The following is a 59,598-nucleotide window of genomic DNA, read 5'->3' as shown; positions in this document are numbered from 1 at the left end:
GGTAGAGCCGATTCAGCCAAGGGGCAGCGTTTGGTATGTGCAAGGAGACAAGCCTCCTGAGTTGTGTCTCAGGCTTTCACTGTCACATAGTGTGGCTTCAGGCAAAAGCCTACCACAGGTGGGGACTGGAGTCCATGATTTATAAGCACTAGCTACTAGAGCTTATGACTCAGGGGCCAGGCTAGAGAAGATGCGGTCCCCTTTCCACCCAAAATTTGGAGGAGGTGGATAGGGACTGGATGCCCTAGCAGAGCAGCCTGGGTCGAAGGACCAGGGAGCTGAAGGGTTTGGGCAGTGTCCTGACGGGGCGGGGCAGGGGAGGAGGGTTCAGGGCATGCTAGTCTTTGATTGGCTGTGCTGCCCTTCGCTCCGCCCCATGGCCTATAAGACGCACCCGCGGCTGCCTTGGCGCTAGTGTGGGGACTACGGCCGCGTCTCTCTCTGTTTTGAGGCCTCCATCCTTCCCAGCGTGGGGGACAGCCGGCCAGACCCGCGGACCTACTGCTGCGGACCGCCGGGGGGCGGGGGATGCCGGGCTGCCGCATCAGCGCCTGCGGCCCGGGGGCCCAGGAAGGGTCGGCGGAACCGGGGTCCCCATCGCCGCCGCCCGGGGAGCGCCTATTCTCCCCTCAGCCCCCGTCCCCAACTCCGACCTTGACCCCGACCCCGGCTCAGGCCTCACCGCAGCCCGAAGTGGCCCAGGAGTCGGCGGGCTCGGCCGAGGGGCAGGAGCTGCAGCGCTGGCGCCAGGGCGCTAGCGGGGGCGCGGGGCGCACCGGGCCGGCAGGGGGCGCGGGCGGCGGCCCGGTCGCGGCGGCGGCGGCAGGGGGCCGCGCGCTTGAGCTGGCCGAAGCGCGGCGGCGACTGCTGGAGGTGGAGGGCCGCCGGCGCCTGGTGTCGGAGCTGGAGAGCCGCGTGCTGCAGCTGCACTGCGTCTTCCTGGCGGCCGAGCTGCGCCTGGCGCACCGCGCCGAAAGCCTGGGCCGCCTGGGCGGCGGCGTGGCGCAGGCCGAGCTCTATCTGGCGGCGCACGGGTCACGCCTCAAGAAGGGCTCGCGCCGCGGCCGCCGCGGCCGCCCGCCCGCGCTGCTTGCCTCTGCGCTCGGTCTGGGCGGCTGCGTGCCCTGGGGCGCCGGGCGCCTGCGGCGGGGCCACTGCCCCGAGCCCGATTCGCCCTTCCGCCGGAGCCCGCCCCGCGGCCCCGCCTCCCCCCAGCGCTGACCTCCGCGCCGGGACCTCTGGCCACCCCGACAGGCCATCGCCGAGGTGCCGACCGACGGATTGTGGACGCCGGCTGGATGGACGGCGTCACCGACGCGGATGGACAGATTGCCCGACCCCAGGAGGAGACAGTCGGGGGGCCGAGGGCCCAGTAAAGAAGGCTAAACTGAGGTGCGGTCTTAGCGGCTGGTGTATCCGTGGGGCGGGGCGGGGCGGGGCGGGGCGGTGCAAGGCTCCAGACCTTAGGGCTTCTGGAGTCCGCTGGGTCCTTAATAAAGCTGTCCGCTCTCTGTTGCCGCCACTCCCAGACCTCCGGCGGAATGAGGTAGTAGCACCAAGTCCCCATTATAGAGTTGGACAAATGGAGGCTGCTCAGATCCCAGAAGGGGTTTGCCAGCAAACTTTTACCTGTTGGAGCCTCCTGCACTGACGCAGCACCCCACCCTCACCTTCCACCAGCGCTGCATTTCCTGGGTCCCTTGGGGCTGTAAGAAGAGTCTTGCCCTTGAGGCTGCTGCTTTCTGGCACTACCCTCCGGGAGCCCAGAATAATGAGGCCCCAGGATGGGGTGGGGGCTGGCACAGCGATGTACCTCTGAGTTCTCCTCTCCTAAGCCCCTGTTTCCCATTCGGGGAGATGGAATCCCAGAGAGGCTATGGATTTGCTCCCATCATACTTATACTTAGGACCTTCCACTTCTAGGAGACAGGTCTTTTCTCAGGCCCTCATGCAGCTTCGCTAAGAGTACAGTCTGACTCAGATGACCAGGGTGGGGTGTTTGGTGACTGCCTGAAGCTTTGCCGGCTCTCCTAGGGGCTCCCTCTCAACCTGTCACTAAGATGGCTCTGCCAGGGATGGAGCCAGGTGACATCCTTTAACAGGCCCCAGGGGGGCAGGTATGTCATTGGCTTCTAGATTCTAGAAAGTGGGGCCTTAAAGGGCCAGACCTGAAATGAGATCTGTTTCTCTTCCTTTCCATGCACCCTTTAGGCCCCCCGTTCCCCTGCCCCACTCAGCTGTGAACGGCCTGGCTGCTGCTTTGCTGCTCACTGGCTGAGTTGACTGCAGCCTCACTTATCAGTCTGTGATGTGGGTATCTTCACCTCTTGGAAGGGTTGTAGTGAGGTTAACACAGGGCAGAGGTCTGTCTTTTTCCATAAATCATGGAAGAATGTTTTATTCTCTTATATCACACCTAGAAACAGGCACTGCTTTTGCTGACGGAGCCTAGGAGCTGATTTAAAGTCCTCATTTTACGGAGTGGCAAGGTCAGCTAGGGACAGAACTAGGTCCTAGGCCTGTGTGTGTCCTTCTCGCAGTTTCTGTCTGCTGTCCAGGGGCAGGGGCTAGATAGAACTGGTGTCAGCTTGTCTGCCGTGTGACCTAGAACAACTCTGCCCTGTCTTTGGGCCAGTTTCCTCAGTCCTTCTCTGAATGTAGCTGTCCCTCCTCATGTCAGGGCTTAGGAATGGCGAGAAGAGTGTAGGATGAGATAATTAAGAGTCACAGGAATCTGGTGTAATCCCAGAGTCCTCAGGATCAGGTGCACTGCTCTGAAAGGCAGAGACCCAGGGGCCCTCACCTGTCCTTCCCCCAGCTAACTCTTCCTATCCCCAGACCAAACTTTTTGCCTGGCTTCTCAGCTAACAGCCAGGACTTCCTGAACCCATTCTTAGGTGGGGAAGGGAAGTCCAGGAGGAGGTCTCACAGACTCTGAGAGCTTGTGGACTGGGAGAGCAGTGAGGGGCCCTGGCATCCTCTGGCCTCCCCAGAGAGAGAGGACCTTCCAAAGCTACTTGGTCAGTTGGGGTCTAGAGGCCCAGAAAGGACAAGGACTCCCTGGAGGTGACACACTGAGGAGCTCAGGCTTCAGTGCTGGGCTGCAGCCAGGACTGATTGTTTTCTGGGTTGCATGGGAGAGGGACACTTGGTCCAGAGAAGCTTTTAGCTAATGGTGTAAAGTGCTCTGTGTCACCACAATTTTGCCTTTCTCTGGGATTTATTGGTAATCAGCTTTGTCCTGATTTTGGTGTGGGGGGGGCGGGGCGGGTAGGGAATTAGAGATGGCTCTTGCTGGAGAAAGTGGTATATGTAGGAAATGGAGATTGGTCCTAGTGTCACAGGCAGCTCTGTCCCCTCCCTCCACTTCCAGATGTCCCACGCTTCTCACTAAGGGCCTCGGCCAGGGCACACAGTGTTCAGTGACTTGAACCCCAGCTCTTGGTTCAGTGCTCTGTCCACTACTCCTCAGCCAGTTAATAAAAGTCACCTTCCCACCACTGTCTGGCCCACCCAGGGCCCCTCTAGAAGGCTTCATATTCTCCTCAATCAACAAACATTGATCTCTGCTCAGTCCAGGGGCTCAAGAAGTAGCCCTGAATCAGAGGGTCTCTGTTTTCAAGGACTCGTGTCTCTCAGCCCTCTTCTAGGCAGCCTGCCCTGGCCATGTTGGAGGGCTGTTTTTAGGCCTTCACAAGTAACTATAGCCCCTGGTTATATACTGCATCCCCACCCTGCATGGCTTCCTGAACACTTTCTAGATGGCCCAGCATTCTAGCCCTGGGGACTGGGCTGAGTACAGGGGATCCTGGGGGATCTGTGCCCTGAGGACACTGATTGCCACCAGTGCATCTGGAATGTCAGCTGAGGGAAGTGAGGGGCTGGAAGACCAGTTCAGGGTTTTAGTCAGGCCCTGCCCCTCCCCTGGATGAGCCCTTTCGCTCTCTTGGCTGGTCCCTGACAAGTGAGGCGCCTCTGGGCGGCGCCACCAGAGGGCAGTGTGGGCTGCTTCTCCGGGCGTGCGGGCAAGGCCTGGAGCAGGGTGGGAACCCACAGTGTCCCCGCCTCCAGCCAGCCTCTTCCCTTGTTGCCCAGGCTTTGAGCTTTAAAGGTCTGGCAGAATGTGTGGGTACTGGTGGTCACTTAGAGAAGGGGCGGGCCTCTGACCTCAGAGGGAAGGACCATCAGGAAAGAGTTTCTTGGAGAGAGAGGTTGCCCCTGTTGGCTGTCACCGTCTGAGTAAAAGCCCAGAGTAGTTCACTCCTCCCAGATTTGTTACCCTGATAATTGATCAGAACACCCCACCCTGCCGCCGCCCCCACCGCCACCTGGGAATCAAGGTGGCTTCCTAGAGATTAGGCTGAAGCGACAGTTCACAGCTAAAGTGCTCCAGGCCTGCAGTGGGCAGTCTCTAGGAGGCTCCCTTCCCCTAACAGCCAGGTCCCTGGAGAAAAACCCAGGGTCCCAGTCTTCTCCGAGCTGAAGGAGAAGCAGAGCCTTTACCTCCTCCCATGCTTTACAGCCAGCACGGGAGGAGGTATTTGGGAAAGCTGGGAGATCCCCAGCCTATTTCTTCCCACATTAGACCTTGACCGCACGCTGGCTAGGAGTGATGGGGGAAGGGACTCCTTGGTTGTGGCATAATATATTAACCACCACCTCTATGTCAGGCACTGTGCTAAGCACTTTACACCCATTATCTCTTTCAGTCCTCCCAGCTACTCTGCAAAGTAGGAGTTAGCCCCATTTCCACAGATGAGGAAACTGAGGGTCAGGGGGGGCAGGTGGCTTGCCCAAGGACATAGAACCTCTGAGTGGGGGACACCTTAAACATTAGGCTATGTGGCTTTTCATTTATCAGGCTAATGAGGGCTCCATTTATCAGGCTAATGAGGGTTTCTGAACTCTCACCCTTTGAGTCTGGGTACAGTGAACCCTGGTCCTTGGTTCTGGGGAGGGATGTGATCAGACATTGGAGGGGTGGCAGAAGGTGGCATCTCTGGGCACACCCCCAGAGGCTGGCTCCCCTGCTTGGTTGTCTGGGCTTTGGGGGTAAGTCAGGCTGAGTCAGCACACCTGGCTTCAGGCAAGGGCAGGCCAAGGATGCTCAGGGCCTGGGCTTGCCTTGGAGGCTGCCTCCTCTCCCTGCATACGTGGGCTGGCGTGTTTGCTGCCAAGGAGAGCAAAGAGACTGGGATGGCAGAGGAAGAGGGTGACAGGCTCCATGGTGGGGCAGAAAGTGTCCCGTCTTAGAACTAGACAGACCTGGGATTTAGTCCTGACCTGGAGCTTCTCAGCTGGGAGACTTTGGGCAAATGACTTCCCTTCTCTGAGCCAGTTTCGTGTGTGTGTGTGTGTGTGTGTGTGTGTGTGTGTGTGTGTGTGTGTGTGTTTTATGGGGAGTTAGGGAGGAGATTATTTCTGAGTATTAAATGAGAGGTCACACTGAGTGCCTAGCACATAGAGGAGGTCTGTAAATGTTCGGTGGAGCCAACCTACCTAGCCCAGGAGGAGCTGCCAGGACAGAGCCCCCAGGCAGTGTGGGCCTTTGCTTCTCCAGAGCATCGCCATATCAGGCATCCCTGGAACAGTCCCCCTTCTCCCCCCCATGACAGTCCCTGAGGAGCTCCATAAGGGAAGAGGTGGAGGAGGGGGCAGGCTTTTTATCCCAGGAACATTCCATTCCAGCTGCTCAGACCAGTGGGGATCCCAGCCAAGGACAGAGGCCCGAGGGAGCTCACCCCAGGAGCCCCCACCCCTTCCAGGGTAGGAGCGAGTGGAGCCTGATTCCAAAATATTGCCCCTGCACCTTCTCTCCACAATGGCCCCTCTAAAGGAAGTAGATGTCGAAGGGTTTGGGTGGGGCTGGGTGGCTATGGGAGAGACAGTTAAAGCTCTTGAAATTATTCTTTCCAGCTCCTCCCAGCTCCTCAGAGCCTCGACTCGATCTGACTCCTGGATTCTGCGCCTTCCCTGGGCACCTCCTTCAGGAAGACTCCTCTCATTGACCCTACACAAGCATGGCACTCTCCTCGCTTCACAGTGGCAAGGGGCTGGATTCTGGGGAAGTTGCCGATACTATGAACTTCTCTATATATGCTGCATTTGACTTTGGCTTACACTGTACAACTGAAGATGTTACGACAAGTCCTTGAGACGCAGTCAGATCGTTTAAGAGTGCAGCAAAGCTTTCCAATGTGAAAGGGAAAAGGATCTCTTTTAGAAATGTCATCATTCTTTAACAAGTCACAGTGCAGCTGGGGTCCCCATTTTGGTAGATGCTGTTGCTTCTCAGTCTAACAGCACCAGGAGGCCTGTTTGAGGGGAAACATTGCTGTGAGCAATCCCTCAGTCCCCCTCATTCACCGTCCTTGCCCTCTCCAGGTGGGCATGTGCCTGCGGCCCCTCAGAAAGGTAATGGGCTGCTGGCTCCCGGGGGACACGCCTGTTTCTCAGGAAGAGGCGTTGGCAACATAATTCTAAGTTTTAAATGAAAAAAGGGAGCACATTTATTCAAATATCCTGATGGTAGAGGGAAGGGGGCCACGCTGACTCACACAGAACCCAGAACTTGTAGAGTTCCGCAAAATGAACGCATATAGGGTCAGTTCCTTGATGTATACATTCAGGAAGAATAAATCTCAGCGATGTGAGACAAGCACGCGTGGTTTTGAGGTTTACTCTCTGAGTGGCGTTGCCGCCTTTCCTTTTTGTGTGTCTGTCACGGCTCTTTAAGCTGGCAGTTCCGTGAGCAGCTTCTGTTTAGTTTCGTTTGGCAATCTGGGCCTGCTTACTGATTTGTAGGCTGACTTCTCCCTTGACCTGGCTCAAAGTTGACCCTCTTTATGGAGTCTTCCCCAAATAAGGATGTGTTGAGGAAACTACACACAAAGGGGTGCGAGCGCGTTTGCCATAACATGGCAGCATGGTGATCCGTGGAGGATTGTGTGTGACCGTGCTGGTGAATGGATGGACCTGTCTGTCACTCAGGCTCCCAGCAGGAGACACAGCACCCTCAAACTGGGCAGAGACTTAAAAAGGGACTATTTCCAAAGATGGGGGCTGGGCTTAAGAAACTAACAAGGTTTATGCAGCTCTCCAGGGCTAGCAACAGGGAGAAGCCATTACAACTCCTGGGCCTGAAGGGGTAAGAGAGGAGAGGGGAGGGGAGGGGAGGGCACACGGACCCGGAGAGTGCAGCTGTGTGGAGAGGGCCCCTGAAGGGAGCAGTGGTCTCTGGTTGAGAGATGTAGGCAACCACGGTGACCTGATGGGAAGGGAGCAGGGGGAATAAACACCTTATTCTCCTCCTCCCTCCAGTATCTCCTGCTGGGGACTCTCATTGGCTGAACCCAACAGAGAGGTAGGGAACAAGGGGGCCATTGATGCACAGTCCGTAGAGGTCAGCCTCCCAAGGGCACAGAGCCTGAAGAAGGGCGGAGAGTGGGACTGGAAGGGCTGACATATGCAACTGCCTGAGGGCATTATCTTCCATTCCCTAACGTTCACTGCAAGGCTTTTTCTCCCTCTGGAGCTCCCCCCACCCACCATGGGTCACAGCGGGAGAGTGGACTGTTGCTTGGAGAGCACTGTGGGTTTGGGGATGGGGGATGGGTATTTACTCCCTCAGCCTTCCCCTCTCTGGCTCTGATTCCCAGTTCTTGATTCCTTCCTGTCCTGGCATCTTAGATGGCTGCAGGAACTGGCCATGAGAGAACAATGCCAACCACTGAGTCAGTGTTTTTTTCACACCCGGAAACACTACACCTCTCCCAAACACACCCCCGGGCACACCTGCTGCCACATGGGCCTCTGACATAGTCACCACAAGCCATGGTTGGTGTCACAGTTGCATTAAGAAAATGTACAAACTTGGCAAACAGTAATGCAAACTCTTTTTCTGTCACATGTATCTACAGGAGACATACTGTCACGCTCATCCATGTGAAATCAGAGTGTAGGATGGTGCAGGGGTTAACAGCAACGGCTCTGGGGGCAGACAAACCTCTGACCTCTCTGGCATCAGTTTCCTTGTCTGTAAAATGGAAATTCTTGCTCTTCTCTCGTGGAGATGTTGGGAGGGTGCACTGAGAGGGTGTGGTTGGGGAGAACTTAGCAAAGTGATAGTTGTTAGTGGGAAACTCCTGTCTCCCAAGCCTCATGGGGAACGCACGCGCCTGCACAAGGTCAGCAGGACACCATCAGGCGCGTGTGCCCTTCCCCAGACACACCTGCCGGGAGCATCTGTACATTGACAAGTCCCCTCCGCCCAGAATGCTCTTTCCCCAGACATCCGCATGGCTTGCTTCACACTGTCTTTAAGTCTTTGTCCAATCAAATGTCACCCTTTAAAGGAGGTTCACCCTTTTTAAAATTGCAAACCCAGCACTTCCAATCCCTTACCTTGCTATGTATATTTTTAGCCATTGCTGACCTTCTAAGACTATATAATTTAGTTTATTTTCTTTCTACCCCTTTAGAATGTAATCCTCACAAGGGTAGGGATCTTGGTCCTTTGTTTGCTGATGTGTTCCCACCCCTTGAGGGGTGGCTGGCACACGTGGGCTGAATCCAGTGCACACATGCGTGTGCCGTGGCTTTCTGGCTCTCTCCCCTCTGAAACGAGCACGTCCAGGTGAACCCCACTCCCCACCCCAACAAGCTAAGCCTGTGTGCTTACATTGGGAGCATTCCCCTCATGCCCAAAGCAGGAGCTGGGACCAATTTAGTCCCCCCATCCCAGGACCCTAGTTGGGTAGGCACGGCCAGCGTGGGGTGGGAGGCTGCTTTCGGTCACCAAGCACAGCAAGCCTTTCCACTCATCCTTCCAGCCATTCTGAGCCCAGCAGGGACCCAGTGAGCAGGTGAGATGGCTGGACTCACCCAGCTGACGAGGGGCCTCCTCTGCGGCCTTGTTTTTTCCACCCTGGCTGGAACCATCAAAGCCAGCACTTCAGAGGCCACTAATGAGGCTGAATATGTTAAGGACTTTGCAACCCTTGGATCAAAGAGGCTGGGTAAACAGTGGGCAGCATCCAGGCCTGTGAGTGGCTGATGCCCTGAGGCATCAGCCTGCTTGAGAGCTTATGGCTGGTAGCTGGCACTCACTCCCAGACAGGCCCCAGATGCGTTTGGAAAGGAGAGTCCCTACCCCTCCAGGGGACCTGCTTAGGGCAAGCCAGAGTATGTCCATCAGCAGTAGGGGGTGAGAGAGGAAGCTGGAGGATTGAGGGAAACTTTCCCAGCAAGGAGGCCAAGCCTCCGCTCTGGCTCTGAGGGTCCTAGAAGCCTCCCAGTCCCAGCTGCCACCACTAGGGGGTGGGTCTCCAGTCCAGACTCACCCTGCTGGTTCTCCACCTGCTTCCTGGGAAGGGTTAGGGAAGGGTGAGCAGGGCTGGGGTCAAGCAGCCCTGAGCACTGGAGTGTGAGGCCAGGTCCAGGGTCATTAGGACTCCAGGTAGGAAACTTTGAAATATTTGCTCTTTAGCAAGAGACTTGCTGAGGTGATGTCCAGGGGCAAGTCACACCTGTGTGGACAGGGGCTCCTAGGACAGTTGCCAAGCTGGGCTGGTGCTGGGGGAAGGAGGAGCATTCCCCAGCTACAGCCCAGGACTCAGACCCTGCCCTCCAAATGTCTCCTCTCGCCACATGTCCCCTCCTATAATACAAGCCAGACTCAGGCTGGGGGAAGCAGCCACAGACCCCACAGACTGTGGAAGGTCCTTCTCCCAGGAGAAAGCATGGTACTAGGTTCAGTGTAGACAATCTTTATTGGCAGGTGTTAAGAGTGCTAAATAGTAGCAAGTACAGAGGGATGGGAAGGGAAGCGGGGCGTGGCTCTCCTCCCCCATGTAAGGACTCTGTAACCAGGCCAGTGGGGTGGGAGCACTTGACTGTGGCTACTTTGGACCCAGCACCCTCTGGAGAACAAGCTCCCAGGCAGGAGGGCTCCTCAGGACATGGGGGAAGGGAGCTGTACCCCAGCAGGGGCATGGGCTGTGTCCCACCCCAGGCTGCTTAGTTCCTGTCCACCGCACACCTCAACCAACAGCTTGGGGTAGAGGTGTTAGGGGACTGAGCTAAACCTATCCCTTTCCAAACCTATCTGCCTCATGCCTCAGTTTCCCTCCTCCTAGTTAGTGGCCCAGCCCAACCCAAAGTGAGTAGTTCCCATAACATACCATATTTTAGCCACTGTGTGGGCTGCAGGCCCTCGGAGGCTGCTGGTTCCACTGTGGGCTGGCCCTACCCAAAAAAGGCCCCTTCTAGGCCACAGAAATCAACCTGAGATGACTGGCATTGAAGCTACCATCCCAAACATTCTTTGTCTCCTGAAGGCAATTGACCCCCAAGACGAATTTCCCCTGCACCCCACAATCATGCTGGTCCAAAAGTGTAGTGCAAATAACCAAAAGGTCCATTTACCAAGAATCTAAGCTTGGCCTTCAGCCCACAGGGGCTTCACTCGGGGGAGGAGTCTGGTCTGTTCAGTTTAAGGCCCAACGCTGCAGCAGTGCTGGGCTACCTGGCACAGGCTGCCTGTCTCTGGTCATGTTCTCCATGCACTTCTGGAGGCCCCACTCCATCTGCAGAGGTCTAGTCCTTTCTGGCCAGGGTCTGAGTCAGTTACAAGGCAGCCAGGTGGGATAGGAGGCGTGGGCCCGGGACAGCAGAGGCTGCACGGGGGTCACATAGTAATTGACAGTGGTGGGCACGACCCCATCAGGGACTGGGGAGCGCCAGGCCAGGGAGGCCATGGCCGCCGGGCCCTGCTCAGCCAGCGCCTGGAGCGCCAGCGTGGCGATGAGGGCCAGTGTCTGGCGGCGCTCATGGCTCATGAGGCACACTGTGCTCTCGTTGACCACCCGGTGCAGCGTCACCAGGCAGGCGTAGCGGCGCGCCGAGTCGGCCCCGCTGAAGTGGGCCTCGAGGTAGCGCTCCAGCATGCGCTGCTGCTCAGCCAGGTCCGGGAAGTCGATGAAGAAGCGGGAGCACATGTAGCGCTGCAGGGCGCTCACGTCGGTGCTGGGCCGCGGCCGTAAGCCCCGCACCAGCAGGTGGCAGTACTTGAGGAGGCCGCCCCCTCGGATCTCTTCGGGACTGCGTGTGGCGATGATGCGGTGCCGCAGGTGGTCCAGGGCCTCTGCGAAGTCCCCATACAGGCTCTCGCCTGTCACCGTGGGGTGGAAGGCCTCGGACATGGGTGTGGAGGAGCACTGGCTGAAGAGCAGCAGGGAGTCCAGGAGGATCTGGAAGGAGTCTATGCTAAACTCGAATTGGCGCCTGACCGAATCCACGAACTTGAGCTCCACGTTCTTACCGCTCTTGTTGGACAACGAGATGAGGCTCCAGCGGTCCGTGTCTGTGCACACTTTCACCAGCTTCTGCACATAAGCCTCCTTGAGTGTCAGGGGTGTGATCTTGGCCCGGCTCACGCCGGCCGGCAGGAAGTCCAGCAGGCAGGCCAGCACCACCTCTTTGGTCAGCTGGAAAGACGCCTCGCTGCGCAGGTCCACGCGGAACACCAGGTCCAGGTCCTTGTAGCCCAGGCCACTCTCGGGGTGCAGCACATGGCTGGCGGCCGAGCCGTGCAGCCGCACACCGTGCACGCGCAGTCCCTGCTCCTCCAGGCTGCTGCGGACAACCTGCAGAGGGGATGGCAGGAGGGAGAGGTATCAGCGACCTGGGCCCCTGGGGTCCGCTGTGGGCTTCCACGTAATAATCACAGTGACATCAACCGCTGTTGACCACTTATCAGCTGTTGTGCCTTTGGAAAATCATTTAATTCTCTTAGCCTAAGCCTCTATTTCCTAATCTAGAGAGTGGCCCGTTTGGAGGAATGACTCAGCAATAATGATAACACAGACGTGCATAGAATTTACTAAATGCCAGGTCCTGATCTAACCACTTTATACATTAGGATATAAACTCACGTAAATCTTACAGTGACTCTATGAGGTGGGTATTATTACTCCCACTCTACAGATGGAGAAATGGAAGCACAGAGGGGCCAAGTAACTTGCCCAAAGTCACACAGCTGGTGAATGCAGAGCTGGGAATTAAACTCAGAGTTCATGTCTTAACCAGTATGCAATTCCACCTCTCTAAAACTTCAAGTAAAACACTTCGTTTTGTGCCAGACATGATGCAAACTGCTCAAATGTGTTGGGAATGTAACTGGCCATTCATGTGCATTACTACATTAATGCTCACAATAATCCTGTTTGAGTATTATTACTCCAATTTACAGATGGGGGACCTGAGGCACAGAGAGGTCATGTCCAAAGTCAGAGAGTAGTCGGGCTGAGACTAGAACCCAGGACAGTTGGATTCTCAAGTCCATGCGTGCTCTTTTGACTATGACACATTCATCTATCTTTACAAGGACACAGTGAAGCAAATATTAGACTAATTTTACAGATGAGGAAACTGAGGCTTATAGTGGTAAAACACTTAAGGCTCAGAGAGGAAGCCATTCAGAAATGGCAGGGCTGGAAGCTGAAACCCAAACTCTTTCTGCTCTTGGGTGAGGGGATGGGTCAAAATCCCTGGACCCGGACATTCAGTGTTCTCAGCAGCCCAGAGTACTTCACACACCGAAAGTGACCAGGCAGCATTCTTACCCTGAGCGATTCTGCAACCCCGCCTTGCTGCCAAGTCAGCTCCAGACCCGGCTGCTCTTCAGGCCTCCCAGGGAGTTACTACAAAGAATGCACGTCAGTGCTGAGGAGGCAAGCTGCAGTGGGGCAATCTGAGGCGGGCGGCTCCCTCCAGAAAGCTTCCAGGAGGAGGACCCTGACTAGGGGAAGGTATTATCATGGCTATGGGGGTGGAAGCATCTGGCCCTCAGGGACCTGCAGGGCCAGGCAGCTGGGGCAGGGGAAGAGGAATATTGGCTCGGCACCTACTGGGTGCCAGGCATTGGACCTTCTTACCAGAATCTATGGGGAATAGAGCTTTAAAATCTCCCAGTTATAGATGGGGAAACTGAGGAGGGAAGTTACCTGCCCACGATCACCCAGAGGTGATCCAGGTATGGCTGACTCCAAAGTCTATCTTCTTTCTACCACATTACCAACCCAGGGTTTGGAAGGAGCAGAGGCCAGAAAGCAGGGTTCTAATCCTCTCTCCCTTTCAAAGTTTCAAAATGAGGGCAACCCTCCAATCACGGAAGCCCAGGGCCAGAGTAGCTACGGAGCAGGTGGGCAGGGGTTGGGGAAGCCTGGCCAGGCAGACGGGGGAGGCTGGAAGTAAGGGGCCAGTTGTTGCAGTCCAGCCTGTGGGACTTCTAACCCACACTCTGGCAGCTGGCAGCTGTGCCCATGTAGGCCAAGGGGAGAACTGGGCCAAAGACTTTGTCCTAAGGACCCTGGCAGACCTGCAAAGTAGACCAGCCCCCTCTCCAAGTCCCTTTAGAGCTGACTGGGCCTTACTCAGTGCCAGCTCCTGCCCCCAGGCTGATGCCCACCCTAGGGCATGGCATCTGGCCTGGTGAGTAGGTAGGAGTACCCTTGTTAAATCGCCTGTGTCAGGCCGTGGGGCCGGCCATGCCAGCCAGCCAGCCAGCGGCTGTTGTCTCTTTCCCAGGTGTGACTACAGCCAGCTTGGCAGGCAGTCCCCAGATAGATACCACCACACCCAAGGACTGCAGGGCAGCTTGGAGCCTCCTGAATCAGACTTTCCAGCCATGGAGGGGGCAGTGGCTGCACCTTCCTTTCTTCTGTACCAAGGCCCTCCCCCAAACCACTCTGCTCCCAGGCTGCTGCTGAGACCTGCAGGGAGACCATAGGTGCTGTCAGCCAGCAGGCTTACGAAACTTGAATCCAGAGCCACTCTCTAGCTGCAGCTGGAGAGATCAGAGTCTAATTCAATCCTCTGGACCCAGAGAGGGCAAAGGACTTGTTTAGGGTCACACAGCCAATAAGTGGCTAAACTTAATTAAAACCAGTCCAGGAGCAGGGGGCCTCCTACAGGAGAGTGGGTCCCTCTAGCCCAGGGACAAGCAAGAATAGCATCTCTAACTGCCCAGATCACTGTTGTAGGAAAATCTCGTGGGGGTAGAGAGGTAGAAAGGTTCCAATTCTTGAACCATCGGACAACTCAGCACTAGTGAGAAGCCCAAAATCAACAACCAGCACCTCCCACCACACACACACACACACACACACACACACACACACACACACACAAAACCAGTACCTCCACCCCCCGCCACATACACACACACACACACACAACCAGTACCTCCACCCCCCGCCACATACACGCACACACACACATACACACAAAACCAGTACCTCCACCCCCCGCCACATACACACACACACACACAAAACCAGTACCTCCACCCCCCGCCACATACACATACACACACACACACAACCAGTACCTCCACCCCCCCGCCACATACACACACACACACACACACACACACACATACACACACAACCAGTACCTCCATCCCCCGCCACATACACACACACACACACATATCGCAATAGTTTGTGAAGCTGCCAGCTGCAGGTTCCTGCCAGGAGATGGACTTTCTTCACACCAGGTGAAGGCACCTGTTTCCTTTGGATTCTGGAAGCAGAAGGGGCGTTGGAGAGCAGTTCAACCCATCCCCATTGAACAAATAGGGACACTGGGCCCAGCAAAGGGAATTGACAACTGTCCAGGCCCTGAAGCCAGATGTCCAACCTCCCAGTCCAACTCTGAAGTCACCACTTCCCCCTCCCCACCACAGCCGGCAGCTCCCTGTTTTGTGATATTTCTGACCCTAGTCTAGGACAGTAGTACATTGTACTATTATCACATTGTAGAGTCAGCTCCTATTGACCGGCAGTCTCCCCCACCTGGCTGGAAGGCAGGGAGGCTGGGTCCCAGTCACATCCATGCCCCTAGTGTCCTGAACAGGGCCTGGCACAGAGCAGACACCAGTAAAGGCAGTTTGGACCATACTGATAGGGGCAGGGACTTCCCCTCCAGGGCAGTGCATGGTGCAGAGGTGTATTGCCGCACTGGGCTCATGCCTGAGACAATAGTCCTAGAGATACAGCATTTGGGGCCCCAAGGTTCACCTGACTGTCAAGGGGAGAAAAGCCTCAACTGGTTTCCTAATTACCCCATGACCTGTCAAGGGGAGAAAAGCCTCAACTGGTTTCCTAATTACCCCATGACAGTGGGGCAGCCAAGAAATGCCTCAGTGAGCACCACTGATGAGTCAGCCCTGGGGAATCTGTCCCCACCCCCTCCCATTCCTTGGGAGGGAGGGCGAGGTAATCCCCCAGCAAGCACCACTCCCCCTCCGTGGAAGCTAAGGCAGAAGGAGCAGGGTGGTGGCCTGCTTCACCTGGCTTGCATGGTTCACTTCCCCAGAAAGTTCATCTGCTGGCAGGAATATGCAGGAATTGTGGCTAGATTTTCTGGTTCCTTCTATCTGCTAACACCTAGAAGTTGAGTCTTGGGAACTGCGGAAGAGGTGGGAAAACCTTGAACCTGCAGTAACCGACTCCTGGGAAGACCCAAGATTCTCTGGGTTTGATTTTCCCCTCTAGGTAATCTTAGGCAGCTCGCTGCCCCTCTTGGGGCCTCAGCTTCCCCAGCTATAAAGTGCATACAATAATGACCATCTTCTGGTATTTCAGGGCATGACGGTGCCTGGGCTAACAGGTGAAAGAGCAATTTTAGGGTTGTTGAGAGTCAGGTAAAGGGAAGAGGGAGTCTGTGGAAGAGGAGAGAATTCTCTTCTGCTCCTCAGGAGAGAGGTGGGGCTTGGGGCCAGAGATTCGGCCCTCATTTCCAATCTTGGGGAGGGAGAGAAACACCTAAATTGGACACCTGATGTTGCCCTCCAGCATGCAGGCATCAGGTCTGGACTGGTGCTTAATCTCCTCCTGCCACAAGCCTACTTGAGAGGGAGTCCTTGCTGGAATTTCTCAGCTTTCCCACCTAGCGAGGGGGCTCTTGAGCCATGCGCTGTGGGAACACAGGACAGAGTCTGCTCCTAGAAACTTGAGAGAGGGAAGAGGTAGAGAGTGAGACCCGGGGATGACGATTTAGAGATGAAAAGAACTATTTTGGACTCAAGCATGTACATCTACCCACCCAGGGCTGCCTGGCATCTGTTGTCCCTGCAGGCGGGGTTGTTCTTCCTTCACGGCCAGGTCCCTCCCTATTTCCCACCCCTCTCCCAGCCAGGGCCTAGGTGTATGGTCCGAGCGGAATTGGGGCTCCTTAAGGGGCGGGGGACGGGAAAGTCAAGTGGGGAGAGAGTATGAGGTGCAGGGGGAGGAGGGTATGGACTACCATCAATGTCGTGCGATTTTGTTACAGCCCCTGTCCTTCTCTGAGCCTTGTTTTCTTAGCTTTCCAGCAAATCGAACAGACTCCGGGAGCCTCCCAGCCACGAGGGCCTCAGCCCCATATCCCCGCCCAGCGCCTCTCACCTGCACGATCTGCCGGGGCTGCACGCTCAGCGTGGGGAAGTTGCCGCGCCCATGAATGGGAATCGGTTCGCTCAGGAGCGCATCCAGCCGCTTCACCTGCGGCCAACTCAGCCCACTCAGGTGCCGTCCGAGGGAGGCCGATGCAGCCTCCGGGTCGGGGCCGCCGCCTGCCGGGGCGGCCGTAGCCACCGCCGAGGCCGCAGCGGTCTCCACCTGTGCAACCGCTTTGTCTGGGCTCTCCGCTCCGCTTTCTGAAGGCATCATTGGCCCGGCCCCGGGGCCCCGACGGCAGAAACCGGAGGGCGGTTAAAGGGAAGAGGGCAGGGAGAGCGGCTGGGCCGGGGCCAACGCGGAGGGCGCGGGGCCGGACGGCAGCGACAGCGAGGCAAACCCAGGGCACACCTCCGACGGCAAGGACCAACAGACTCTAAAGCTTGTGGCCTGCGGCCCAGCCGACTCTTATAGGCCGCGGGCGACACGCCCATTGGTCCCGGCTGCTGTCACACAGCGGGAACCGCCCCGCCTCTCGACGCTCCTACCATTGGTCAGCAGAGCTTTGCACGTGAGCCACTGGTCGCCAGGAAGATTCCGATTGGCTGAAAGGCACGCGCCTGCCCCGCCCCTCCTTCTCCGGCAGAATTCCCTCCTTTGGTCCTTAAAGAACTTCTCTTCTCCGTGATTGGCCCGGGCGGAAGGCAGCGCCTGGATTTAAAGGGACTGCGCCCTCCAGGGGCAGACGTTAGGGAAGTGACCTGTGGAGTTTGTAGCGGAGTCGGACCACCAAGATCCCCCCACCCCCACCCCCACCCCCGCTGGAAGGAATTTCGAAATCACCCGGCCTGGTGCTGGTCATACGCTATTTTCAGAAGGCCGGAGAGATTGTGCCACTTGTTCAACTCCACACAGTGCTCCTCCTGCTCTCCGTCAATCTTCCAGAGTTGAGAAAAGGTAACAAGCTTGTATACCGTGGAAGATACTCTTTTTTTTAATGTGACTTATTTGGAAATAGGGTCTTTAAAAACATTTTTATTTATTTTTGGCTGTGTAGGTCTTCGTTGCGGTGCGCGGGCTTCTCATTGCAGTGTCTTCAGTAGCTGTGGCTCGCGGGGTCTAGAGCGCAGGCTCAGTAGTTGTGGCGCACGGGCTTAGTTGCCCCGCGACATGTGGGATCTTTCCGGACCAGGGCTCGAACCCATGTCCCCTGCACTGGCAGGCGGATTCTTAACCACTGCGCCACCAGGGAAGCATAATAGTTTTAAACTGTACTCTCTTGAGTACATCACTGCCTGGCCAGCGTTAATGTTTTGGTTTAGGGGTGAGGAAACCTGCTCAGAGAAGGGGCCTGACTCTCTCAAGGTCACACAGCAGGTGAGACGGGGCCCTGGTGCTGAATCTGCGCTATGGAATCAGTGGGCGCATGCTCTTTCCACTACACTTGAGAGACCTAGGGCCTTCATGGGGCTGGAGGTTGGAGGGAAGCTGGAACTGGGGTGTTGGTCTTCTGGCAGGAGCTTCCTGGGTAGCTGGTGGAAGTCTTTCCTGCCAGCCTCTTACCTTTCTCAGGTCCTGTGTGACCTTGGGCAAGTCACTTAACCTCTCTAAGCCAGTTTCCTCATCTGCTCCAGAGAAGGGGCTCAATAATTTTTTTAAAAAATTTGACTTGATTATTTATAGTTGGCAAAACATTTTCATATGTTCTATTGAAATAATACGTTTCCGTGTTTTTCTCTCGCACTTTACAGAGCCTAGTGGGATGAGGCTTATTATTGTTGTTACTTTTAATCTTTTTTTCTTATTTTAAATATATGTGCTTGTGGCAAAATTTTAGAAATTGAGCCTGATTCATCTCTGCAATATTCTCTTTTAAATTAAACATCATTCTTCTAACAATTAATTAAATATCATTCTCCTAACACCCCCATTCCATAAGGTAGGCTGGGCAAGGAGCAATGTGTCCAATGTACAGACAGAGAAACCAAAACCTAGAAATGGTAAACTACATTCCATGGTCACCAGGTTGTCTCAGACAGACCTAGGACTAGATCCCAGGAGCCTGACTCTCAGACTAGAGCAGCTGCTTCCTCTGTCTGGAGGCCAGCCCAAGCAAGATCCTGCCCTCGTCCCCTCCCTCCCTCCCTCCATCTTATCTGGGGTCAGGGACTTCCTCTGGCCTCCAGGGTGGGGACCTGCTATTTGCTCCACTGCTTGGCTTTGTGACTTCAGGCAAGTCTCTTGCACTGTCCTCAGCGCAGTTGCTTGCTATTTTGTTTTTACCATCTCTTGAAAGATAAGAAATAGATAAGAAATATACTTCAACCAAACCCAGAGTCTCCAAACCCTTGACCTATCACTTCCATGCCCCAGCAGAGGAAGGAAAAGAAAGGAAACTAACATTTACTGGATAACCTACTATGCACCAGATACTTTATATACGTGATCTCTAATTCCTAAAAATACATCTCAAGAAGTGGCATCATTATCCTCAACTTACAGATGAAGAACCTAAGGTTTAGAGAGGTCAATGTATGACATGCCTAAGGTCATACAACTACTAATTGGCAGTGTGAGACTTGAACCCAGGTCTCCTGACTCCAGAGCCCTAATTCCCTCCTCTTCTTAAAAGACTTGGCACAGATCACAGAGTCATGCTTGGCATAACCCTGGATGAATGGACCCACAAGATCCATTCATCCATTCATGTATTCATTCATCAACCAACACAGATATACTAAGTACCTACTGTGTACCAGGGGCTGGGCTAGGCCCTGGGATATGATAGGCAAGGTCCCTACCCTTCTCAAACTGACATTCAAATGTAGTAAGACAATAGTCAAGTAAGTAAATAAATAAGACATTTTGAATAGTGCTAAAAAGAAAATAAAACAGGGACTTCCCTGGTGGTCCAGTGGGTACGACTGTGCCCTCCCAATGCAGGGGGCCTGGGTTTGATCCCTGGTCGGGGAGCTAGATCCTGCATTCATGCCACAACTAAGAGTTCGCATGCCACAACTAAAGATCCTGCATGCCGCAACTAAGACCTGGCACAGCCTAAATAAATAAATAAATAATAAGTAAATAATTTTAAAAAACAGGGAAATGGAAGAGAGAGCAGCCACAGGTGTATGTGAGTGTGAAAAATATATAGCAAGAGAGGGGAAGAGAACTAGAGAGATCAATGTACATCATTAGATGGTGTAATCATGGAAGTCCTCCCTAAGGAGGTGACATTTCCATTGTGTCTGCTGGATCCACTTCTGCCCTATCTCCCCATGCTTGTCCCTGGACAGCCAGAGCAGCAGAGAAGGTGCCAAGCTACATATTCCTAGAACTCTGAAGGCTTTAGCTGAGAGGCCCTTTGGCAATCATTTTGTTTACTCTCTTCCCACTTTGTAGATGGGGAAACTGGGGTCCAGAAAGCAGAAGGAATTTACCCCAAGGAGACTGGCTAGGGCTGGAACTACACAGGGGCAGCGCCTTGTGGTGTGGGCTGGTGCTGTGCCCACCCCATACACTTGAATTAAGTTCTCTAAGGAAGGAAACTTAGAGATCTCTTTTCCTCTCCCCTTCCTTCTGCCTGGGCTAGGAAGACCAATTAGTAAATTCATGCACTGTGAATCACCCTTCTGTTGACACTTCTATTTCCAAAGCTAATTGGTCCAATGTTTGACCAATCACAGGACCTGAACTTTAGTGTTGGGGGGGGTGTGTGACTTGGGGGTGTAGGAAGAGGAGAGAGAAGACAAGAGCAGGGGTAAACTCATAGGGTTTTTCATTTTCACCAAGACCAACTTTTAATTGTTCCAATGAATGGAGGGGATAGTGACAGCTGAAGTACATCCTGAAGAGTCCAACTGGCTTTCAAATTTTATATATGAGCCTTTTCCCCCCTGTACAAATTTCCCGTCTTAATTCTGACTCCAACTGATTTTAAAAGGGAACTTACTCTGTATAATAATTGACTCATAGTGACACACTTTCCCTATCTGGGCCTCAGTTTCCTATTCTGTAAAATGGGAGAGAAATAGGAGTCAGGCTCTTCCATTCACACCTTCTATGATTTAAGGTGGTGGGAAGGGAGAAGAGGTCCCAGGAGAGCCTTGGTCCCTACATTGGCCCCTCAGCTCTGGGACCCAAGGGAGGAGCATCCTGGGATCAGCCCACATTACTGAGTGCATTGTTCCTAGACCCACACCAGGCAGTTTCCACACAGTTTCTCATTCAATTTTCAGAACATAATCTTTTGACATAGGAGTCATCTTTCACTTTGCACGAGAGAAAACTGAGGCTCAGAGAAACTAATTAATTTGAGCATGAGTTGGTGAGTGGCGCTTCATATCCAGGTCTGGCTGAATCCCAGGCCCATGCCCTACCCAGGGTCCTGCCCCTGAGGATGACTTGGTTTGTTCAATTACACACCGATAATCCTCCCCTATGGAGAACACCCATTCCCTCCTCCCATGGTTCTTGTCCTCCACCCTGCCTCAGTCCCTCATGGCCAAGGTGATTTCCTAGACCTTGTCATTACCAACAATTATGCCCCTACCCTGAGTAATTTCAATATCAAGTATTCCATCCTCCTGACACCACCTCCTGTCTCTTCTGCTCACTCCCTCTAGAACCCTGACTCCATCAGTTCCGGATCTACCAGGACTTCAATCCACTGATCTTCCCACCTTTTCCCCTACTGTTCCTCGCCTCCCTCATGTCCTGACTTTCCTTCTTAACCAGCTTAGATTCTGTGGACCATAATTATAATTACTTCCTTGCATACGCCCTCAACCCCCTTGAGCCTTTCTTGTTAAATTGCACTCACCTGGCAGAACCACACCCTGGTTAATCCAACTCTGCACTTGCACCCACACAGTTGGCAGAAGCTGGAGGAAGACACACAGCCCTGCTGACTGGTCTCACTTTAATGTCACACCCACCCTCCTCCAGGGGACCCTTTGCACTGTCTCAGGATCCTACCATATGACCCAGTCCTGTCACTCTCCCATGGTCCTATAGACAACTTCTTACCTTCTCCTCTCTCCTCGATCCCTGAAAGCTCCTCCCCCAACGCTCCCTCAGCTGTTGACCTCCCTTCCTACCTCACTGAGAAGATAGAAGTGATCAAAAGAGAATTTCTGCAGACTCTCAACACCTCCTCTACCCAATCCCTGGGTCTGTGCCTCATTTTTACCCTCCCTCCTGCTACCTTGGATGAACCCCATTTGCTCCTCTCTGTGCTTCCCTTCCACTCATACACCAGATCTCCTGCCTCTCACCTGCTCAAGGACTTCACTTGGGCCATTTCCCCCTCTCTACTCGTTCATTCCAATCAGTGTTGAGACATAATTTTTTTGCATCTCAGAAAAAACCACAACAAAACCAAGAAACCTCTCTTGACCTCACATCTGCATCCCCTCTACCCCATTTCTCTATATAGATCTTCCTTGACTTAGGGTGGGGTTACATCCTGATAAACCCATGGTAAGCTGAAAATATCCTAAATTGAAAATGCATTTAATACATGTAACCTACTGTTAACTAGGTTTAGCCTAGCCTACCTTAAACGTGCTCAGTACACTAACGTTAGCCTGATGTTGGGCAAAATCACTTAATACAAAGCCTATTTTATAATTAAATGTTGATTATCTCATCTAATTTATTGAATACTGTATTGAAAGGGAAAGGCAGAATGGGTGTAAATGTGTCGGTTGTTTCCCCTTGATGTGATGTGGTCATATGGTTCAATGGGAGCTGCAGCTCGCGGCCACTGCACAGCATCACGAGTATCAGACCCAATATCGCTAGCCCAGGAGAAGATTAAAATTCAAAAAAGTACATTTTCTACTGAATGAGTATTGCCTGTGCACCATTGTAAAGTCGAAAAATTGTAAGTAGAACCATTGTAAGTTGAACCACAGCAAGTTGGGCACCATCTGTATAGCAGAACTCTTTGAAAATGTTTGCTGCCTTCGCTTGTTCTCTTCTCACTTGAACACACTTTAATAAGGCTTTTGTCCCCACCACTAGACCAAGACTGCTTTTTGTCGAGGTCACCTGTGACCTTCACGTTGCTTAATCCAATCCTCAAGGGGTTTTGGCCCCACCGTGCAGCTTGCAGGATCTTAGTTCCTCCCCCAGGGATTGGACCTGGGCCACAGCAGTGAAAGTGCCCAGTCTTAACCACTGAACCGCCAGCGAACTCCCCATCACATTTTTTTTTGGAAATAGGTTTATTGAGATAAAATTTAGCTAATGAATTATGTGGGTGAAGTATATGATGGCTAACGTATACTTCACCCATATAAAGTGTACAGTTCAGTGGTGCTTGGTATACTGACAGAGCTGTTCAGCCAGCACCATAATCAATTTTAGAACATTTTCGTCACCCCCCAAAGAAACCCTGTGCCCTTTAGCAGTCACTCCACATTTTCCCCCAACCCCTTCAACTCACAGACAACCACTAATCTACTTTCTGCCTCTGTATAGATTGCCCTATTCTGGCGTTTCATATAAATGGTATCATACAATATGTGGTCTCTTGTGACTGGTTTCTTTTACTTAGCATAATGTTTTCAAGGTTCACTTATGTTATAGCATGTATTAGTATTTCACTTTTTCTTTATTGACAAATAAAATACCATGGATATATGGATATACCACATTTTATTTATCCACTCATAAACATTTGAGTTGTTTCTACTTTTGGCTATTATGAATACTGCTATGAATATTCATGTACAAGTTTTTTTTTTTACTTTTTTTTTCTTTTTAAAGAGTAGTTTTAAATTCACAGCAAAATTGAGAGGAAGGTACAGAGATTTCCTGTATAGACTCTGCCCCCACATATGCATAGTCTCCTCCATTATCAACAAAATCCCACCAGAGTGGTACATTTGTTACAACTGATGAACTTACATTCACACATCATCATCACTCAAAGTTTATATGAGGGTCCACTCTTGGTGTTGTACACATACAAGTTTTTATGTGGACATGTGTTTTCATTTCTCTTGGGTAAATATCTAGAAGTGGAATTACTGGTCATAGGTAATAAGGTAACTTTATGTTTACCCATTTGAGGAACTGCCAGACTGGTTTCCAGAGCAGCTGCACCATTTTACATTTCTCACCAGTGGTGTATAAGGGTTACAATTTCTCCATATCCTTGTCAACACTTGTTATTATATGTCTTTTTTGTTTGTTTTCTTTTGTGGTATGTGGGCCTCTCACTGTTGTGGCCTCTCCTGTTGCGGAGCACAGGCTCCGGACGCGCAGGCTCAGCGGCCGTGGCTCACGGGCCCAGCCGCTCCGCGGCATGTGGGATCCTCCCGGACAGGGGCACGAACCCGTGTTCCCTGCATTGGCAGGCGAACTCTCAACCACTGCGCCACCAGGGAAGCCCCATATGTCTTTTTGTTTATAGCCATCTTAGAAGTAGTATCTCATTGTGGTTTTGGTTTGGATGTCTCTCATCGCTAATGATGTTGAATTTCTTTTCATGTGCTTATTGGCCATCTGTATCTTTGGAGGAATGTCTATTCAAATCCTGTACCCATTTTAAGTTGCTTTTTTTTGACTGTGCCATGCAACATGTGGGATCTTAGTTCCCCTACCAGGGATGGAACCCGGGCCCCCTGCAGTGGATGCACGGAGTCCCAAACACTGGACCGCCAGGGAAGTCCCCTAAATTGCATTATTTTAAAAAGTTATTGTTGGGACTTCCCTGGTTGTGCAGTGGTTAAGACCCTGTGCTCCCAGTGCAGGGGGCCCAGATTCCATCCCTGGTCAGGGAACTAGATTCCACATGCATGCCATAACTTGAGTTCGCATGCCAAAACTAAGGAGCCACCTGCCACAACTAAGACCCGGTGCAACCAAATAAATAAATAAATACTTTAAAAAATTATCTTTAAAAAAATTGTTGAGTTCTGAGGGTTCTTTATATATTCTAGATACAAGTCCCTTATCAGATATATGATTTGCAAAATTTTCTTCCATTCTAATTGTCCATTCTTAATCCTCATATTTTCCTAGATCTATAAATTGCATGTGACACAGCTGATCATTCCCTCCTCTTTGAAATACTTTCTTCACTTCGCTTTTAAGATATCTTACTATCCTGATTTTTCTCCTATTTCACTGACTACTGTTTTGTGGTTTCCTCCTCATTCCCTCAACTGCCGAACAGTGAAGTGCCCAGGCCTCACTCCCTGGTCCTCTTCTCTTTGCTTTTTCTTTCTATTTTTTCTTTTTGCGGTACGCGGGCCTCTCACTGTTGTGGCCTCTCCCGTTGTGGAGCACAGGCTCCAGACGCGCATGCTCAGCGGCCATGGCTCACGGGCCCAGCCGCTCCGCGGCATGTGGGATCTTCCCGGACCAGGGCACGAACCCGTGTCCCCTGCATCGGCAGGCGGACTCTCAACCACTGCGCCACCAGGGAAGCCCCTCTTCTCTTTTCTGTCTACACTCACTCCCTTGGTGATCTCATCCAGTTTCAAGCTTTAAATGCCATCTCTGTGCTTGCAAATCCCAGATTTATATATTCCAGCCCAGAGCTCTCTCCTGAACTCCAGGCTCGTTTATTTAATTTTACACAACACCTCTACATGTATCTTTATGGTCTCCTCAAACTTCGCACATCAAAAGCTGAATTCTTTTTTTTTTAATTTTGAAAAATATTTATTTATTATTTTTGGCTGTGTTGGGTCTTTGTTGCTGCGTGCGAGCTTTCTCTAGTTGCGGTGAGCAGGGGCTACTCTTCGTGGCAGTGCGCTGGCTTCTCACTGCGGTGGCTTCTCTTGTTGCGGAGCACGGGCTCTCGAGCGCGCGGGCTTCAGTAGATGCAGCATGTGGACTCAGTAGTTGTGGCTTGTGGGCTCTAGAGCACAGGCTCAGTAGTTGTGGCGCACAGGCTTAGTTGCTCTGCGGCATGTGGGATCTTCCCGGACCAGGGCCCGAACCCGTGTCCCCTGCATTGGCAGGCGGATTCTTAACTACTGCGCCACCAGGGAAGCCCCCAAAACTGAATTCTTGAACTGAATTGCTCCTCCCACAGCAAATGGCAACTTCCAGTTCTTGGGCTGAACACATGAAGCCATTTTTTATTCCTTTTTCCTCTCACATCCCACATCCAATTTGTCCACAAGTCTTGTTGGCTCTACCTTCAGAATACAGGCAGACTCTGACCCCATCTTGCCCTCCACCCAGCTTGTTGCCACCTCCGTGGGCATCACCCCCTCCCCTGGATTATTGGAGCCTCCCTGCTGGCCCCCCTGCTATTGCACTTGTCTCCCACAGTGTGGTTTCAACCCAGCAGCCAGAGCGATCCTTTTAAAACACAAGTCAGATCATGTCATTTTAATGCCTCCATCTCACTTGGAGTAAAAGCCAAAGTCCTCCACTCACCACAAGGCTCCATGGGACACCCCACCCCCATCTCCTCCCACTCTCCCCTCGCTCATCTGCTGCGGGTACACTGGCCTTCTTGATGCTCCTCTCCCACCTCAGAGCCTTTGCAAATTGCTTTCATCTGCCTGATACACTCATCCCCTCTTGGCCACATGGCTTCTGCCCAGTTCCTCCAGGTCTTTTTCTCAGTGTGTCCTTTTCTCAGTGAGCCCTAACTACCCAATTAGAATGGCAGTCTCCCCTCCCCACCCTCTCCTCTGCTTTATTGTTTCCATAGCACCCAGCACCATCTACACATCATGCTACACATCATACCTATTTATTGCCTGTTTGTCTGTTGGAACAGAAGCTCTAGGAGGGCAGAGATTTTGTCTGTTTTTGTTTTCTGTGTATCCCAGCTCCTGGAGTCTATAAATATTCATGCGACGAGTGAAGGGATGCTTGAGGGAAGGAGGAAGGAGCACTCTTCCGGAACCTGATCTTGCAGGGAGTGGTGCAGTATGGCTAGAGACAGATCTCTGAGGAGGGACTTGAACGGAGTCCTCCTCAAGGTCATGGAAATTTGGTTCCTGTTTCCAGCCAAGGAAGCCTGGTGAAGTAGGAGCCAAAAGCTTGAGTTCCTGTTCCAGCTTGGCCTCTTGTTGGCTGTGTGCAACTGGGTGCAATCACTCCCTTTCACTGAGCCTGGGTTTTCTCATCTGCTCATTGGGGTATTATGACCTAGTCTCAGGGCTGGCATAAAAGACCCAGTGCATGAGGGGTCCTGGCATGTAGTCAACACTCAGTGCATGCTTGCTCTCCCCAGAAGCAGAGCTAATTTGCTAATTTGGAGCAAGGTTCAGATAGGTGTGGGGTTTTTGCGGGGGGCGGGGAGGAAGGAGGAAGAGAGAGTGAGACCATAGCGGCAGATGAGGCTCTGGGAGAGAAAGAGGAGGCTGAGGGCTAGACCCTAAAGGACAGGGAGAGACACCAGAAGACAGAGCTGTGAGCAGGGCACTCTCAGATCTCACTTCACCCACCTATGAGGCAGCTCATAAAGCCCCACCCGACCAAACTCATTTGCGCCCGTCCAGCCCCTTGGGGAGGCAGGCGGACATGACTGACGATTGTTACACCCATTTCGTGGGTGAGGAAACTGAGGCTCAGGAGGTGGCAATATGCATCTCTGTCTCATCTCCCTTGCTAAAGGTGAGCTCCTCAGGTTCAAGGGTTGCGCACTTCCATTTCTGTCTCCTCAGGGCTGACGCTGCCAACTGAAAACAGGAATGGGTATTCATCAGTGGGTTTCCAGCCCCAGCAGACCGCACACCCTCTTTTATATTAAATTTCTTGCAATATCTCTTTCCTGTAATGGAATGAGATTCACAGATAAAATATCCTATTCACACACTCAAAATTTTGGAAAAAAAAAAAAATCAGGGCTTCCCTGGTGGCACAGTGGTTGAGAGTCCGCCTGCCAATGCGGGGGACATGGGTTCGTGCCCCGGTCCGGGAAGATCCCACATGCCGCGGAGCGGCTGGGCCCGTGAGCCATGGCCACTGAGCCTGCGCGTCCGGAGCCTGTGCTCCGCAACGGGAGAGGCCACAACAGTGAGAGGCCCGCGTACCGAAAAAAAAATAATAATAATAATTTTAAAAAATCAAGGTAATGCCCTAACTGAAATGTAGAGAAGAAATGAAAGGAAGGTAATCTGTTTTTTTTTCATGATTTAATTTTTAATTGATATATAATTATAAAGCATTACTTAAGTTTCAGGTGTGTGACATGGTTTGATATTTGTATACATTGTGAAATGATCACCACAATGTCTAGCTAACATCTATCACCACAGGTGATAGAAAAATTTTTTTTCTTGTGATGAGACCTTTTAAGATCTACTCTCTTGGGACTTCCCTGGCGGCAGTCCGGTGGCTGGGACTCCGCACCCACCACAGCCAAAGATCCCACAGGCAGCAACGAAGATCCTGCAGTGCGGCCAAATAAAGAAATAAAATAAATATTAAAGATTTACTCTCTTAGCGACTTCTGAATTATGATGCAGTATTATTAACTTCAGTCACCATGCAGGACACCCATGATTTATTTATCTTAACTGGGAATTTGTAGATATTTATTTATTTATTTATTTGCTGTGTAAATACACAGGCAGACACTTGCAAAACAGGGCTTGTCAAATTGAAATGTGCATAGGAGTTACCTGGGGATCTTGTTAAAGTGGAGATTCTGAACAGCAGGTCTGGGGAAGGACCTGACAGCCTGCATCTCTAACCAGCTCCCCAGTGTTGCCCAGCAGCTGCTCCACTGGCGCTGGCGGGAGAAGGATGCTTCCTGTTCCCTGGGCCCACGCACCACTCTGCCTTCCCAGCAGGACCTCTGCCCAGGGCCATCCCCTCCCCAAGCCCAAGCAAGGGGCAGCCCTGTCGGGACGGCCCAGAACAAACACTGCCCAGGAAAACGCCCGCCCTGCTGCCAAGCCTCATTCCCGACACCCATGTGGCTGGGTGCCCGCTGCGAGACAGCAGTTCCCACAGGAGGAGCCTGCCCTGGGGTATGGGCCACTGGGGAGGGAGGGAAGCCCTGGGAATCAACGTCTGAAGGGGTGAGGGCTTTGTGTCCCTGCCCCACTGCTGCTTGGGCCACTAAATCCCAGTGCATTGTTTTCTTGCCCTGAGTGCCCTCCCATCCCCCTGTCTCCCACTTCTCCCTCATTCCCTTTGCCCTCAGTCTGGCCTAGGCCCCTGTAATGAGGAGCCCAGATTAATCTAGCCGTTCCCTATCCCGAGAAACTTTCAGGCTGGAGGCCAGCAGACAGGCAAACAGACACCTTTCACCTTTAAGCAGGTATTCTGTCAAAGGAGATATGTGGGAGGGAACTCATTTCCAACCTTTTGGGTGCCAATCAGAGAAGGCTTCCTGGAGGCAGCAGGAGCCCAGCAGGGCGTGAAGGCTGTGGAGGGATGCCTTAGACAGCCCTCTCTCCCAGAGTCCCCGCCTGGACAGGGCCTACTGATTTGGGGCACCAGCAGGGGCATTGCTGCTGTGAAGATTCCAGAGGACCCCATTTTACGGGCTAGGGTAGAGGAAAGAGAAACTGTGTTTGAGGCCCAGCTGTGCCGCTGACATACTGTGTGCCTTCTGGGGAAAGCCCTTTTCCTGTCTGGGCCACCATAAAGGGATGGGATCTGGGGATCCCCAAGGCCAGTCTAGCTCTAAAGCCTGCGGTCCCTTGGTGACCAATGAGGAGGATTTATCACCTCTGAGGTGGGGAGGCCAGGCAGCAGGCTTATGCAGGGCTGGAACTGGCTCTGGGCAGGGGGAGTGGGTTCTGGGGAGACTCTGAGGCGGTCTCCCACCCGAGAGCTAGGCCAGACTGTTCTACTTTCTGGGCTCTGCTGGAAGGCAAAACATTAACCCATGACAGCAGGAATAACAAACGACAACAGGAATAACAGATGCCCCTCCCTCCCACGAGGACTGTGCTCCACAGCTTACAAAGCTGTTTTCTTGCTACCATCTCATTTGATCCTCACAAACTTGGCGTTAGTGCCATTTGACAGATGAGAAAACTGAGGCCCAGAGAAGTCAAGTCACTAGCACAAGGTCTCAGAGCTAAGAAGACATCCCGGGACTTAAACCCAGTATCCCATACATGGTTTTGGGAAAGTTTCCTGAATCTCCTGGGTCTGAATTGTCCGTGAAGTACAACCCTTGAACGTGGGGCCCTAAATTTCCACCAGGATCATTAACTTTGGATATTAGAGCTGGAAGGTGAAATCTCTCACTGTACAGGTGGGGAAACTGAGGCTGTAGAGAGGAAGGGTCTTGCCCATTTGCTAGGTAAGGTCCTGGCCTCCACCCCTAGGTTCTCAGATGAAGTTCCTGGGGCTTTTTCAGCTCCCTCTCCTCCTAGTGATCTGGAGGCCTGTGTCTGGGCACAGTGGGGAGGGAGGGTTTAGTGCAAGAATCCTCCAAATCAAAGAGGGAGCCTGACAGGAATGGGGAGGGCTTAGGCCTTAGAAAATATGCTTTGCCTTTAGGCTTTATTTCCTAAGATGAAGATGTGTCACTAAACAAGGAGGAGATGGTGGTGGGTTTTAATTTCACTGTTTGCTTCCCAGGCAGGCGCTCAAGCCGTGACTGCAGAGGTGGACGGTGCTCAGTGAACCCCTGGCCAGGTCTGCCCCCCTTTGGGCTCAAGGCCCCGGCTTTGACGTGATTTCAGTGGTGAGCCTGTGTCAGGCACAGATGGAAATGGGAGTGTGTTTTCTGTGGCCCGATCATAGCCCAACCCAGAATAAGGGTGAGGTTCTGTTTGGGCCTGGGTGGAGATCTTCGTCACTGGGCTCAGGTCCAGTTTATGACCAAGGTCAGGGCTCATCCTGGGAGCAAGGAGCAGGGAGCAAGGAGAAGCAGCCCTTGGTCCCTCCCAGGGCAGACTCAGCCCAGGAGGGTGGGTCAGGCAGTCCGGCTGGGAGGCCACCGGCCTTCCTTTAGGCTCCTGGACTGGAGCAGAGGCTCTGGTGAAGGTGATGCCCAGGCTCTCTGGTCTACCATCAGGTGTGTCTTAAGGAGAGGTGACCTCCCACCTCCACCCAACATCCTCCAACCAGACAACCTGCCCACCAGGACTCTGGACTCTCTCTGCTGGTCCTGCTCCAGGCTCTGAAGTTTACAGAGGCGAGTGGTGTGGATCATGGTCCCTAACTGTCCTCAGGGCTCTGTCCAGAGGCAAGCTGATGAATTGGCTAGCTGGGAAAAAGAACCAAAAGCCCTCCACTGTGGCTGATTTCAAGCCACCCGTGCGATGTCACTGCATGTAGAGTTGGGAAGAGACTCACAGAATCAGCTCTTGCAAGCAGGTAGGAGCCAGCTCCAGCACACCACTGGCTCTGTCCCAGGACAGTCCCCCTGCCGTCCACAGGGCAGGTAGGGGCTCGGGTCCCACTAGCTCACAGGGGCAGGGTGCCCTCGAGGGTTTCCTGTCCTGTCCTTGTGCCTGTTGGTGTGAAGGTCACGGTGATTATGATCGTGACTGACGTTGTGATTGTGATGGTTGAGGCTTCACTTGCTACCACTGACCTCAGTCAAGGAGGTGCCTCTGTCCCCCAAGGGAAGCTGCCAGGAGGTGTGTGCCCAGGAGTGCGATGGCCGACTAGGTCCTTCCCAGGGCTGTATCATGGCTCTTTCCAGGACACTGGAAGCCTGATGTGGCCTTATGGACAGATGTCCTGCCATCTCCTACTTCCCCTGTGCATCGATGACCTAGCCTCATACCTCACTGAGGAAACAGGAGCCCAATGTATGGGAAGCCCAGCCCTTACCTCTACTGACCCTATACCCCTCCCTGCACTCGGCCCATCTTCTCCTTCCCTACTCATTCCTGAGAACGAGGCCCTCCTCTTATTGAAGGATGGCGCCTAGTGGCTTCCCATTGATGGGAATAAAAATCCCACTTCTTTCCCCGGCTGATTTTATTTTACCTTATTTATTTATTTATAGTTTTGGTCCTGCCACATGGCATGTGGGATCTTAGTTCCCCGACCTGGGATCGAACCCGTGCCCCCTGCAGTGGAAGTGCGGAGTCTCAACCACTGGACCACCAGGGAAGTCCCTCCCCGGCTGACTTTAACCTCACCTCCTCCCACCCTGGCTTCCTGTGTTCCAGCTACTCGGGCCACCTTTCTCTTCCACAAGCACAGGAAGTTTGTTCCGGCCTCAGGGTCTCGGAGTCCACAGTCGCCCCAGATCTCTGCCCAACAGCTTCAGCTTCAGCTCAGAGTCCTTCCCTGACCTCCCCCTCTTAAGGGGCTCCCCCAGTTCCTCTCCATCTCATCCTCCTTGTGTTTCCTGCCCTGCAGTGTTCTTGTCTACTTATGTGTTACGGATTCGACTGTCTTCCTCATTAGACTGTAAGCTCCACGGTGCAGGGACCTCATTCTCTGCTGTATCTGGTACCTGGTCTGTGCCCAATAAAAGGAAATGGAATAAATGAATAGATGTCTGTGTTTCTTCCCTCTTTGTTCTCCCTGGGTCATTGCTAGCATCTTGTTTGAATGTCCAGGCCTGGTTTCTGCTCTGTGCTGGGCTATAAATGGAAGGGGCAATGTCCCAGCTGCACTTGGCCGGAGTGCAGGGCACTTGTGGTGGTGGCATCAGAAGTTGGTAGGTGATTGCAAGGGGCTTTGGGTCTGACCGGTGTTGAAAGGTCCAGATGCCACTGACCTGGGTTTGGTTTTAATAAAGAAGGCAGCATCTCCTCCTAGCTTCATGCTATCATTACCACCAGGCTTCCTTACTGGGTGGACTTTTGTTGGTTTTTGGCTGCCCTACATCCCAACCCCCTTTCTCTTTAGGGGGAAGCCCCCACTACATATGTCTCGATGGACATCCTACTACTGAAGTTAAGGGGACCACAGGCCCCTCCTCCCACTCCTTGGCAGATAGGACATGGGCACATGACCTGGGCTCGGCCAAGTGGATGCCTCAGCCCAGAGCTTTGAACCTTGAGTGAGTGATGCAAAGATATGAGGGTTTAGGGCTTCCCTGGTGGCTCAGTGGTTGAGAGTCCGCCTGCTGATGCAGGGGACGCGGGTTCGTGACCCGGTCCAGGAAGATCCCACATGCCGCGGAGTGGCTGGGCCCGTGAGCCATGGCCGCTGAGCCTGCACGTCCGGAGCCTGTGCTCCGCAACGGGAGAGGCCACAACAGTGAGAGGCCCGTGTACCGCAAAAAAAAAAAAAAAAGATATGAGGGTTTAGAATTCACTCAGAAAGGTGGCCTTTGGTAGTAGTGGTCAGTGTGGTGTCTGATGGTGACAGTTCTATCTGGGTGTCTTGCTGAGGGGCTTGGTCTGTCCAATGCTGTCATTTCCTTGGTTCCTGCCCTTTATCTCAGCCTGGATCACCGGGCTTTGTGTCCATTCTGGGAGCTCCCCAATATCTTTTGTTTCTTCATAGGTCAGCCAGAGTCAGGTTCTGTTGCTTGCACCCAAGAACTCTTACTGCCACCTACCTCCACCACTAGACATGGTCATTATCACCATTCCCATCAATGCCAAGATCAAGCCCCCATCAATTCAGCCCCATAATCTTCACGAGACACCATCACCATCCATGTCTCGTGACCTCAAGCATCAATAGCTTTAACCGTCTTCAGGCTCTCAAACTGTATTTGTCAGGGTTCAGTGCAGGAAACAGAAACCCTGCCTTAGTGTTTTTAGCAGGAAGGTATTTAATAGAGGACAATTGTTCCAGAGGCCGAATGAGCCACACCTCTAAGAATGACTCCCAGAACCATACAGAACTGATCCACCAAGAGAGTCACTGTGAATTCAAGGACACGCCCCTGAAGCTTCAGTCCAGGAATCAGGAAGCTGCAGGTAAGAAGTTGCTACCACCACATTCACAATTGCCACTGCCTCTGGGCAAGCAGGAAGCTGGACCTGATACCAGAACACTGCTGCAGAAAAACCTCCTGTGACCGCAAACTTGCGGGCCGGCAGAAACAGCCAAAAGGGAGCAAAAAAACAAAAACCAAACCCCCAAAACCCCCACTACAACAACCAAATCATAAATAGTGCTTATTATGTGGCCAGCACTCTTCTATTATTATCCCTATTTTATGAATGAGAAAACCGAAGCACGGAAAGGGCTGCACCTCACTTTAGGCTTCCAAAGCTTGCTGGAGTGAATCTAATAAGTGGAGCCTGTTCCACATATAAACACTGCAAGGGAGGGAAATGTAGTTGTTAGCTTTCCAACCTCCCCGTCTAGGAGGGTGGGATGGAGGCTGAGAGAGCCCAGCCACAGGATCTACCCTGAAAACCATCACTACCGCTGTCACCTCTCCATCAACGCTATGGTCTGCTTTTTTTCCCCCCCGAAATAAACTCTGCTTTATTCAGACAGCAAAAGGTTGAGAATCAAACATTATATTTTATCTTATTTTTTTGGCTGTGTTGGATCTTCATTGCTGTGTGCAGACGTTCTCTAGTTGCGGCAAGCAGGGGCTACTCTTGTTTCAGATCCCGGGCTCTAGGCGCGCGGGCTTCAGTAGTTGTGGCGCGTGGGCTCAGTAGTTGTGGCTTGTGGGCTCTAGAGCGCAGGCCCAGTAGTTGTGGCCTGCGGGCTCAGTAGTTGTGGTGCACGGGCTTAGTTGCTCCGTGACATGTGGGATCTTCCCAGACCAGTGCGCGAACCCGTGTCCCCTGCATTGGCAGGCGGATTCTTAACCACTGCGCCACCAAAGAAGTCCTCAAACACTATATTTTAAACCTCATTTGCACATCTTTGAAACCAGAGGGGACGTCCCTGGGCCAATCACCTGGGATGACCTTGGCTGACAGACACCTGGATGAGGGAACCATCCCCTTAACCACCATCAAGTCATTACCAGCCCCGTCACCTCCTCCACCAACACTGAGCTCTGACAGCCGTCACCTTTTCGTCACTTGACAAACGTCATCCTCAGTGTCACTACCACCATTGTCATGATTATCCCCATTACCTCCATCCCCAGCAGCAGGGCGGTGTTGAGCGGCCATTGAGGTCACTTCCTTGCCTTGGTGCTCCAAAAAATAATTGCTTAATTAGATGATTGTGCTTTGAGCTATTTCCTCAAAGTAGGAAATCTTCCCAGGCTCCGATGAGGCTGGGGATGGTTTATACACTGGAGGGGTCTGCCCCTGTGAGTGTGGCTGTGAGGGTCCAAGGCAAGCCTCTGGGAGGCCATTCCATCCATCCCCCTGCCTTTGTGGTGGAGAAAAGCAACATAGTAATTAGGAGTGCTGGTCAAGTTAGTCTAGGTCAGCTTAGACAAGTGACTTCACCTTTCTGGGTCTCAGTTTCTTTATCTGTAAAATAGGATCGTTCTTATAGAGGAACGTGGGGATTAGAGGTGATGTAAATAAGGCACCTGGCACAGTGCTTAGGAGGCTCTCAAATGAAGGTCACTAATACCTTTTATTTCTTTTATCTAACACTTATATAGATCTCACTTCGTGCCAGCACTGTTTGGAGCACTTGACAAAGTTCAGTTCATTAACTGAAACTTCATAAGAGCCCGTAGAGTTAGGTACTATTGTTTTTCCCTTTTTACAGATGAGGAACCTGAGGCACAGAGAGGTTAAGTAGCGTATCCAAGGTCACACAGCTAGTTAGTGGCAGAGCTGGGATTTTAGCTCAGGGAGTCCAGCTCACATCTGAGCTCTTGACGCTGATGCTCTCTGGCAGCAAGTGTTTCTTCCCCGTTCTAAAAAGCTCCCCTTCTGCCCTATCCAGGTTGGAGAAGACGCTGCCCTTTTTGTCCAGCAATTGGAAACGGGCCTCCAGAAGTCACTGTGTCCAGTTTCTCATCTTGGACAGAAGTATCCGCATTCACCCTGTCCAGGGCCTCCCGTCCCTCCCAGCCAGGAAGTCTTTCCTGTTGTCTGATTTGGATTTGGGCTGAGGCAGCAGTTTCCAGGGAGGAACCACCTGGGCTGAGATACCTCGTAGTGGGGACCTCAGGAGATGTGGTGGAGGGAGGGGTCTTGACCCTGGGCTCTCAGCCAGTGGGATGGGGGTGGAGGGGGTCTGGGGTGGGTGGAGCTCTGGGGCAGGCCTCCCTGTTAGCTGTTCTGCAGGAGGCCTTGTCTCCCCACCCACCCCATGACTGCACCGGAGACCTCTCAGGCCCCAGTGAGCTCCAGGCCCCTCCCCAAGCCCCCTCCTCCTAAGCTCCCGCACGCCCCACTCAGGCCCTGCCATGTCCTCTGGGCCCCCTCTTCTTGGTCCCCATCCCTTTTGCCCTCTCAATGTCTGACGTTGTTGTCTGCTCCCTGGATTCTGAGACCCCGTTCTGCCCAGGCTTCCCTCCCCCTGCAACCCTCTTGGTCTTCTCTCCCTCTTACTCCATCGTGTGGGGCTCCTTGGGGAGCTGGTACCACACCCCAGGGCCTGGGCATCTCAGTCACCACAGCCTCAACATGTCCCAAACACACCACATCTTCTCGCTCCAAATTTGGCCTCCATCTTAGCCGGGGACCCAAACCGAAAAGAAAGCTTGGGGTCTCCCTAGACTTGCCCCCTTCTCCCTCCACACAACATCCCGGCCATCTAACAGGTAGTAAGCCCTTACTGCATACCAGGTGAGGCGCTCCTGGGGCTGACCAAAGCAGGTTTCTGGGCATGTATAAACACTCCTGAAGCTTCCGCAAATACAGGGATGGGGAAGAGGTTTGTAATAAGTCTGGATTTTCCACAGTTAAGCTGGGGTGAGGAGGGCCCCTCTGGAGGGTCGTGTGAGGGGGCTGCTCGTGGATGCTGGGGTCCACTCAGAACCCCCTACAGGACTCAGGTACTCGTTCCCCCAGAAACCACCTAGTATAAGATTATGTCCCCTCCCTGGGGGCAGCCTGGATTCAGGGACTGGTCACCGGGGAAGTTCAGGGGCCTGGTCCCCTTGCCTCAGTTGGGGTTAACTCTGAAGGGCTGTCCCAGCGCCGTGAGGAAAACATTTCTGACACCCCACCACCTATTAGGCCTCTTGTTCCCTCATGCAGAGACTTCCTGTATTTTTCATTCATAGAACTTCTTCCCACTTCATAATTGTCTTCATTCATTTGTTCAATACCAGGAGTGCTCCATGCACTGATACACCAGTGAACAGGAGGCAAAATCCCTGCTCTAGACGGGAGACAGGCGAGAGCACGTATATAGTATAACATGAGGTGGTGACCTGCGTTTTGAAAGAAAGTGAGGAGGACAAAGGATAGAAGGAAGGAAGATGCACTTTATCTTTTTAGAAAATTTTTTTTTTGATGTGGACAATTTTTAAAGTCTTTATTGAATTCGTTACAATATTGCTTCTGTTTTATGTTTTGGTTTTTTGGCTTCAAGCCATGTGGGATCTTAGCTCCCCAGCCAGGGATCGAACCCACACTCCCTGCACTGGAAGGCGAAGTCTCAACCACTGGACCACCAGGGAAGTCCTGGAAGATGCTCTTTTGAGATGTTAACATTTGAACGGAGGCCTGTGTGGAGTGAGAGAGGAAGTCACAGCGACGGGGCCTGGAACATCCCAGGAGAGGGAACAGCAAGTGCAAAGGGCCCTGAGGCAGGGATGTGACCATGAACCTGAGAAACAAGGAGGCCAGCATGTCCAGGATGGAAGGAGCCAGGGCCAGCTGCATGTGCTGGATTCCCTGTTCCTTCATCCCACCTCACCGGTGCCCTTGGGCAAGAGCCTGCCCTGTCCTGAGATTCAGGGTCTCCATCAGGTGCAGCGGGGGTGAGTCATCCTTGGCCACTGCTGGGTAGGCCTGTTGGGGCCCCTTATCATTTTCTCCCCTGGCCCCCCTCTATCGTTCTCTCCTAGCCCTTAACCCGATTTCTAACTATATTTATGTGTGATTACTCACTGTCTGTAAGGTCTCTAGGTGCAGGGACAGTGCCTGCCTCGTTCACCAGGAGATGCCCAGAGTCCAGCACTGTGCTGGTTTATACAGGAGGCACTCAGTAAATGTTGAATGAACGAATGACACCACCTTATAAATTATAAAGCAGGAGTGATGGGAAAGGCTGTGATGGTTGTAAAATAATTGCTGACTACACAGGCAGAGGAAGCTGCCCAGCAGGAATCTAGCCAGTGTGTGGCTGGGGTGGGGGCGGCTGGGAATCTGAGCAGCCTAGTCCCCACCCCACCCCTAACCCTAGGACTTGGTAAGACTGAAAACAACACTGATAACAACAGTCATTTCGGCCATGCTACCTCATTTAATCTGCATAACAAAGTCACCAGGTGAGTACTACCATTATACCCATTGTAAAGATTTGGAAGCTGAGGCTCAGGGATTTTAAGGAATTTACCCAAGATAAATAAATGGTGGGGCTAGGAGTCACCTGGGGCCAGGTCTGTCTGAGGTCATGGTCCACCAGAGGGTTAGCAATGACACTCTCCTGCTCCTCTCCTCACTTTTACACTTTTAAATCTTCCCTATCGCCATCTTGCCTTTTCCAGACTCCCTGCTCCAGGCACCTCTCAGAACCTGTTTATCTATCTGTAAAGTGGACACATCAATCCCTGCCCATTTCATAGTGACGGCCCATGAGGATGAGGACATTCTGTACATTGTCAAGGGCTGGGTGGTGCTGAGGTAGTGGAAGACGCAGCAGGGACCTGCCCAAGGCCACCTCGAGGTGGCAGGTGAGCATCCCTGGGTTGTGGCCGGGCACTGTTGGTGAGTGAGTGTGAGTGTGTGAGGGTGTGGGTAAGTGTGAGTGTAGACCAGCCTCCAGGGGACTCTTGGAGGGCAAGAAAAGCCCCCTCTGCTTCTAACGTAAGGCGTCCGAAAAAGTAAAAAGGCTGCATGATACATGGTATATTTTATTTTATTTTATTATTTATTTATTTTTGGCTGTGTTGGGTCTTCGTTTCTGTGTGAGGGCTTTCTCTAGTTGTGGCGAGCGGGGGCCACTCTTCATCGCGGTGCACGGGCCTCTCACTGTCGCGGCCTCTCTTGTTGCAGAGCACAAGCTCCAGACGCGCAGGCTCAGTAGTTGTGGCTCACGGGCCTAGTTGCTCCGCGGCATGTGGGATCTTCCCAGACCAGGGCTCGAACGCGTGTCCCCTGCATTGGCAGGCAGATTCTCAACCACTGCGCCACCAGGGAAGCCCCAACATGGTATATTTTAAATGTTTACATTTAACAAATGAATGCTTTTAACACACAGAATACAATGCAATATAATTGTGCTATTCACAAGATAATTACAGGATTTATAGAAAATATTAATTCATTGTGCACTGCAGGGGGTGTGGTCGGGTAATGAGACACAAGTTTAGATTGTCCTGATGAGCAGTCTGTGCTTCTCTCCCATCGTGTACCTTTGTCACTGCATGTTATATCCTCATTTGGGCATCTCAACAGCCTATAAGGCCCTACTCCATCTGGGCCCCTCCTCCCCCCACTCAGCCCACTCTCTGGCTTCTTCACGGCTCTTTGAATCAAGGCAAGCAGTCTTGCCCCAGGGCATTTGCCCTTGCTGTCCCCTCTGCCTGGGACCCTCCTTCCTCAGATACTCTCATGGATTACTTCCATCATATCTTCTGGTCTCTATGCAAATGTCCCTTCTCAGGAGGCCTTCCTGTACCATCCTATTTAAAATTGGAAACCATCCCTGCATTCCCTATTCCCTATCCCATCTTTATTTTTCTCCCTAAAATAACTTTTCAACATCTCATCACCACACACACAAAACACACACACACGCACACACACACACACTCGGTTTATTGTCTAGCTGCATCACCAGGGCTGCTAACAGCTGGACCATAGTAGGTACTTAATAAACAAGAATGAATTACTGGTTACATCAAAGGGTTCTATCTGATGCCCTGTGAGGCCCACCCCAGTTCCTTGACCTGGTGCCCATGCATTATAGGACGAATCTCTGCTATCTCATGGGGGTTGGACATTTGGACCCCAAGGGATGTCCTGGTGCTGCCATCTGAGAGGCACTGATTTAAACCAGATGGGGAACAAAGTGAGAGAGTGGCATGGACATATATACACTACCAAACGTAAAATAGATAGCTAGTGGGAAGCAGCCACATAGCACAGGGAGATCAGCTCGGTGCTTTGTGACCACCTAGAGGGATGGGATAGGGAGGGTGGGAGGGAGGGAGGGAGACGCAAGAGGGAAGAGATATGGGAACATATGTATATGTATAACTGATTCACTTTGTTATAAAGCAGAAACTAACACACCATTGTAAAGCAATTATACTCCAATAAAGATGTTAAAAAGAATATCTACATTAAAAAATAAATAAATAAATAAAAATAAACCAGATGGGGACTGTGATCCCCTGCAGCTCCCGAGTCTCAGGCCATTCCCCAGTGGCCTCTGGGACCTACCTACTGCCCCCTGGTGGCTATATCTACCCCTGAAATGCATCTGGTGTGGGTAACCATTCAAGAGTCCTAAAGGTTACTGTGTGCCAGGCTCCAAGACTCATGTCATCCTCATCTTATTCCCATTTTGTGGTTGAGGAATCGGAGGCACAGTCAAGGGAGGGTTTTGTTTTTAATGGCAAATCCCTGATGAATTCCCTGCAGACCTCTCTTCCTCCCTTTATGTTCCTCCTGAAGGCTTAGAATTTGCAGTGCACACCATGCAGGTGCTTGCTTGAGCTGTGGCCTCGATCTGGAGTGCCTTTCCCCTTCCCTCCTTTATAGGTTTCAGCTCTGCTGGTTGTCCTCAGGGCTTCAGGGCAGGATGCGGTTAAGTGCCTCCTCTGGGTCTGAAATCTCCTGTGCATCACTCTGGTAAAGCACTGAGGGAAGGTGGGCAGTTCAGGAGGAGGGGGGGTGCGGGGGGGGGAGCAGGAACCACTCCTGCCCTTTACTGAACTGCTTTCCTCACCAGTCCATCAGCGCCTTGAGAGCAGGGACACATTTTCGGGTTTTTAAAAATCTTGTATTCATTCATTGATTAATGAGTTCATTCACAAATGTTTATTGAGCACTTATTCTGTGTTCTGAGATTGATTTTGAGCTCAGAGACGCAGCATCAGTGCTGTGAAGGGGATTAACAGGGACTGAGACGGAGGATTACAGGAGATCCCAGTGCCCAGTGTAGGGCCTGGCAGAGTCAGCAACAAAAACACTTGAATTAGAGCCGAAAGGCCCCAAGGCCAACCAGCTGTTAAGGGGCAGAACCGACTGCTTCACCGTCCCTCTTCAATACAGAGAGAAGCTCTTCTGGTCCACTTCCTAGCTGTGTGGCCTTGGGAAAACTCCTTCACCTCTCTGTGCCTCCGATTCCTCATTCGTAAAATGGTATTAAGTATTACCTCTCTTTTAAAGCTGTTCCAAGAATAAATGTGGTAAAGGCCTGAGAAGTGCTGAGCACAGAGTCTGGAATACAGTTAGTGCTCAATACATGGCAGGGAGAAGATGAGGAAAAGGATGGAGGCCAGGAAATTTGGAGGAGTGTTGGCGGGCCTCCCTCTGCCCTTGGATCACCCGCTCAGCCTGGGTGGGCAGTTTCACAAATGGCCACGAGGTGGCGCCCAAATCCCAGTTATTTAGTTGTCGGTAATTTTTTTTTTTTTTTTTTTTTTTTTTCCCTTTAGCAGATGAAGCTCTTTAGGGAGTTGGGGCCAGAGAGGCAGCTGGGCTCCTATGGCTTAGGATGGGTGGGGGCTGGAGTCTGGTCATGGCGCCCCTTCCAGCCTCTCTCTCGTTTTGGTGTTTCTCTTGGGGTTTCCCTGTTAGTGTTCAGGTATACAGTCCACCCCACCCCCAGTGTTCGCCCCCCGCCCCCCACCCCGACTTTCCCCCTCCCCTCCCAGGGTTGGAGTCCAAGGCTTCTGCTAAGTAGGCCATGATCCTTGACTGCCAGCTGATGGGCACCCTGGCCCCTCAAGCCGTTTCCCCTTCCCTTTCTCATTCACGAACGAGGCTAGGTTGTAGGGATTGGGGGACCTTTAACTGAACACGTCCCATAGGCCTTGCAGGGTGGGGAGCCAGAGGAAACGACCCTGTTCCTAATATTCTGGGGGTGGGGTGGGAGGTCAGAACAGAAAGCAAAAGAGACAAAGGGAAAACATGCAGGAGTTACTAAGACTTCCTTCCCATCTGTATTTGCATCGCACCGGAAATATTATCCTCATTGCACAGATGTGGAAACTGAGGCTGAGAAGTGTTAGGCCACGTGCATATATTGCCCTTCACGTACACCGGGCTCTCTCACCAGCAGGGGTTGTGGTCCACATTAAGTATATTCATAAATTCATTCAACAGCATCTACCAAGCTCTGCAGATCCAGTGAGAATCAGACCTAGCCCCGGCTCCCAGGCACGACCAGTCTGGAGGGAGAGGCTGGCAGGGAAGCACACAGGGCAGTTTGTCCTTGAAGTCAGTGCTGGGGGCAGTGGGGACCCAGAAGATGCAGTTGCTGGTGCCACCTGAACAGGTTGGGGGCACGATGGGAAGGAAGGTCTGAGAGATCCGTAGATTCCTTGAAGACCAAGAAGACCAAGAATCTACTCAAGTGTAATTTTCAAAAAGGGAAAATCATGACCTTCATACAAAAAAAAAAAAAAAGAATGTCAAAGATTTTCTTTAACTCTGTAACTGACAAGGAACCAGCAAGGTGTTAAACGTAGTTCAAATGAGAATGTTTTCTCCTGGACGAAATTCCTTTGCACGGTTATAAATAGGAATCATTTACTTGCTATGGGCAGGAATCATTTGCATTATTATCTGTTTTCTACAAATTACTTCTATCCCTAAAGAGTTATAAAGTCAGTCAAAGACACCCAACAGCACACAGTCCTAAGGATCAGATCATCATCAGAGGTTGCTCAGCCTTCCTCTGAAAGGACCTAGGACTCTCTTTTGCTTTTTCCAAGGGCTTTATATGTTTTCTTGACTAACCCTTAGAAGGATCAGGAAAAATCAGGTAGCAACTGTTCCTGAGGGAGTAGGTCATCTGGAGAGAACCTGGTCCCCATCCTTCCACCATCCCCTTCTGCATCCAGGTGACAGATTTCCAACTCTAGCAGGAGCTGTCCAGTCAGTGCCCACCAGCAGGTGGCACTGAGGCAAATTCTCAGCAGCACGGTAGGGAATTCTGGGGCTGGGAACTGGGGACTGACTCCCAGTTTTCCACCACTGCTGGCCTTCGGGAGTCAGGTTTCAAGACTTGAGAATATCACAGGGCTGTTTCCGTGTGAGCTCACCTAGAGCCGTGAAGTCAGTCATTCACTGATTCAGCCATTTTTTCATTCAACAAACATGTGGTCAGGCCCACAAATCATGTTCCTGAGATTCTCCAGAGAATCAGTTCTTTTCTTTGCTGCCAGGACTCAGAGCGATCTGAAATTCTGAAAACTCAGAATCACTCCACTGCACCCTAGCCCTGCCTACACATGTGTCCACTTCCCTTGGAAAATTCACCTCATCAGAGGTTGAATAAAAGCTTTACTTCTATAATCTCCTTTTAAGATCTTATTATTCCCATTTTCCAGGTGAGAAAGCAGACTCCTCCTCTTCTGGGGCTGTCCTGGCTGTGTGGGAAGGCTGTGCCCCCAACCCTTGAGGACCAAAGATGGCTGAGATGCCACCCCAGACCTCACCATTTCCCTGGCCTTCCCACAAGTTCACACTCACAGAGGCCTGCAGCCTAAAAGGCACCTCCTCAGCCCTTCCCAGGGGTCATAAGAGTTCTCCAAAATGTTGTGGGGATAACTACAAACTCAGTGCCCACCCGACTCAGCAGACAAGGAGCTCTGGAGTGACTTCACCTCTCTCCTCAGCTGGGACCCCTGATCTGGGGTAGGGGCAGCCGGCTCAGGGACGTAGATGGGCAGGTGGGGTCCTGAAGGTCATTGTGGTAGTAAATCTGCGCTGGAGCGTGAGAGTGGGGGGAATGTGGCATTGGGCCACCAGAGGGCGCACCTGTCCCACCGAGCACTGGGCAGCGGTTTCCAGGAGGGTCCTGCCCTGGCTCCTTGGCCCTGCCCTGTATGCTGGGTCCAGTATCGTGGAAGAAAATCTTCCTCCCATCCTGGGAGGTGGGGAGTGAGTTAGGGTGAGGGTCCCTGCTCCCACCATGACAAACATCCACAGGACAGAGGTCACCACAGTGCCGTTGTCAAGCCCCTCCGGAATTTCCCGAAAGAGGAATCTTTGAGAGAAAAGAGTGGGACTACATGGGAGGTGGATCCTGAGGGAAAAGGCCCCTGGTCTCTAAGTACCTTGGGCCTGCAGGCAGCGAGATGTGGTGGGAATGAGGTAGAGGTGACGGGGTGCAAAGCATGTGGAGAAGTAGAGGACAGGAAACGGAAGAGGAATCATGAAGCTCTCAGAGGCCCACATTTCCCTGAGGGAAGTGACGAGCCCAGACAGGCCAGGAAGATTCTCCACGCTATTAGCACAACCTTGAGTCTCCCTTCTTTCCCGAGAAGCATGCAGCCTGACTCAGCATCCAGGACAGCTTGTACCAATGGCTTGGACTTCTTTGCTCTAAAAAATTGGGACATCCCAATTTCCTTTCCTCAGAAATGCTCTGAGAAACTGCTAGAAATTCTGGTTTGGCGAAGGCTGTGCAGCTGAGAAATGGGCCCCCTCAGTGGTCTTGACCAGATTTTCTGGTTTCTTCTTCCACCAGGAGAAACCAACCAGGGTGGCCTCCTTTGGACTGGTAGATTCTCTGGGACCCTTGGATTTACCTCAGGAGAAAAAAAGGTGCATCTCTCACTATCACTAAGATGGGCACTAAGATGGGCACGTTGGTGCTGTATGATGGGGCAGGCCCTAGAGCCGGTAATATTGCTGAGGGCTGAGAGTCTTACTGGGAGGTATTTATTCAGGAAAGAGGTTTGTTCTGTGCAGGAATAAAGTATCTGAAATATTAGGGAACGCCAAGGCCACGTTGCTTCCCCTTTCCCTTTCTAGAATCTTCCTGGGACTCTGAGAGCCACTCACTTATTCAAGAAGCTTTCTTCTTGCTTATTCTTCCCCTCTGAATATACTACCGGCATCTGGCATCCACTTATAGGCTTCAAAGTCACTTCAAAATGTGGTTCAAAGACTACCTACTTAGGAAGCTTGTTTAAAATCCAGGCTCTAGGGATTGGGCCTATGAATCTGTATTAAACCGACTCCTCAGGTGATCCTAATAAATAAGGTTGAGAAGCACCACCTTGGAGTACTTCAGATGTAGCCCACAAAGTGGCAGAGCTCTATGGGAAGCCACTTCTTCACCCCCATCCCCTCCACTACCCCCTGACCATCTCCTGGATCTAGTTCCAGCACTCTCCAGCGACTCTCATGTCCCTCTCCTAGCAGGAGCTTGGACCTCTAAGACACACATCTGTTGTTCTGAACCTACTTCTGCTACCATCTTTTGTTTTTTTCCTACCTTCACTTTCCTTCTGTTCTGATTCTCTCCGATACTCATTTTTTTTTTTTTTTTTTTTTTTTTTTTAGCAGTACGTGGGCCTCTCACTGTTGTGGCCTCTCCCGTTGCGGAGCACAGGCTCTGGACGTGCAGGCTCAGCGGCCATGGCTCACGGGCCTAGCCGCTCCGCGGCATGTGGGATCTTCCCGGACCGGGGCATGAACCCGTGTCCCCTGCATCGGCACGTGGACTCTCAACCACTGCGCCACCAGGGAAGCCCTCCGATACTCATTTTTAATTTAATTTTATCATTTAAAAATCTTTGTGTTTATATAAACAACCTGAAACAAATTTTTTCGGAGCTAGGTGATGAATATCCAAATGAAGGAATGAATTTCAATTGTCCCTAATCCTAGGGGATTATTAGTCCCTATGCAAATGGGCCTAATGAGCACTGCACTAGGATTTCTAATTATCCTTAATGAGCTTCCAAAATGCATGGGGCATAATAGGGTAAGGTGGGTTGTTACCTAAATGGCCCAGTGAATCAAGCCTCTGGTATCTATACCCTCCCACATTGACTCTGGGCTTGACCATGTGACTTGCTTTGGCCAGTGGAATACCAGTAACCATCATACAAACAGAAGCTTGAAAAGTGCTGATACTTTGGGGCTTTCATCTTGGAACTCTCATGGAATCACCATGTGAGGAAACCTAGCTTGGACTATCTTCCTTGAGGATGAAAGACCACATGGAGAGGGAGGCCCAGCCATCCCCACTGTCCTAGCTGAACTCAGCCCTCAGCCATTCCTCCAACTGAATGAAGCTGCACAAGCAAGCCCTGGAAAAACCAGCAGAAGAATGCAGCCAATCTACAGAATCATGAGAAATAATAAAGCATTATTAAGTCCTAAATTTTGGGTGTTTTGTTATGCAGCAATAGCTGACTGATACATAAGGTCATAGTAATAATCACAGAACAGTACTTCTGTGCCACTATTTCTACCTGATATTCTGTAGCCTCATGTATATCTGCTTTAGTGAAGCAATACAAAAATACACTGGCTTAAACAAGATAATTTCTTTTTCTTATATGTAAGAAGTAGGCGGTTCAGGGCTGGTGGGGCAACTCTGCCCACCCTCAAAATGGCTCTTCCATCTTTGGGTCCAAGGTGACTGCTCAAGCTCTTATTATCTTCCCACCAGCAAGAGAGAGAAGAGCAAGGGGAGGGCATGCCCAATGCTTTTAAGGGCAAAACCCGGAAGTGGCACGTATCACTTCTATTCACATTCCTTTGGCTAGAACTTGGGCATATGGCTTCACCTAGTTGTAAAGGAGACTGGGAAATGTATTTTCTAGCTAGGCAGGATGTGCCCAGCTAAAATATGGCAGTTCTTTTTATTAAAGAAAGGAGAAACTACATAACATTGTAAATCAACTATACTTCTATAAAATAAATTTTAAAAAAAAAGAAAGGAGAAACTAAGTATTTGAAAATAACTGGCAGTCACTGCCATAGTCTGCCTGCAGGGTGAGTATTATCATCAATAACTATGAGTGTCCTATAGAATACGTGGTTTTATCCTCACTGTAAATCAATAATGGAGTCAAGTTTTGTTTTTGTTTTTGTTTTTGCGATACGCGGGCCTCTCACTGTTGTGGCTTCTCCCGTTGCGGAGCACAGGCTCCGGACGCGCAGGCTCAGCGGCCATGGCTCACGGGCCCAGCCGCTCCGCGGCATGTGGGATCTTCCCGGACCGGGGCATGGACCCGTGTCCCCTGCATCGGCAGGCCGACTCTCAACCACTGCGCCACCAGGGAAGCCCTGGAGTCAAGTTTTATGTACAAATTGGTCAGGATGATTTAGGCTGCAGGTAACAAAATACTCACTAAATTGTTGCCTAAAGAGTTGAGAGTTTTATTATCTTAAAAGGTCTTGTTTTGGAATCAATACTGCTGTCTTCTTTCTGCCTTCCCGTCTTCTATTGATATGTTAGGGGTTCCTCCTTCACGGCTAAAAGATGGCTACAGTGGTTCCAAGCATCATATCCACAGATAAAAATAATAATAACAGCTATCATGTATCGAGTGCCCATCATGTGCCAGAGATGTCTGAACATTTTGGATGTATTTGCTCATTTGATCTTCACGACAACCCTATGAGGAAGGTGCCATTATTATTTTCATGTTGCAGATGAGGCAGGAAGATCAAGTAACTCTCTCTAGACCACACAGCTAATCAGAGCCCAGCCGTGCTTTTTTTTTTTCTTGCAGTACGCGGGCCTCTCACTGCCGTGGCCCCTCCCGCCGGCTCCGGACGCGCAGGCCCAGCGGCCATGGCTCACAGGCCCAGCCGCTCCGCGGCATGTTGGATCCTCCCGGACCGGGTCACGAACCCGCGTCCCCCGCACCGGCAGGTGGACTCCCAACCACTGCGCCACCAGGGAAGCCCCCAGCCGTGCTTTTAACCCTGACTCTGTTTTTAATGGCTCAGCTGTTCGGTCAAAGACAGCATCTCCAAAAAAGAAAGCTGGGGCAGGCCTTGCTCTAAAATGGCTCTCTTTCCTTTTATTAGAGAGGGAAATCCTTCCTGAAGCCCCCAGCCCACTTCCCCTTCTGTCTCATTGGCCAGAAGAGGGTCACAGGCCTAACGCAACCCAATCACAGCAGAGGGGAGTGGGAACACATAGAATTATCTTTGACAAGTCATCAACTCCCCCCCCCCCCCCCCCCCCGCTCGCCGCGCGCGCTTCTCTAGGTGGGTACGTTGCCTTCTCACCTGAACACAACAGGCTTCTTTTACTTTTAGTAGGGAAGCACGGGGCAGAGTCTGCCCCGATGGCAGAACCCAGGCTTGCCTGGGGGTTCCCAGTTCATCAGGATTGAAATAAATTTGACTCAGACCCCATCCCTCACCCTCCCCAAGACTTCTGCAATTTCTCAGGCTTACAATTGTGTGGCTCTGTTTTCCTGCTTCTGCTGAATTCTAGCAGCTGTTCCCTTTATTTCTGCCCTGGAATTGACGCAAACGTTGGATGCAGCCCATTTCTTCTCCCAAGAAACCATGAGTATCAGGCTGCTCTAGTGAGCAGGAGCTGTTTGGGCCTCTGGAAGTCACAGCGCTGCTCAGCACACAACTGAAAGCGACATTATTAAAATCTGTGGCCTCCAGGCCTTCTTCACTCACGCTTCATCCCAACACCCCCAGCCCTCTCTGCTGCCCTCGCTGGGCCGCCTGCTGCCATCTGCTGGCTCCCGCATCTCCACCTGCCCTCCTTCCTTCACGGCCCCCCCACCTCACTGCCCACAGGGGCTTCCCCTGCTCAGCTCACTTGTGACACCAAGCAGTTTGAGTGATTCGGCCTTCCCCAGCTTCTCCTCCTAAACTCGGCTACCTAGCTACCTTTGCCAAACCCAACAAGGGGCCTCAGAACAAAAGGGCTATTTATTTATTTAATTTTGGGCTGCGTTGGGTCTTCGTTGCTGCGCGTGGGCTTTCTCTAGTTGTGAGGAGCAGGGGCTTCTCTAGTTGCGGAGCACGGGCTCTAGGCGTGCGGGCTTCAGTAGTTGTGGTGCGCAGGCTCGGTAGTTGTGGTTCGCAGGCTCTAGAGCGCAGGCTCAGTAGTTGTGGCACACGGGCTTAGTTGCTCTGCGGCATGTGGGATCTTCCCGGACCAGGGTTCGAACGCATGTCCCCTGCATTGGCAGGCGGATTCTTAACCGCTGCGCTACGAGGGAAGCCCAGGACCTTTTATTTAAAGAAGCAGGATCTACTCTCCAGAGAAGGAAGCTGTGGTTATAAATAACAATGGTCCCCCCTCTGGATTCCTCTGGGTGAAATCGAAATTTCACAGTAAATTGACAGCCAAGAGGGTCCTCCCCCTGTCGGGGCCTCAGCATCCTTAAAGTTCACCATAAAGGACACAGTCGCTCTTCCAGAACCTGAGAACTGAAACCAAACTGCATTAGAAAGACACTGTCCGCCTGGAGCTTTCTAAACCCCTGTCCCCACAACTGGTGCCTCTTGATGCCTCTAGGGGTTCCCCGCCCCGATCAGCAGGTTACCTGCTTCTGAGACTCCGAAGCCTCTGTGATTCCTCGTGTGAGCCTGCTGTGAGTGATTCTGAGAGCCGAAGAAGTAGGAAGGGTCCTCAGCCCAGCATCTCTCACAATATTGCTAGAATCATCCCAGGGCCAGCATAGCTCAGAACCAAACTGCAGTCCTTGCCCAGCCCACGGGAGGCAGAGTCCCCCCCTCAGGCCTTAGCTGTCTTCTGTCTGCCCCCAGGGTTTGCTCAGATCAGAAGCACCCCCTTCCCGATCTGGTGGCTCTGACTCAGTATCCTTACTCCCAGGCTCTGTACAGGCGCATTTCTCTGACTCTCCTGCCCTGGGCCCACTGATCAAGGGTTTGGCCACTGGCGGCACTAGGGCTGAGTTGGGGAGGAGTGGGTGGAGGGAGCCCATTGTTCTGATGGAGGCATCGAGGAGGGAGGCGTGTGTAGGAGAGAAGGCAAGGAGGAGGGGAGAAGAGCTGGCTGGGCCCTGTGAGGGGTGAAGAGCCCTGAGAACTCACCGAGAACCTCACTGTCAGGGCAGCCCCAGGGCTTTTAAGAACAGGAACGGCTCTCGTGCTATTTTCCACTGTGCGCTGCGTCTAAAGTCTCGCTCACACAACAGCCGGTACCTACGGTTGCTCTGTGAGCTGGGGAAAATGTTCTCCGTCCCTCGTCCCTCACTTGGGTCCATTCCAGGGCAGAAATAAAGGCCATAGCGACAAGAAATCAGCAGAAGCAGGACAGTGGCCATGAGAACTGGCAGAGATCTGGGGGACGTCTTCGTAGAGCCACAGCCCATCTCCAACCCAAGAGGCTGGTCAGAGGCCGGGTTACATCTTGGGGGCAGACATTTGTCCCCCTCCTCCTGGGATTCTCAAGGTGTGGTCCTGGGATCATCATCAGCAGCAGCAGAAGCATCTGGAAAATGCAAATCCTTGACCTTACTTGAGACCTACCTAAGCAAGCCTGGGAGGTGAGGCCCAGAAATCTGTGTTGTAACAAACCCTCCAGGGGATTCCAAAGCACCTGGAGTCTGAGAAGCACATCAGAGCTAACAGAAGCCTGATTTTGTCCAGGTCTTGTATAACTAGGGCGTTTCCTTTCCTCTCTGCCACTTATTCATTTAGGGACAGATGTGGAACCCAGTTCTGGTCAATGAGACAGAGGAGGTTCTGGAAAGATATCCCATCCCCAACCCCCTCATAAAACAGGAAGGACATCTGCCTTTGCCCTGTCTTATCACCTTTGGACACTGTCAGAAGCTGTGTACAGAGGGGTTAAATGTGGGCGCTCTGCAGTCAGGCTGCTGGGGCATGAGTCCCAGGGTAGAGGGCAAAAGGAAAAATGGAACAAAATTGTAATAGTCATACTGCTAACATTTATCAAAGGCTTTTCATATGCCAGGTGCTGTTCTAAGTACTTCACTTAGCATATTTCACCCTCATAGCAGTTCTAAGAGGTAGGCTCTGTTATTCCCATTTTATAGATGGGGAAACTGAGGCACAGAGAGGTTTAAATGACTTGTCCAAAGTCACATAACTGATATATGGAGTCAACGATTCAGACCCAGGCTGTGGGGGTGGGCTTCAAAGGCCACATAGGAGATCTTGGCCTTCTCCAAAGTGCCACGGGAAGCTGTTGAAAGATTGTAAGCAGGGGTGCAGCTCTGATTTGCCTTTTAAAAGTCACTGAAGCACTTTGCTCATAAAATTTTCCAGGTGGCTGGGGACGAGCCAGATGCACTTGCAGGGCCTGTTCTTCAGCCTCTTTCACTTGCCTCTGAGCCATCAGCCCCCTTAGCAAACCCAGAGGCTTGGGTGACTGTGTGGGACCAGGGTGACTCATGCTGGTGGAGGTGGGAGAACCACAAATACTAGTCGCCCTCTGGGGAAAAAACAAATAGCACCAAATCACTGTGATATAAGTTCAATACAAGAATAGAAAGATGATCTTTGGAGAGTGGGATTGTAGGTGATTTTTTTTCAATCTGGATTTTTACAGTTTCTACCAGTTGACCATGTATCACTTGTTATTTAAAAACCAACTTTATTATGCAGAAAAAGGAAGAAGAGGGGACAAACAGCCCTCTCCGGGTGGTTGGCTTCTGCTGGTACCATCTTTCGCTGAAATAGGCATAATGATGGCTAATTCTTAGAGACTGTTGATAGAGAGTGTGCTGGCCCCTTTCTCAGTGCTTTCTGTGACATATTAACCCATTTAATCCTCACCAGTTCACAAAGCTGAGGAGTGACAGGCTAGAGTCCAGCATTTCAACCACGTACTCTGCTGCTTTTCTGGAAATTGTTTCCAAGTTCCCTGTGGATAAAAGGCCTGTCCTCCTTTCCTCTCTCCACAGTGAAAGCGGCCTCCATGTTGGGCAGCAGGATCACTCAGGTGGTGGGTTAGGAGCAGGGGAAATTGAGGAGACCGACAGGAGTGTCCCGCAGTAGTTTGAATCCTTGGAAGCCCAGACAAAACTCATTCTTCTTGTTTGTGTCAGTGCACAGAACCATCGGCCTAGACCCCAGGCTCCTGGGACTTTCATGGTACGTGTGGGTAGAGAGGGGTGGCTATTTGAGAGCTGTAGACATCCAAGCATTGTGGTTAAAAAATGTGTAGCTTCAAATCCTAGCTCTACTATTTACCAGGTGTGAGACCTTTGGCAAGTACCTTGTCTTTGTGAGTCTCAGTTTCTTCATCAGTAAAATGAAGATCTTGACAGTTGTCAGTGTTAAATGGCATAATATAGGTAAAGCCCTGAACATAGTGCCTGGTGCGTGATAAGCACTCATTAAATGATGGTTATCGTCGTTATTATTCAACAAGCGTTTAGGGAGCAACTACTTTGTGCCCAGCACTGTGCCAACAGCAAACACTCCTGGAGGTCCCAGAGCCCAGGAACTGCACCTCCAGGCTCCAAACACCCACAGACATAATTTAGCAAGAAGCCAGAGCTAGCGACCCCTAGCATGACCACGGGATGGGGTTTGAGTGAAACTTACCTCAGTCTCACGGGGCTCCTCTGCTGACACCTGGCTTATAGACATTACGGCAGCACATACCCTTTCTTTCTGGCTGGCAGAAGTCTGACATGGTCAAGGTTTGGGGGACACAATGTATCCAGGTCTCGGGGGTAAATTGTGTCTGGTCTGAGCTGAGTATGGCTTACCTATTCTGTTTTGCCAGCAAAGAACTTGATCAGAGTCACTCAGGAAGTAGCTGGCAAGGCTAATCTTTCAACTGGTGCAGTTTGGGGGTGAGTGTGTGACTTCATTCTGACAAACAAGGAATAGTAGGACGTATGTCACAAGATTGTTGGAAGAATTGAATTCACGGTTACACACAAAGTGCTTAGAACAGTTATTGGCATTCATAAGTATATGACTGGGGTTAGTAGACTGGTTTTATCTTCCTCTCCTACCACCCTTTCCTCTCTGTTTCAGCTACTTTACACACTCTGTACCTTAAATCACTATTTACAAACAAATATCTATATTTCCTGATCTACCTTACGACAGATCTAGCCATTTAACTAAGCTCTGGCTAATGGAATGTAAGTAGAAGTTGTTGTTTAACGTCCAGGAATTGCCCTTAAACAAGACTGTGCCATTCTCTTCCCCTTTTCTTTTCTCCTACTAGATGAAATGCAGGCATGATGGCTGGAGCTGGAGCAGCCATTTTGGACCACGAAGCAAAGCTGAATGTGGAGGATTTGGGACCAACAAGATAGAAAAGTTTAGGTTCTTAATGATTGTGGAACCACCATACCAGCCTGAATCCAGGACATTCCTGGACATTCACATGAGAGATGGAAACTTCTAACTTCCCTTTTGTTTAGGCTCCTGTTGTTTTGGGTATCTACCCCTCACCGATGCAGTGAATCCAGACTGATTCAGGAACAGAGCTTGGATTTGGACCCAGGCTTGCCTGTCCCTGAGACACCCCACCAGGTACATGGCAGACTACCTGAATCAGAATCATGGGTGTGGAACTCGGTTAAAATGTGTATTCCAGGCTTCCCTGGTGGCGCAGCGGTTGAGCGTCCACCTGCCGATGCAGGCGACGCGGGTTCGTGCCCCGGTCCGGGAAGATCCCACATGCCGCGGAGCGGCTGGGCCCGTGAGCCAATGGCCGCTGGGCCTGTGCGTCCGGAGCCTGTGCTCCGCAGCGGGAGAGGCCACAACAGTGAGAGCCCCGCGTACCGCAAAAAAAAATAAATTAATTAATTTAAAAAAAAAAAAGAAAAAAAAGAAAAAAAAATGTGTATTCCAGGGCTTCCCTGGTGGTGCAGTGGTTGAGAGTCCGCCTGCCGATGCAGGGGACACGGGTTTGTGCCCCGGTCTGGGAAGACCCCGCATGCTGTGGAGCGGCTGGGTCCGTGAGTCATGGCCGCTGAGCCTGCGCGTCCGGAGCCTGTGCTCCACAATGGGAGAGGCCACAACAGTGAGAGGTCCCCGCGTATCGCAAAAAAAAAAACAACAAAAAAATCTGTATTCCAGAGTCCCACATCAGCTCTGCCAAGTTAGACTTTCCAGAGTTAGGGCCTGGGCAATTCTATTTAAAGCAAGATGCCCACCCAGAGGGTTCTGATGTACACTCAAGTCTGAGAACATGACGTGTCATTCTGTTTCCTCTTGCAAATCCTAAGAAAATCGGAAGTCCATTCTGATCCTTTGGGTAGAACTAAAGGTAAGTAGAACTCAGGGGCCTAAAAATAACAGAGGACTCTGGGTTGGAAGGGGGCTTGTGGACAGAGGTTAGGAAGTCAGGAGCCTCAGGTAATCTGCATCTATCCCCTGAGGCAAGGGGCTGTGCAGCCCTCTCTGAGGTCGAGGACGCAGCTCTGTTGCGGTGGGGGGTAGGGGTGGCTGCATAATGTGGAGGATCAGCCATCTCCACACTCCTGCCCTCACACATGGCAGTTGCTCCAAAGCTGGGGTCGTCTGAGTCCCTGAGTGTCTCTGGCATATTGAGATGCCCTTAAGGAGCCCAGGACAAGCCCCAGGAGGCAAATCTCAGCTCAGGAGCCTGGATTTTGGTGCAAAGCCGTTTCCCCCTTTGCCAGCCACTGTTCTCCTTCTGAGAAACAGCTCATGCCTTTCATAAGCTGGTGGGCCCCAGGGGAGACTCAAAGCCTGACATGAGGTACCTGGGGACCATGTGACGAGAGCTGCGTGCTGTCTGACTTTGCCACAAAGTCAGGTGTGCCCAGCAGCATCTGTCACCAAAGGGAGAAGGCACACAGGGAGAGAGACCGGGCCCAGGCACGTCCTAAAGCCCAGGCGAGCACTAAGCAGGCAGCTAACTCCCTGGAGGCCCTTCCCCAGCTTCCAGCTGCCCCTCCCTCCGCCCACACCTCAGACGCAGGTCCCCCAGGCCCAGTTGCCCAAGGGTTGAAAACTCGATCCTGTGCCATGTAAAGAGCTCGGGGGACACTTGGCCGAATACTCGGTGAAGATGGGACTCACGGGCAGAGCGCCCACAGACAGCAGGTCCCTGGTGAGACTGGAGACACCATGGGACAGAGGGGCCCTGGTCCCCACCTTGTTCTCCCTTTCACAGGCGAGCGTGAGAAGGACCTTGGGGTGATGGCGTGAGGGGAATGAATGCTAAGCATCTGACCTTAAGCGTCAGCTATCTGGGAAAGCCAGCCTGGAGGCCTTGGGCGCCTGTGCCCCACCTCATCATCATCCCAGGAAAGGCTGAGCTCAGGCACAGCCCCTCCTTCAGGGACCCAGAGCCACTGGTCCCAGCTTGCTAGTTGCCAAGCAACCCAGGATGAGCCTTCGAGGTCATTTCTCAGACAATCCTGAGGTCTCTCCACAGGCTGCTGACAGATGGTTCCACAGCCGCCAGCCCAGCCGGAAATCGATTGCTGCGGCACTGCTGCCCGTTTCCGACGGCGACAGAGACGAGAAACCTTTTCAGGGTTTCTAGCAGTACATTTCGTTGTCCGTTTTGCCTGGAAGGAGAGGCGGCTTGAGGTCAGGCTCTATGTCAGTTCAGGGCAGTGGCTGGTCTTGCCAGGGGGGCAGGGATTTGGAGGGAGGGGGATCGGAGGACTGGTGATAAGGAGGTACCCTGTGGTTGGACTCTCAGGATGGGCCCGGATTGCGAGAGAACGATTGTCCCAGGTGACTGTCCACCAAGGGGCACCCTTGAATGGAGGCTCAATATTCAGGGGACGCCTGTGGGTGTCATTCTCTTCCCTTCTCTGATTTTAGGACCTGGACAAAATTAGAGAAAATACTGCAACATCCACTAGGCCTTACCTTTGATACTTCTAATTGCAGTGAGAAATTTTAGGACAAAAGAGACAAGTCATGGCTTTTTCCTGTCCTGTTATCCTGACCCAAGAAAATGCTAGCAACATTTGGCCACTATTCCCTGGGGACAGAACTAGTCACAACTAGATTGTGACTCTTACTCATTCCAGGCAGCTTCAGAGGTGACATCTCAGCATGACTTTCTTGCCTTCTCTGAGGCACGAAGAGCTTCAACTTTCTGATAGAAATGTTAAACTGCAAGCCAGCATTTTTTTTTTTCCAGGACAAGGACAAACTCCCTTAAGAATTTTGCAAACATTACATGTTCTCTTTCCCCTTGTTGCAATATGTATAATTTATCTTATGGTGTTACTTGCTTAATAGTCATAGTTTGTTAATTCCATCAGTTTCCCAAGAAGAGGACAAATTGCTACATGGTGACACCCTGGGTTCTGAGAGTCTCCATAAGCCACAGCTGGTCAAGAACCTCATCAGTGGAGGAGCAGCAATTTGTCCTCCTGCAATAGAACCTTATTGTAGAGTTGGATGTGCTTCCCCATCCTCCTTCTTCACCTCCATTCTTTTTTTTTTTTTTTTTTTTGGTGGTACATGGGCCTCTCACTGTTGTGGCCTCTCCTGTTGTGGAGCACAGGCTCTGGACGCGCAGGCTCAGCGGCCACGGCTCACGGGCCCAGCCGCTCCGCGGCATGTGGGATCTTCCCGGACCGGGGCACGAACCCGTGTCCCCTGCATCGGCAGGTGGACGCTCAACCACTGTGCCACCAGGGAAGCCCTGCACCTCCATTCTTAAACTTACTGAATGGCAGCGTTGGGCCTTGTCTAAGACAGCATGGCCCACTACAAAGAAGCTCATGTTTCTGTGAAGACCAAAGGCATACAACAGCAGGCCAGTGCCCATGAGGTTCAGTGGTCTTTCCTTGTGCCCCCACGCAGGACTAGGTGGCCTTGAAGCATGGGGAAATGTCCCACTGCAGGCTCAGTTGTGATATGAGCTGAGAGACACCTCCACATGAGACCTGCTGGCCTGAAGATGGTGGAGTGTTCTGAACCAGTATCAACATAGGATGCTAGTTCTCCTGGACTCATACACGTGGGTCTGGGAGCCAGCGCGGGGAGGTTGGAGCGGTACATACTCAGTATCCAGGAGGAGAACTGGGTCCATCAAGAGATACAAAAGTGATTCCTCTGAAGTGGAAGCTGAGACTGTCACTGGCCACTGAGAAAACAGGTAATGAGGTGGATTACGGTGTTGGCTGGGTGTTGACCTTGACTGTGGAGAGGAAATGCAGGCTGCCATAAAGCAGAGACAAGGAGGAACCTGGAGACAGCCCGGGGTGGGGTGCAATCATCTGGACACCTCCTTGTTCCTCCAGTCCCAGTGGTAAAAGTAAATGGAGGGGTCTTCCCTGGTGGCGCAGTGGTTGAGAATCTGCCTGCCAATGCAGAGGACACGGGTTCGAGCCCTGGTCTGGGAAAATCCCACATGCCGCGGAGCAACTGGGCCCGTGAGCCACAACTACTGAGCCTGAGCGTCTGGAGCCTGTGCTCCGCAACAAGAGAGGCCGCGATAGTGAGAGGCCCGTGCACCACAATGAAGAGTGGCCCCCCGCTCGCTGCAACTAGAGAAAGCCCTCGCACAGAAACGAAGACCCAACTCTGCTAAAAATAAATAAATAAATTTATTAAAAAAAAAAAGTAAATGGAGGATTTCTACCCTACATGGAGAAAATACACGCGGGGTTGAGATTCTTCATGAATGAAGCCTTGAATCATGAATGAATCCTGCAGCGGTGGTGCTGGCTAAAGGCAAAAGGAATGTGCAACTGGAAGTGCCAGTGAGAACCACTGCGCCAGGAGGACCAACAGGCTCAGATGCCCCTTGGTGGGCCCTGTGGAGGGCGGTGGGGTCTAGACCAGGACAGTCAAGAGGGAGCCTGGTCAGACAGCCCAGCCCCTCCTAGGGCAACTGGGAACCCTGAGTCCTTCCAGCCTCTCCTCCCCTCTCCTCTTCTCCAGCCCCTAGTGCCCAGCTCTCTCTTCCCGTTGGGAAGGACAGGGGCCTCTGGCCCTAGAGAATAGTTTGGTTGATTCGCCTCTCTCCCCAGTAGCACCTTTCAAAAGTGGTCCATAGAAGTGTGTCAGAGTTTGTGTCTGGCATCTGACCTCTTGGATTCCAGCCCCAGCACAACAATTACTTGCTAAGGGTGTGTATGTGTGTGTGCCCATGTGCGAGATACTTAGTCTTTCTGTGGCCGTAGTTTCTTCCCCTATGAAAGGGGAAAAAGTACCTAAATCTTATGAATTATTGTTGAAATTAAATGTAGAACTAAAACCAAAAGGTTGGGCTTCCCTGGTGGCGCAGTGGTTAAGAATCCGCCTGCCAATGCCGGGGACATGAGTTCGAAACCCGGTCCGGGAAGATCTCACATGCCAAGGAGCAACTAAGCCCGTGCGCCACAACTACTGAGCCTGTGCTCTAGAGCCCGCGAGCACAGCTACTGAGCCCACGTGCCACAACTACTGAAGCCTGCATGCCTAGAGCCCGTGCTCCGCAACAAGAGAAGCCACCACAATGAGAAGCCTGTGCACCGCAAGGAAAAGTAGCCCCCGTTTGCCACAACTAGAGAAGGTTCGTGCACAGCAACGAGGACCCAATGCAGCCAAAAATAAATAAATAAATTTGTAAAACCGTAAGATTTCTAAAAGAAAAAATAGGAGAAAAATTTTACAATCTGTAGGTAAGAAAAAGTTCTTAGACTGGACACAGAAAACAATAACCATCAAAAAACAGTAAATTAGACTTCATCACAAAAGTCATCTTTAATAAAATGAATAGACAAGCCACGGAGTGGAAGAAAATATTCACAAAACCCATATCTTGACAAATGATTTGATTCCAGAAAATATAGAGTTTCTAAAACTCAATGATAAAAAGACAAATACCCAGTTTTAAAATGGGCAAAAGATTTGAACAGATACGCCACAAAGAAAGACATGAACTTGGCCAATAAGCATAAGACAAGATGTTTAACATCATTAGTTGTCAAGGGAATGTAAATTAAAGCCACAATGAGATACCACTGCAAAACGTAACAGAACGGCTAACAATGAAAAGACAGTCCCAAGAGACGCTGAGCATGTGGAGCACCTGGAATGCTCGTGTGTTGTTGGTGAGAGGATAAAATGGCTCCGTCACTTTGGGGAAAAATCTGGCAGTTTCTTATAAAACTAAATACATACCCTGTGACTGGCAAGTCCACTTGTAGGCATTTACTAAAGAGACATGAAAATATATGCCCACAAAAAGATTTGGACAACAAGATTCATAGCAGCTTTATTGACAAGCCCAAATTGTAAACAGCCCAAGTGTTATCAACAGGACAATAGATTTGACTGTATACTTACAATAGAATACTAACCAGTAAGGTAGAAGGGACTATTGCTAGATGGCAGCAACATGGATGAATCTTAGAAACAGGCTGAGGGAGAGAAGCCAGACATGGAAGAACACATAGTGTATGATTCCATTTATATGAAGTTCTAGAACAAACACAACAAATCTATGGTTAAAAAAATTATTCCAGGGCTTCCCTGGTGGTGCAGTGGTTGACAGTCCGCCTGCCGATGCAGGGGACACGGGTTCGTGCCCCGGTCTGAGAAGATCCCACATGCCACGGAGTGGCTGGGCCCGTGAGCCATGGCCACTGAGCCTGCGCTTCCGGAGCCTGTGCTCCGCAACGGGAGAGGCCACAACGGTGAGAGGCCCGCTTACTGCAAAAAAAAAAAAAAAAGTAAAAAAGGAGGCAGAAGACCTGAATAGACGTTTTCCCAAGGAGGTCATGCAGATGGCCAAAAGGCACATGAAAAACTGCTCAGCGTCAGTAATCATCAGGGAAATGCAAATCAAAACCACAGTGAGATATCACCTCACACCTGTCAGAATGGCGATCCTCAAAAAGAACACAAATAACAAATGTTGCTGAGGATGTGGAGAAAAGGGAACCCTGTACACTGTTGGTGGGAATGTAAATTGGTGCAGCCACTGTGGAAGACAGTGGAGGTTTCTCAAAAAACTAAAAATGGAACTACTATATGAACCACCAACTCCACTTCTGGGTATATATCCGAAAGAAACAAAAACACTAATTCGAAAAAATACATGCACCCCAATGTTCATAGCAGCATTATTTACAACTGCCAGGATATGGAAGCAACCTAAGTGTCCACCAAAAGATGACCAGATAAAGAAGATGTGGTGTATATACAACAGAATACTACTCAGCCATAAAAAAGAATGAAATTTTGCCATTTGCAGCAACATGGATGGACCTGGAGGGCATTATGTTAAGTGAACTAAGTCAGACAGAGAAAGAAAAATACTGTGTGATCTCACGTATATGCGGAATCGAAAAAATACAACAGACAAGTGAATATAACAGAAAAGAAACAGACTCACAGATATAGAGAACAAATTAGTGGTTACCAGTGGGGAGAGGGATCAGGATAGGTGCATA

General features: G+C 51.5%; 2 protein-coding genes across 2 annotated transcripts; one reads left to right on the top strand and one right to left on the bottom strand.

Annotated features, from left to right (window-relative positions):
* Window positions 1-394: 394 nt before the first annotated feature.
* Window positions 395-6,661, top strand: TRNP1 (TMF1 regulated nuclear protein 1). Its single transcript, XM_004266622.3, has 2 exons — window positions 395-1,392; window positions 5,917-6,661. Exon 1 carries the CDS (start codon window positions 529-531, stop codon window positions 1,219-1,221), a length of 693 nt encoding a protein of 230 aa, XP_004266670.1. The 5' UTR covers window positions 395-528; the 3' UTR covers window positions 1,222-1,392; window positions 5,917-6,661.
* A 3,090-nt stretch (window positions 6,662-9,751) lies between these two features.
* On the bottom strand, window positions 9,752-16,879 carry TENT5B (terminal nucleotidyltransferase 5B). Its single transcript, XM_004266621.2, has 2 exons — window positions 16,449-16,879; window positions 9,752-11,645 (listed from the first exon to the last, which is right to left on the bottom strand). Exons 1-2 carry the CDS (start codon window positions 16,710-16,712, stop codon window positions 10,623-10,625), a joined length of 1,287 nt encoding a protein of 428 aa, XP_004266669.1. The 5' UTR covers window positions 16,713-16,879; the 3' UTR covers window positions 9,752-10,622.
* Between the last annotated feature and the right edge of the window lie 42,719 nt (window positions 16,880-59,598).

This window comes from Orcinus orca, chromosome 1, assembly GCF_937001465.1.
Source record: "Orcinus orca chromosome 1, mOrcOrc1.1, whole genome shotgun sequence".
NCBI classification, from domain to species: Eukaryota; Metazoa; Chordata; class Mammalia; order Artiodactyla; family Delphinidae; genus Orcinus; species Orcinus orca.
The sequence above is the reverse complement of the archived record's forward strand: the minus strand, read 5'-3'. Positions and strand labels throughout refer to the sequence as shown.

Bases quoted from the DNA above. Each gene is read 5' to 3' on its own strand.
- TENT5B (XM_004266621.2), bottom strand. From the start codon at position 16,712: ATGATGCCTTCAGAAAGCGGAGCGGAGAGCCCAGACAAAGCGGTTGCA. The intron at 11,646-16,448 runs GTGAGAGGCGCT...TCCCCTCTGCAG, and splicing joins AGCCCCGGCAGATCGTGCAG to GTTGTCCGCAGCAGCCTGGA.
- TRNP1 (XM_004266622.3), top strand. From the start codon at position 529: ATGCCGGGCTGCCGCATCAGCGCCTGCGGCCCGGGGGCCCAGGAAGGG.